Source organism: Chiroxiphia lanceolata, chromosome 22 (genome assembly GCF_009829145.1).
Source record: "Chiroxiphia lanceolata isolate bChiLan1 chromosome 22, bChiLan1.pri, whole genome shotgun sequence".
Lineage (NCBI taxonomy): Eukaryota > Metazoa > Chordata > Aves > Passeriformes > Pipridae > Chiroxiphia > Chiroxiphia lanceolata.
Genome location: NC_045658.1, coordinates 4,461,452 through 4,528,860, shown reverse-complemented (window position 1 = coordinate 4,528,860; position 67,409 = coordinate 4,461,452). Strand labels below are relative to the sequence as shown.

General features: G+C 49.5%; 4 protein-coding genes across 6 annotated transcripts; 1 reads left to right on the top strand and 3 right to left on the bottom strand.

Annotated features, from left to right (window-relative positions):
• Window positions 1-6,146: 6,146 nt before the first annotated feature.
• Window positions 6,147-19,696, bottom strand: ENO1 (enolase 1). 2 transcript variants are annotated; one of them, XM_032708973.1, is made up of 13 exons: window positions 19,589-19,647; window positions 18,974-19,114; window positions 15,333-15,426; window positions 13,976-14,071; window positions 11,654-11,712; window positions 10,994-11,063; window positions 10,674-10,807; window positions 10,336-10,558; window positions 8,552-8,749; window positions 8,107-8,308; window positions 7,619-7,727; window positions 7,101-7,159; window positions 6,147-6,608 (listed from the first exon to the last, which is right to left on the bottom strand). In XM_032708973.1, the coding sequence occupies exons 2-13, from the start codon at window positions 19,109-19,111 to the stop codon at window positions 6,539-6,541; spliced, it is 1,452 nt and encodes a 483-aa protein (XP_032564864.1). In that variant the 5' UTR covers window positions 19,112-19,114; window positions 19,589-19,647; the 3' UTR covers window positions 6,147-6,538. The 2 variants fall into 2 exon arrangements, with proteins under 2 accessions (XP_032564864.1, XP_032564865.1); XM_032708974.1 differs by lacking the exon at window positions 18,974-19,114 and having other exon boundaries at window positions 19,589-19,696.
• Window positions 19,697-30,963: 11,267 nt separating this feature from the next.
• CA6 (carbonic anhydrase 6) lies at window positions 30,964-40,965 on the top strand. The gene is given in 11 exon segments (XM_032708971.1): window positions 30,964-31,292; window positions 32,316-32,408; window positions 33,387-33,485; window positions 33,488-33,565; window positions 35,992-36,140; window positions 36,541-36,636; window positions 37,157-37,223; window positions 37,759-37,916; window positions 38,791-38,914; window positions 39,387-39,485; window positions 40,013-40,965. Coding segments are annotated over 10 exon segments (1,563 nt in total). The 5' UTR covers window positions 30,964-31,292; window positions 32,316-32,329; the 3' UTR covers window positions 40,627-40,965.
• A 312-nt stretch (window positions 40,966-41,277) lies between these two features.
• Window positions 41,278-50,576, bottom strand: LOC116797434 (solute carrier family 2, facilitated glucose transporter member 5-like). Its single transcript, XM_032708972.1, has 13 exons — window positions 50,310-50,576; window positions 49,648-49,947; window positions 48,389-48,487; window positions 47,850-48,010; window positions 47,277-47,401; window positions 45,082-45,234; window positions 44,873-44,998; window positions 44,431-44,618; window positions 43,919-44,029; window positions 43,522-43,623; window positions 43,116-43,191; window positions 42,586-42,713; window positions 41,278-41,932 (listed from the first exon to the last, which is right to left on the bottom strand). The coding sequence occupies exons 2-13, from the start codon at window positions 49,702-49,704 to the stop codon at window positions 41,699-41,701; spliced, it is 1,560 nt and encodes a 519-aa protein (XP_032564863.1). The 5' UTR covers window positions 49,705-49,947; window positions 50,310-50,576; the 3' UTR covers window positions 41,278-41,698.
• Window positions 50,577-52,269: 1,693 nt separating this feature from the next.
• On the bottom strand, window positions 52,270-65,744 carry GPR157 (G protein-coupled receptor 157). 2 transcript variants are annotated; one of them, XM_032708976.1, is made up of 7 exons: window positions 65,684-65,744; window positions 65,484-65,590; window positions 64,743-65,011; window positions 58,627-58,840; window positions 56,258-56,452; window positions 55,464-55,715; window positions 52,270-53,122 (listed from the first exon to the last, which is right to left on the bottom strand). In XM_032708976.1, exons 1-6 carry the CDS (start codon window positions 65,727-65,729, stop codon window positions 55,500-55,502), a joined length of 1,047 nt encoding a protein of 348 aa, XP_032564867.1. In that variant the 5' UTR covers window positions 65,730-65,744; the 3' UTR covers window positions 52,270-53,122; window positions 55,464-55,499. The 2 variants fall into 2 exon arrangements, with proteins under 2 accessions (XP_032564867.1, XP_032564866.1); XM_032708975.1 differs by having other exon boundaries at window positions 65,484-65,713.
• Window positions 65,745-67,409: the final 1,665 nt, after the last annotated feature.

Genomic DNA, 67,409 nt, shown 5'->3' with positions numbered 1-67,409 from the left:
GTTTGGTCTGGAACCAAAACCAGACTTCTGGTCTGAAGTGAGGAACCCGAAGTGCTCTGAAGGGAAGCATCTGGCAGAGAAAGAACCACTGCTCCAGAGAAACCCTCCCTGCACAGCAGAGGCTGGTGCTGCCTTGGGACTGTCCTGCTCCCTGCAAAGAGCCCACACATCCTGCTGTGGGATTGCACCAGCCCAGGTGCTTTCCCAGCTCGTTTTCCGAGGGAACTCTACACTCCCTGCCCGGCACAGAACTCCCTGGCTCTCGGGTTACTGGTGAAGCTCCCACACCCTGTTCCACCAGTCAGATGGGTGGCTGCTGACAGGCACAGTCAGCAAGGGGAGATGCTGAACCCGAGCTGAACCTAGATGGGCTGAACACCCCCGGGGGAGCCGGGCTGGGCCCCGGCAGGAGCAGGAGGAGATAGCCCCGGGATGCTCCCAGAGGGTCACGGTGCCTCCTGTGCAGACACTGCTGTCAGCAGGGTGTCATTTTTTCCCTTGTCCGAGGGTTTTTTTTCTTTTGCAGGACTAGTCTGTGTTTCTTCTCCCTGCTGTAACTTAAGCCTGTAACTGGCACAGGGATGATTAAAGGTGTGTGTCTCCAGACAGAGCTGGGCCTGTGCACTTGTGCTTTGGGCAGGAGATTTCGCCACACACACGCTTCAAGTGCGGCACAAGGAAGTGAGCTGGGCCTTGTGGTTATTTTCTTCCTTATAATTTATTTTGTATCTCTCATTTTTATCATCCGAGTTCTCCGCCCAACCCTTTTTCTTCCCCCATTGCCTCAGTTCTCTCCTTGGTTTCTGGTGGGGTTTTGGGGGTTTTTTCCCTTCTTTTTTCCCCTTCAGCTTTTCCCTCGCAGAACTGAGGGCTGCAGCTGGTTTGGCTTTATATTTCCTCTCCTTCTTACCCTTCTCTACACCCTGAACTTTCAGTGTCTGTGGCTGGATCTACCCACAGAGCACAGAATGTGTCAGATCTCACAGTACTTTGTTCCCTCTTTGGGACTGAAAGGGGGAGCACAAATGGGTGTCTCTCCCTGTGGAAATGACCCAACCTGGATTCCCCAGGACAGCCCAAGCACCATCCTGGTGACCCCGGGAATGAGCTGTGGGGAGAGACCACATTCCCACGTGCTCAGAGGAGCAGGGCTCTGGCATTTCATTCCCACACCCACCCACAGCCCATATCTACAAGGAAATCATTTCACCCTGCAATACAAAGCAAAAGGTAATAAAAGCTTTCCAAGGGAGTGGTGGGACCAAGCTGGTGCCTGGCACAGCTTCTTTCAATCCTGCTGTGAAAGGGAGCATGAGGCCAGAGCCCGAGATGCTGCTGCAGGGCAGGCAGGGCTGGCAGCCTGCCCAGCACAGATCCTCTCCCCAGCATCCACCTCCCTCCCTCGTGTCTCCTTGCAGCCTGCACAGCAGCAGGAAAGCCAGATATCCCCCTTCCAGCAGGGAAAAGGCAGCAGCTGCCCCCCTACCCTGCTCTTGCTGGTCCTTGTGGGTTTTCCCCTCCAGCGCTGGGGACACACACACATGTTCTGGCTGGGAACGAGCCAGTGGGTGTTGATGGAGCACAGAAACCAAGGAATTCCCTTCCAAGAAAGGTGGCTCATCCCTCTGCCTTTCCAGAGAAGGGGAAACATGAAGGGCCCTTCCTGGGGACAGCAGTGGCACAGCAGCCCGGGGATGGTCTCACTCTCTGCATATAATGGGACAGTGACCTTCTTTGTGCCCAGGATAAGCCATCAGGAGGGAGAAAGCATTGGGTATAAAAAGCTTTGACCATTTAGAGGCAGTAAAATCTACCTGGCAAGTCTCAAGATTTCCCTGAGCTGAGCAGTCCCTGCAAGGAACAGTCAATCCACTGTTCAATTGTACTTCTGTTTCTTTTCAAAATCAACAATCCAAACAAAAAAAAATCATTTAGACCGATTTTGAACGACACAGAAATCAGGAAGAAAAGTACATAGGGGGTAACCTGGAACAAACAGACCCAAGGAGGTTCAGTCCTGCTCTGTGGGGTACCCACGGTATGAGGAAAAGGAGGGAGCAGGATCATGGGGGTGGTCCAGGATAACCAAGGGATGGGAAACGTGCCCTGCACTGCCCCAGCCTCAGAGAGGATAAGGTTGTGAGTGATGTGCTCACTCATACCAGGGGCCCACGTCTAGCAAGAAATGTTGATCATTTGGTTTCTCAAGATACACAGGGATGGCAACATTCCTTTCTGTCCAGAACCAACTCTTTGAGACAGGCCCTGTACGAGACCCAGAAACCAACATCAGGAAATTAATGCTCAGGGTAAGCTGGGCTTCAAAGCAGAAAAGCCACCTCTACACACCTAGAAACAGAGCCAGAGGGTAATGAGAGATCTCTCCCATTCCAGTCCTTTGCATCACTCCATTATAAATCCTGTTACCTGAATAGCTCCCGAAAGCACCACCTGCCTCTCCCCTCTGCTCATCAGTCATCCCTTCTCCCGCTTCCCACTCCAGCCCTGCTTTTAAGCCAGCCTGCTATTCTCAGAGCAGCCTCCCAGCTCGTGTTTGCTAAGCTGATGCCTCCCCTGCTCCAAGGAGTGCCATCCCTGCAAATTATTACAGTAATAAAGCCACTGGCTGTGCTACATTTGCTCTCTGTTATAAAGCACAGCCTTTCGAGTACAACTCCGTGGGGACAGCCCAGAAAGGTGAGGAGCTGTGCGGCGGGATTCGAGCCCTGATTAAGGAGCAGACACATCTCTCCCCCCTCTCCAGCACTGCAGGTTTAGGTCTTGATTTTCAGCAATCAAATCTTGTTCCCTATTCACTCACCCCCCTCGCTCCAAACCCACACAGCGTTACCAATCATTCACTTCTCTCTTAACACGCTTAAAATCCTTATCTACAAACCCCAGCCCCGCGTTCCAGCACTTACCCACTCTGGTCTCCTTTCTTCCTTTGCAAGGGACTCCTTTCAACGCTGCAGCCTCATTAGGTAGAGCCTGAATCCTCTGCAGCTGGAAGCACCTCGCTGATCTGGCCCAAATACTCTGTGAGATTTAACTTGAAAGCTTTACATAACTGGTTTGATGGGACAGGTGAGCACAGCGTCTGACACCGCGGGACTGATCCGCCGGCTAAGGGAGGAACGGGCAGTTCAACAGCGTCTGACTTCAGCTTTGGGCTTCCCAGCCCGAGCAATGTTCTGACCCTGCCATTTTCCATGTGATTTCCTGGTTATTTTAAGGCAGGACACGCCTGGTGATTGACCTGGAACCGTTCTCTCCACCTCGCCCTGACGAGGTGCGAACGATAATGAATTAACGCCCGGCTCCACTGGCAGCGTCGTTAACCAGCACAAGTGGAAGGGCCTTTTGTCAGAGCCGGGGCTGAACTATTCATCTGAACAGAGGATTCCAGCTCACTTTTCCCCCCAGGTCGATGTAGCTGCACACAAATACAGCAGCCCAGGTGCCAGGCCCTGCTCGTGTCACTCAGTTCATCACAGCCTTGGTGCCCTTCAGGGTTTTGTCAATCTGTGGCAGCCAGTGACCTGATTTCCCAGCTCTTTTTGCCTTCTGATGCTTATTAAAAGAAAATCACCGAGTGGAAATAGAGGCCCTGGGGAAGGTGGGTTGAGCATTTGGACTTTACTTCCTGAAGCACCTGGTGAGACACAGCTCTGCTAAAAAACCTTCCCAGAGCATTCTGCACACACTACAAACTTCCCTCTTAGAGCGGAGAAAAATCCCTTGATAGGATTTGTGTGTAATTAGCTGGTTTATTCATTTAACAGATAATTCAGAGATCAGCTAAGTGTGAAAAGTGCACTGTGCTTCAAATCTGCCACGGGATGCAACCAGCCCAGCCCAAGGCCTTGGGAAAGGACAAAGGAGCGTGAGAGGAGGCTTTTACTGTGTGCTGAGCTGGGGCTGGTAAATTTGGTATTTATAGCAAAGCTCTTCTTAAGAGGAGCCTGACAGAGGAGATAAATCTCCTGAGGAGACACCGCTGCCAACTGCCCAAGGAAGGGATGTTTTCATTGCACTGGGCACCCTGGGGAGGTCTTTTTGGGACCGGCTGTGCTGTAGTTGCTCTCAGGCTCCACCTGCTGAACTGGCCACAGGAGCTGGGGAAGCCCAAGTGTGGCCAGGCCCGAATTCCCCTCACTCCCAAGGGATGCTGGTCCATGTGCATTTGGACACCGGATCCAAACACACGCACATGCCAGGTGATGGGAGTTCAATGTTCTTCCCACACCCTGGGGCCACATTCCCTCAGGAGATGAACTCCCCTTTGCACTAATTACACACAACAGCCATCACCTTCCTCCCTCCACGGGTTCAGGGACAGGGAAGGTGCCAGAAACTCCTCCTTTCCCACCTGAGGGATGTTCAGCATTCTTAGTGCTGCAGCTTCTTAATCTTCACACAAGAGGAGTATTTCAGAACCAGCAACAGCAGATGAGCCCTTCTAGTTCAAAAGCACCAACTGTTCAAAACAGCAGCCAGGCTTCCCCCCACACAGCCCTTGGTGCTAAACCCTTTCCTAGCTCTTACACCAGTCCCAGGCAGCTGTAAACCATCCCAGCAGCTCACAAACATCTCTGCTCTGGCCTCTGCCCTCCCCCTGTGCAGGTTTGTTCAGGGACACAACACCCCATCCTTGCCCCTCAGTATTTCACAGCACCTACTGAAATAAATTGTTTTTTCCCCCCAAACTAGAACTGACGATATTCTCTAAGTTTAAAGCAGATGATGACACGTTCCCTGCAGCATCAGTGGCTTTAACGTTTTCCATCTTGGCCATTTAAAAGACACACAAAACTGGTTTGTGACGCTACACTGCAACGCCCGCAGCGCCCACCGGAGGGCAGCGTTGTGCTCCTCACGGATAATGAACATTCCAGCCACGGGGAACCCTTTCCTGGAACCGAAAGACCAGGAACAGTCATTAAGTGAAGCGGAAATTAGTGTTTTTATTACAAATCTGCCATTATGGAAAAGAGGAAAAAAAAAAAAAAGGAAAGCAAGAAACAAGAACTGGCTTAGATAACCCCTTCCTCAGTTGTGTAATAATTTGATTTTTCCTGACTAGAAAGGGACTAAGGTCACAAGTCTGATCCCCAGTTCTGGGGATGTTGCTCTGTGACCACACAGACCAACAGAACCACTGTGGGGACAGAAACCCCGAACAAACTCTTGGCAAAGCCCAGGAGAAAGGAATTCTTCCTCCTTGTCTCCAAGGGCAGTGATGTGCCACATGCTTTGGCATCCCTGCCTGCCCTGCCCAGCCAAACCAGCAGAGCCACAGCCTGAAGGGAGCAAAGGGGTTTGGAAATACAAGGATCAGCTCATCAGCCTTTTGTTCACCCTACTCTCACAGCTGGAAATGCCCTCAAGTCTTTCCTTCTCCCCTGGGAAAAACAGTACCTGGACACTCATGGAGTGAAAATCAAAGTGCAGCTCTAGGGTCAACCCCAAATTACACCTTCTGTCAGTGCCATCAGCAAAGCCCAGGGGCTGAGGAGCAACTCTGTGCCACAGCTCAGAGCCCAGGGCTGTCACTGGGATGTTTCAGCCACACTGACAGGACTGACCAGCCAAGATGTGCAGCAGGCCCTGGCAAAGGTCACAACTCCTGTCAGGATACACCTCAGCTTTGATACATGAGGGAAATCTGAGCTTTTCCTTCTCCCCTGCAGAATCACTATTGATCCATAGGTTAAAAACCTATTCTTAGTCTCCCTTCCCAATGACTGAACAGATCCTTGAAGGCCAGCTTGGTACAGGCACCTACACTGAGCTAATTGTCACCTTGTCACAAAGCAACAGCCCAGCCCCTAGCACAGGAACAGTTCAACTCTCACTCCCTCCAGAACAGCTTCAAACCAGGATGTGATGGGAGGGTGGGGAGGCCCTGGCACAGGTTGCCCAGAGAAGCTGTGGCTGCCCCTGGATCCCTGGGAGTGTCCAAGGCCAGGCAGGACAGGGCTTGGAGCAACCTGGAATAGTGGGAGGTGTCCCTGCCCATGGCAGGAGGTGGAACAAGATGGGCTTTAAGGTCCCTTCCAACCCAAACCATTCCATAATTCCATGATGCAGAGGTGGGTATCCCTGCCCCCCATCTCCTCCAAATAACTCAAAACCACACGTTGTTGGGTTGTTTGATGCTTTTATTTATCACATGTAAAAACACTACTAACTCTGTCTGCAGGTACCTCTGGCTGCACTGCAAATCACACAGCTCCAAACATTGACAGGCAGAGAAAGGAACTAAAGTGTTGATGCCCAGAACCACAATGTCAGGATCCCTGAGGGTGTTAAATACACAGAACCCCCTCAAGGACTGTTCTACAGAAGCAGTAGAGCATTACAATTAACACATCAGAGTTGGTGAAAACACTGGGTGAAGGGATCATCTAGGGGGGGAAGAGGACCTGCAGACTGGTCTTTTCCTTCAGCTGCCCTTAACTTTCTAGTACAGGTAACTGTGATCTAAGTAAATGACTGGTGCTCAAAGCCAGAACAGGGGTCGACTGATCCACACTTAGTTGACACGAGGGTTCCTGAAGTTCCTCCCAGCAAAGCGAGCCTTGCTGCCAAGCTCCTCCTCAATTCTGGGGGGAGGCAAGAGAGCACTGGGGGTCAGCAGACAGCACAGAGCTCCTGCACCAGCACAGCCACTGGCCTTACACTGAAACCCTCAACCTACGTGGTGCTGAAGGCACTGCCAGTGACAAACCAGTTCCCACCAGTCACAGAACTGCCCCATCGGGTCAGTGCCCCCCATCTGGCAGAACTCAACCCAAACATTTTAAATGCTTGCCCAGGGGAACTGCCCCATGCAGAGAGAAGGACAATCTCACATCCAGATCACATGCTTTATGTGATGCTCCCTCAGTGTGTCTGTTAAGGACCTCACCCATCCAGCTCAGCCTTCAGCCACCCTACAAAGCACCGGCCCAAAAGCACCTCTGCCAGGGTCACTTTATGTCCTTCAGCTGCAGGGTGTTTCTGAGAGGCAGAAGACCAAGCTGTGCCCCCCAAAGCATTACTGGAGCATTCATTCTATGCCAGGCTCAGCCCTGTTCCCCTTTCCCAAGGCTCACCTCAGCAGCTGGTTGTACTTGGCTAAACGCTCGGACCGGCAAGGGGCACCAGTTTTGATCTGAAAGGGAAATCACAAAGTTATGAAGAACTAGAGCAGAAACCAGGCCAGAGGGGCCAACACAAAACTCTTCAGAGAAACAAGCATAATTATGTAATAGTAATTTAGTGATAAGCTTTATTTGAGCATCAGGCTCAATATCTAAACACTCAAACACAAGAGGTTTGGGAGCAATAAAGATTATTCATTTGCTATCAGCCTCAGGATCGGGAAATCCCAGTACACCCACTGGAGTTGACAAAGGTTTTTTAAATTGGTGGTTAAAGGTGAGTTTGCACAAGATAACAATTTTCCTGTCACACTGTTGTGAGTCAAATCGTCTCCCTGTGTACAGGCACAGCAAACCTGCACACCTGAAGGCAGAGCAGCCTCCAGCTGCAGTGCAGCATGGCCTTGGCTTCACCACCAAATTAGCTCATCAAGCAAAAAAGCCAAACTGCAGCAGGCACAGATACCAACCTGACCAGTGCAGAGACCCACGACCAGGTCAGCAATGAAGGTATCTTCTGTCTCTCCAGAGCGGTGACTCACCATCACACCCCAGCCGTTGGACTGGGCCAGCTTGCAGCTGGAAGAGATAAAGACACGAGGTTCACACCGTGCCCATGTGCCCAGCAGCCTCTGCTCTGCTGACAGTGCCAGGTGGCAGCATTCCTGGCTTTGGCAGGACAGGACTACCCTTTGGGGCAGGCCAGGATCACACGACAAGGTGGTGACCAAGAGCCACTTTCACGCGTGCTCAGACCCTGTGAGGTTGTTCCGTGTGCCCCGTGATGCCAACACCACGAAGGTACAAGTTTACTTGCAATATCCTCTCTCAGTTAATAATTGTTCTCCCTTCACAGATGCTCCACCAACAGATTTTTTGTTCCCCTGGATCTGGTCTGTATGTTCACCTCCCTCAAAAAACAACCCCATGCCTGCCTGGCCAAGGAGGGAGAACTTACGCTTGCAGGGACTCTGTCACGGAGCCGATCTGGTTGACCTTGAGCAGGAGGCAGTTGCAGGCTTTCTCCTCCACAGCCTTGGCAATGCGCTTTGGATTGGTCACAGTCAGGTCATCACCAACCACCTGGATGCCAGCACTGCCAGTGAACTTCTTCCAGGCAGCCCAGTCATCCTGGTCAAACGGGTCTTCGATGGACACCACTGCAGAGGGACACCAGCAGCTTTTAGACAACAGCGGCCTGAAAGGTCTTGTTTGAATGCAGTGGTACCAAAGTGCTGCAGCCAAGCACTACCCACTTTGAAGAACATTCCTAAGCCCCCTAAGAGGCTGATCAAGGGAGGAGCTCTCGATCCCTCCTGTAAGAGAGGCTGCACAGCAGCTCTTTCTTTCAGCAATCAACCCCTACCCACCACTACTGTGCTTCTTGTTAATGAAGAACTCACCGGGGTAGCCCTTGACAAAGCCCTTGTACAGGTCAGCCAGCTGGTCAGGAGTGATGTATCTGCTGGGGTCATCGGGGGATTTGAAGTCCAGGTCATACTTCCCATCCCGGTAGAACTCTGAGGCAGCCACGTCCATGCCAATGACCACCTTGTCGGTGTATCCGGCCTTGGCGATCGCCGTCTTCAGCAGCTCCAGGGCTGGAACACAGGGAGGGATCTCTGAGCTCCTGCCAAACATCTTAACCCAAAAGCTGCTCATTTCCCAACAGCAGCACGGTCACTTGGCAAAGAATCTCCATTACCCACTTTGGAAAGCCCAAAGGCTGCACAGAAAAGGTTCTTAAACTCTCCCACTTCTGAACTGACTGGAACAAGATATTACTCTAATACTGCTTTTAGCTTGTAATACCCTTGAGACACCATTATGGGATTCCTAATCTCTTCAGGCAGGACTACATGTCAGCCCAGAAAGCTTAATGCTAGGTGATACCACATCCTCCTTCAGCTTTATGCATGTGGGCAGGAAGCACTGGCTGCACTCTAATCCCTTTTAGCTCCACATCAAGTGCTGTCCACGGAAGCAGTGAGCATCCAAACCCTGACAGGCAAGGGGATACAGCCTGCCTCTGCACAGGGCACCCCTCTTGGCATCTACCTGTTCTCCACTTGCACATTTATCTGCAGAAGAGGGGACAGAACCACTCAGGAAAAGTCTCTGGATACTGCCCACTGTGCTACTGTTTGGCAGAGCCCAAGCAAGGGAACTCTGTATGATCCAACCAGTAAAACTCTCCCCGTTACCCCTGACTCTGAGTGAAGCAGCTGGGATCAGCCAGGCTATCTGCAGTAGGAAGCTTAGATCAAGTGGTTTTATTTCTTGTTGGTTTGGGTTTTTTGTGGGCTTGGTTGGGTTTTGTAAGATGCTAATGTAGCACAGGCTGCAAAAGCAGCTGCTGCCAGCAACACAAATTCCTTGGGCTGTAACAGTCATTCAAGGTCATCCTCACTGAGGTCTGTGAGGGCACAGACCCAGCAAAGCTGCATGTGACAGGGACTCAGAAATGGCCCCATTCCTGGTGCTGCCTCAGTATCTTCAGTGTCAGAAAAGGCAGTGCAGTTTAGAAGTCACCCTAAACAATAACATAACTAACAGGTGTAAAGTAGCAAGCAACTTAAGAGTTGTAGTATTCTACTGCCTTAGCAGCTCCATTTCTGTGAGAGGCAGAAAAACAGCTCCTCTGTCACAGTTTTTGTAGGAACAGGTATTTCACTTCCCACAGACAAACTGCCTCTCCCACAGGTTCCTGAACAGAACTGTTTGGCCATGGAAGCAGCAACTGCCTCAACTTCCCAGGCAAGCCTTCGTGCACTCCCACACATGACCAGGCAGAGTATAAACTGTTTTCCTCCCCTGTCAGCAGAAAAACAACTCCAGTGACCTTTGAGTACTGGTTCTGGGAGACCTGCAGTGCACAGATGTTTCCACATCACTTTTCAACTGGAAGGACACAAGATTCCCTTAAGCTGCTACAGGAATGGAACTAATGAGGCACTGAGGTTAAAGCCACCCTGTCAAGCTGCATAAGCTGATGTCCAAGGGAACACCTGACCACATCAGCAGAGCATCTCGGGATGTCTGTCAGGCTGAGAAGCAGAGCCAAGAAACAGCAGCAAGTCCTACACCTTTGAACCTCTTGATCCTGCTTTCCATTGATATTGGGCAGGCGTGGTCTTAATTCTCCAGCTTTCAGTTACAGCTCCTCCTGCATTTAGCTCATTCTTACCTTCTTTGTTTTCCAGGATGTTGGGGGCAAAGCCACCCTCATCCCCCACGTTGGTGGCATCCTTGCCATACTTCTCCTTGATGACATTCTTGAGGTTGTGGTAGACCTCTGCCCCGATGCGCATGGCCTCCTTGAAGCTCTCGGCACCCACGGGGAGGATCATGAACTCCTGCATGGCCAGCTTATTGCCAGCGTGGGAGCCACCGTTGATCACGTTGAAAGCCTTGGAGCAACCAAAAAAAGCCAAGTTAGAATGTTTCAGGGGAACTTGATAACAGCATTTGTGCCCATGAGGCATTATGAGGCACCTGAGGCTTCAGCCCCACCAAGAGACTCACAGGAACTGGGAGAATGACTTCTGCGTTCCCAGCAAGGTCGGCGATGTGACGGTACAAGGGGACACCCTTCTCAGCAGCACCAGCTTTGCACACAGCCAGAGACACACCCAAGATGGCATTGGCACCAAATTTGGCTGAAAGAGAAGGAATTGTTTATGGAAATGTCTTTATAAAGACACTCAGCAATGCCAGCCCCACAGTTTTAATTATGGCAGTGCACGGCACATGCCACACTCTACCCATTTCTGATAAAGCAAGTTAGAATTCTATAAACCCTTCTTCACCTTTCCACCCCTCAGGACAACACAAAGCCCACTTACATTTATTCTCAGTCCCATCCATTTCCAGCATCAGTTTGTCAATCTTTTCTTGCTCCACAACATTGACATTCTGCAGAGAGAAGCAAGCAAAAACCACTGTTGGACACCAAACACACATCCACAAACTCTCACCTACACCCCTGGCAGGCACCAAAACTTGCCATTATCACACAGCAGAACCTCTGGCCTCTTGCAGCAGACCAAGGCTGACAGGCAAGCTGGATGTGCAACCACTTCACATATTACCTAGTTTTGCACCATCCTTTGTAAGCAAGGCTTAGAGCCCACAAAGAACTCAGGAATCTCACACAAGCAGACTTTTCTAGATCACTCAGATTCCCTTCCAAATTACCCAGCTTGGATGAAACCCAGCCTCTCCTCATCATTCAGCCACTCAAGTATAAAGCACACCACTGCAGCTCTCAGGTGCTTGTGTTCCTACACACTGCACCACCAGGCTGCCAGAGATGGTTTGATCATGTATTAGATATGCATTCATTAAGTAAATTAAGTAAAACAATTGCTGTAGTCAGTTTGTTCACATGCACCCCAATCCACTAACACCCCCCACGTCACACAGTTCCTCCAACCACCCTGAGGGGTGGTTTGGCCACACTGCCTGGCTTTAGGTGAGGTTAGGGAAAGGCAGATTGCTCCTACCTTGCTAACCAGTGCAGGTGCAATCGTTTTATTGACGTGCTCAACAGCTTTTGAGACACCTGGAAGGAACAAGCAGATCAGACACTGGTCAATCACACAGGTTATGCAGGTGTTAGTAGGGATCTCAGGAGCAGTAACATCTCAGGAATACCACCTCATGCTACTCCAGCCCCAATCCAACCTGAGCTCAGAGAGAGGTCACCTCGACTGAGTGGGAGCTGCCTGAAGGACACACTGCCCAGGAATGCCTGTGCAGGGTTAGAATGCAAGGCCATGCACTGCAGGAGCTCACCCGAGTGACAGGGCTGCACTGAAAGCACATCCATTACCTGTGTGCACAGGGCTGTCCCCAGGAACTCGTTAACATACTTAACAGCTCTGGAGACACCTGACAGAAGCCAAACAGGACAACAGAATCAAGGAAGACTCACAGCCAACCCCACAGGCATGCAAGAGAAAGGACACACACAGGTGAACAGACCTACCAGCCAGCAAGAGCCTGACACTGAGCAGTGGACCAGAAACAAAAGGTCCAAAGAGCAAAGGAAATTGTGCAAGGCTGTATTTGAGTTTTCCACCCAGGTCTCCATAATTCTGACAACAGCACTTTGGACCCAAACCTCAAGTGGTTGAATGACAGCATTTACAGAAGGTTTTAGGATGGGCTACTCATAGAATCTATGAAAAGGGGGAAAGAAAAAGGTTTCCCTAGAAGTTAGGTATGCAGCAGCTCATGCATTTCACCATCTGCTATCATTCTGTAACTTTGCTAAAGCATCACCCTAGCACATATTTTACTGTGCAGTGTTTAAACATTTCCAAAAACCCCACGTTCAGAACAGTGAATGCTAATTAACTGCACCCTAAACCACATTAATTGCTTTTCCAAATAGTCTAAGTCTGCAGATTTATATTACAAAAGGCCTACCAGTTATCTGCAACTCATCCCATTTGGTGATTATTTTTTCACAACTCCTGTTATCTCCCAGCTGACAAAGCCCTTCAGCTGCCACAGCCTGTTAACCACTGTCTAGTTACATGCCATTAAGAACTGCCTGTAGGATCAGACTTAACAGGTCTAAGCACACACACATTTAGCACAGTGAGGTAAGTACACATTTACTCTTCTCAAGAAGAAGTGCCCTGGGTAAACAGCATAAGCTTTTCAGCTTTTTGGGATATTCAGTTATCCAGGAGTTTATTCTGTGTTAAAAGTATTAACAACCATGAATCTTCTAAGACAAAGCTCTCCAAGTTAATTCAGTAGTTATCCACTCTAATTGCTCTTTCTTAATAGGCAAAAAATATTTCAGCTTCCTTTCACCTGACTGGCAAAAGAGTCTGAAAATAATTCCCTCACCCAGCCAAAAGTCAAGATGATTGCTTATACTTGGAAGGCATCACCAGTGCTTTTAGAGCAGCAAGTTAGAAAGGAGCCCTGACTGTCCAAGCTCTCAGAATGGTCATAAGAACTACAATTAGGATGTGTATTAGGTAATGACATCTTGTTTGCAGCTTTTCATTCTCACCCATACTTGTTCCCCAGCCAGCCTGGTGACTGCTGTGTTTAATTTCCTTTCAGAGCACACAATCAGTCCCCAGACAAGTAAAATATTAACACCACTAACACAAACCTAAGTATCTGGCTATCTGTAATGACAGACAGAATTCAGAGTGGCTTTGGCTGCTGTGCACCCTGAAATAGAAGCATCCTCCAGGATTACCAGTGCAGAGCTGCACATTAGCTGTGGACAGCAGCTGATATAAAATCTCAGGTTCAGGATCTAAGGAGTCTACAGCGACAGAGCTGACAGATTTAAGGGTTCTTTGAGAATTTGGCCCATGGAAAGACCTTGTGACTGGCTCCAAGCCTTTTGGAGGAGGCAGTGTGGATGTCCTCATGGCACCCTGCTGATGCACTCTGCACTGACACACACACAGGGCAAGGGGAGCAGCATACCAGAGGACATTTGGGCACACTGTACAGAGACACTGGCACCTGCCTGGCCTGTCCAAGCTCCACAGACCCACCTGTGCAGGTACAGTGACCTCCAGCAGGAGGCAGCTGCACTGCTGGAGGCAGAGTCACCCTGCACATCATCCCCAGAGAACCAGCCCAGCAGCCTCTGCTTTCCCTGTGCCCCAACCCACAGCTGTCCCCTCCCTGTCCATCTCCACTGGCCCTGCTCACTTGCCATGCCTTGTACAGAACACAGACAGCAGCACAGGAGCCCTGGTGTCCTCTGCTACAGTGCAGCAGCAGCACATGCAGGGACACAGCCACTGTGACAGGGCTCTCTGGGGACCCAGACTCAGGGTTACCTTTGCCCAGGTAGCGTGTCTTGTCATTGTCACGAAGCTCCAGAGCTTCATAGATTCCAGTTGAGGCACCACTGGGAACAGCAGCTCTGAACAGACCTGTGCACAACACAAAAATGAATTGTCTTGGCACGTTCAAACCCACAAAACATCCACAAACCATCCCAACCTGCCCATACTTCCATCCCTGGAGATGGGAGAGGAAGTCTCTAAACCACATCTCTGCTCACATGTACAGTGATCCTAAGAGGGTTGTCTGCTCCTTGACAGCATCACCAGTTTATCAGTGTTTCCCTCACAGACTCATTCTCTTCCACTGTGCATTTCAAGTGTTTAAGTTACAAACCCATCCATTCTTTTTCCAAAAAGGCAGCTTTACTCACTGGATCTACTTTTGAGCTCAGTCTGGCGGGCAAGCTCTTAAAGTCTAAGATATGGCATAAAAGGGACAATTAAGAGGTCTATTTTGTTAATGTGAGTTCTGAGCTCTTCTGACAACAGCAGAGCCACCCAGACAGCCCATTCCTCCAGCCAAGGATGCTGAACTTGGAGCAACTCTGCACACTGGAGTCTGTTCTGCCTGTGGTTCAAGATGCCAGCTTCAGCCTCCAGTCTTTCCCTTATCCCACTAAATCAAAGAGCTTAGTGGGGGCAGTCTCATTAAATGACTGCATTAATCCTTTGAGGCAGAAAGATCAGCTCTTTAGTCAGTGTATTACAGCCATTGTGTTTGCTCATTCCACCAAAGCACGTCGGTATGAGTCTGCACAATGCCTTTGTCAGATCCTATCAGATGTGGGATGAACAACTCACAAACCAAGGGAAAGTCCTACAATAATTAAAAATATAAGATGTTATATGTGAAGGCCCAATTAGACAAGTTCTTTAGTCATGCCTGAGTTCTCACACAGAGAAGAAACCATTACTCAAAATTCAGCTCTGCAGCAGACTTTCATTGCAGCAAGTGACTGCCAGACAAGGTGCAGTCAGACAGAGTTTGGGGAGCACTGACCACCAGGACCAGCAGCAGCTGCTCAAGGACAGGAACAAAGGCCTTAAGTTTAGTTTGCAACTGCTATCCCAGTTTATGTTTGGGGTAGGGGAAGGAAGGCAGGTTTGGAACTGCACTGGCACAATTTAGACTGCAAGAAGCAGCACACTTCAAAACACCCTGCACTGTCCAGGCCAGGAACTTGAGCTCAGCAAACTCATCCCAGGAGAATGAGGCAGAGGTTTTTCCTGCCAGTCTCAACAAGTTCTATGTATGGAAGAAAAAGTAAGCACAACTGCAAGGCTAGAATGGGATAATTTGTTCCATCAGATATAAGAAAGGAGTGAACCCCTACAGCTGAGGACTCACCTTTGTTGGTGTACAGGTCCACCTCAACAGTGGGATTCCCACGAGAGTCAAAGATTTCACGGGCGTGGATCTTGGTGATGGACATCTTTAATACCTGAAAAGAAGATTTTAGCATTACTCATGGAATGGGTTGGAAGTTTCCTTCTGATCATCTCATTCCACCCTCTGCCATGGGCAGGGACACCTTCCACCAGACCAGGTTGCTCCAAGCCATGTCCAACCATCCCCAGCTTCCAGGGATGGGGCAGCCACAGCTTCTCCAGGCAACCTGTGCCAGTGTCATCACCTTTATCATTAAAAAACCCTCTTCCCTATGTCCAAGGGAGAGTCTCTTTTGATGTTTTTAAGTGACCTCATTGCAGTATCATGAGACCCTGCACGAAACAGTAGGAGCAGATGATGTGAATGCAGGCTCCTGGTAGGGAGCAAACTTCTCTAGAGAAATTGTCTGAATGGAAAATGGGAGCTTCAGCAGGGAAGGGAGGAATCTCTAATTAACAATACCAGACATGCCTTTCTGGTGTCAGGTCACAGTGTCCTCACAGCTATAAAGTGGTAATTCCTTTGAAATATGGCACCTTCCTAATTCCCAGGAGTCCTCAAGTCTCTGGGTAGGCTCTGCACAGTCACCAGAGTTGGGGTGACCATCATGTTGCAGCCTAAGCTGCAGGTGAGCAGAGCAGGCAGAGCCCCATCCCACACCCTTCCCACCACAACCTGCCAATGCCACTCCCCAGCTCCTCGGGCTCCCCAGAGGCTGGTTGGTTGTGTGTGGCTTTTAGCAGCTTCAGCCACAGGCACAACCAGCACCACCCAACTCTCACCAGGCCTGTCCCAGTCCCTCTCCCACACAGCCCAGGGGTGCCAGGGACACAGAAACCCCCTCAGGCCCCCTGCCCAGGGACTCACAGGCCTTGCACTGCTCTAAGCAGGCAGCAACTGCTGCAAGCATCAGCTTGAATTTTATATCCTGTAATAAGTAATACCTGCAGGCATGAGACCAGTTCAAAAACATCACACTGAAGGAAAACTTAAACTTGGCGAGAGTTCAGAGTCAAATGTTGGGAAAAGTCTTAACATAGATGGGAAGAACAGTCTAAACCCAGAAGGCTGGTTTCAGAGAGAGATCTCTCACCACATAAGAGCAGCCAAGCAATCCTAATACAGGAAATCTCTGCTACCAGTTAAGAGTTCTTTTTGATAAGAGTCTGAAGTGCACCAGCTCTTAGTATGCACAGCAGCTGCTCAGAGCCAACCAGAGCCTGTGTCGAAACAGAAACAGCCACAGCTCTAATTAAGAGCTTGCATTAATAGTTACACCCTGTTGAGTATTTACAGGAATAGTTTTTCCTTTTAACTTTTCCTCTTAAAAGGAAGAAAATTCACCACAATGTTCTGAACACTTCCTCTTCCCCCTTCTCACTTCTACACACATAAGAAAACTCTTACGTAAGCTCGGCTAGATTTTAAAAACCAAGTCATACACATGCTTGTAAGCCACTCACTGGCACCAAACCCAGCCCATCTGCAGAGAATAAAGCTCAGCCTCAGAAGCAGAACTATCTGGAATCTGGCTTTTTGGCAAGCCAGTGTGGGTGGCAACTCTGTTTACAGAAATGGTCATGAATCCACAGTTACTGCAAAGTTAAGAAAACACGACCTTAGAAATGCTGCTGTTTGTTCTGAGTCTGTGTGAGGAGTCACTTCACACACTCAGTTCTTCCTCCATGGCAAATTCCTCCCCCTGAAACACAGGCAGCCATTTGCCTTGTCCCCTTGGCTTTCAAGTGTCCCTTCCAGCTGTCCTGCCCCTGGTTGTATAACCTCTAACATTTTCAAGGGCCTGTTTAGAGTCAGACCCACACACTGACAGATGATATGACTAATCTAGGAAGCAACACAACTTACTTGGAGTTGACCTTCACGTTGCCACTACTGAGCTTCAACCAGTGAATAACACACAAGCTAGAAATAAATCCCTGCAACTCTCCAGTTATCAGTCCCACCCACACCAACACTTATCTCTCTGCAGGTGCACTGAGCAATGGCTACCAGGAAGATTCCCAAGAAGATTTATTAGAGTTTATTAGGTTGGCACTTTCATTTTCAGAACGGTGGCTCTGTCACAAAACTTTAGGTGCCTTATTCTTTGAAAGCACAGCCAGCTCACAGGAAGTCTTAGCACAATGCAAGAACTGTTTGTTGACCTCCACAAAGGAGGCACTTCAGGAATACACACTCCAAGAGCTTCCACTGGGAATGTCTGCCAGGTCTGATGTTACTGAGCATCCTTGACAAACGACCTCTCCCTTTTCTGCACAAAGAGCCATTTCACAGCACCACTCCAGAAATCCTTCACACTTTCTTCTTGCTCATTTTGCAAACCCCCTCACTCCCGTGCTCAAGGAACAGTTTTCCCACTGAGCTACAGGGTAAAACTGAAGCTGTTTAGCTCCCCACGAGCTCAGCACTATGAATCCTGCCTCAGTCAATTCAATCAACTCATCTAGAACACAAGGGGCAGCCTGAGCACAGGTTTAACTGTGGAAATGCTGACTGAAGGCAGGAGAGGTCACCAGCAGCACTGTCTGCTCCAGACCTTTGTCCTGAGCCGTGGAATCAGCCCAACACGCAAATACCACAGTGGTATTTAACACACACATTGCCTTAAACCTTTTTCTGTACCATAATCTGCTGCCAAGGTCACTGTCTCCCTGCAGGGGAGAAGCCACACACACCAGCTTTCCTGGCCTTCCCAGGAACACACGTGTCAGCACCTACTCAAAGCTAAGTCACAACCCACTGCCAGCTCTGAGTACTCACTCCACTATCACCTGAAGTCCAAGAAACCACCACTTATCCCCCATCTGATTCTGTGCTCTGCCCAGGAAATGCAGTATTCTCACACCACTGGGGACTACTCCAACTGAAAATTATTTCTAAAGATTTTATTTACAGCCAACTTTATCATCAAAGCCTGTCCTTGTGAGCTGTTTTGCAGCCACATGTCTGTAAAGTCAAGACAGGGTTACAGCTGAGCACTGCAAGCATCTGAATGGAGATTTAAAAAGCAACACTAAAGTTTGGCCTTAAGGAAGAACTACCCTAGAGTCTTATTACAGAACTGCCACTTACCAGTTTTGCATGACATTTAAACGTCCTGTATGACCACAACTCTCATACCATTACCACCCTGAATATAGTTTACTGCCCATTAGACCTTTGAGCTCACTCTATCGGATTCAACACATCAAATCCACTGCTAAAGCACTCCTGAAAACCGGGCAAGATGTGCACCTTCCAATCCTACTGCTCTGCATTCCACGGGGTTTAAATTCACCTTTATCTCTGTAACATGATACTACGGGTTCTAAACAATGCCCGGCAGGGAGTAAATCGCAGACGTGCAGAACCACTTTCTCTCTCGGTGTTCAACAAGATGGAGGCCTGAACCTGCATTGCCTCAGCCCGTGGGTTTGGATGACAAACTTCAGTACTTCCTGCCAGGCTCAGACAGTCACAGCCCTACCCTGTGACTCAGCAGGCGAGTAACGGAACGGGAGGAAGCCCAGGATCCTCTCCGGCAGTCCCTGCACGAGGCGAGAGGGTTAACACGCAATTCTTCAGTTCTTTCTGCACACCTCAACATCCAGGGATGCACATCCACGCGCTGCTGCCTTGGGATAACCAGCACTTAACCACCCGCTAAGAGACCTCAGGCACGGACTGGAGCGCCGACGGCAAACGTTAAATATTTGAGACGGGCAGCTGAAGGACATCCACTAAAGAGGGGGAAAGTCCGAATCACCGCAGGCAATCCGAGCGTGATTGTTAATGACTAAGAGGGAGAGGTTAAACTCTGCCTTTGAGGATGCCTCGACCCAACATATCCCCCAAAGTTTGGCCCAGCATTGACCCACCATATCTCCCCGATTGTGTCCCCGCCTTGACTTATATGACCCATCATATTCCCCCGATTTTGCCCGCGCCTTAACCCTCACATCCCCCTGATTTCACCCCCTAGTCCCACACGTTGGCGGGGTTCAGGCCGCCCAGACCCCCCAACCCCCACCGGTGCTGCGCGAACCGCCCACAGCCGCCTGCACCCCTCAGGGACCACCGAGCCTCGGCACAGCCCGGCGGCACGGCCCCATCCCACGGGGGCGGCCGGGACTCCGCCGCTGCCACGCGGGGACTCTGAACCGCGTCCCCGGTGCTCGCGGGGCGCCGAGGCCGAGCGGTGCCGGCGCACTCACCGCTGTGCCGGCAAACCCGCTGCGCAGCTCCGCCGATCTCGCCTCCCCGGCTCTGACTGAGGGCGAGCGGCCGCGCGCCCGCCCGCCTATAGCCGCCCTCGCGCTCAGCGCCCGCCCCCCGGCCGCCCCCATTGGTCGGTCCGGCCCCGCGCCGCGCTCCGATTGGCTGCCGGCGCCTCGCGCCAGAGGCGGGCTGGGGTGCGTGCGCTACGTGCCGCCGAGAGCCGGCCGGCGCCGCGTGCACAGTGCGCGCGCGTGGGGGGCGGGGCCAGAGCGGCTCATGCGGGCGGGGGGGGCGGGGCCAGAGCGGCCCATGCGGGCGGCGGGGGCGGGAAGGGGACGGGACCATGTGACGGGGGGAGCAGGGGGGGGGTCGAGGGACCGCGCGAGGGACCGTCGCGGAGTCATGGAATGGTTCGGGTTGGAATGGACCTTAAAGATCATCCAGTTCCAAACCCCTTACATAAGCAGGGACACCTTCCACTGCAGCAAGTTGCTCCAGCCTGGCCCTGGACACTCTCTGGGCAGCCTGTGCCAGTGCCTCACCACCCTCACAGCAAGAAATTCCTTCCCAGTGTCCCATCTAAACCTCCTCTCCTTCAGTTTAAACCCATCCCCCTCATCCTGTCACTGCATGCTCCTGTAACAGTCTTGCGCTGTAAGTTCCCCTCAGGCGCTGGAAGGCCACAATTAGGTCACCCCAAAGCTTCTCTCTGGGCTGAACAGCCCCAGTTTTCTCAGCCTTTCCTCACGATTGTGTCCATCTGGGGAGCTGGGTCCAGTTCTGGGCTCCTCAGCACCAGAGGAGCTACTGGAGAGGGTCCAGTGGAGGCCATAAGGATGATTTGGGGGCTGGAGCATCTCTTTGAGGAGGAGAGACCACGGGAGCTGGGCCTCGTTAGTCCGGAGAAGTGAAGACTGAGAGGGGACCTTATTAATGCATATAAATATCTCAGAGGATGGTGCCAGCGACAGGACAAGGAGCAATGGCCACAAACTAAAACACAAGAAGTTTCACCTCAACACGAGGAAGAGCAGGAGGGCGGCAGAGCCCTGGAACAGCCGCCCAGGGAGGGTGTGGAGTTTCCCTCCCCGGAGCCATTCCAAATCCACCTGGGCACATTCCTGTGTCACCTGTTCCAGGTGACCCTGCCTGGGAAGAGGGGTTGGGCTGGATGATCTCCAGACGTCCCAATAATTTTGTGGGAATGGCAACTAAGCCCAGAAAGAGGAAGGCTGGAAGGGGGTGTATGTGTGTGTTTGTATTAGTTCTAGGAAAAGGTTAATTACAATAAATATTTACTTTGATTTTTAAGCAAGTAACCATCACACTTCCCAGGGTGAAAAAGGAGCACTTATGTTGATGGGTTATGACACTTTGTATCAGTGTGCCAGCAGCAACAAAAACTTTTCCAAGTGTTCTGCCTGGATCTGATTCCCCAAGACACATGTTTGAAAACTATGTTGTTACAAAAAAACCCAGAGCAGAACAGAGCTCAGAACCAGCCACAGAATTAAGGACTTTGCCAAAATGGAGTGATCTTTGCTCCTGAAAAGCTCCAACCCCTCTGTGGATGCTGTAAAAACATCCAATTATTCATTGACAATTATTCAGCCTGCTGTGCTATGGTGAGGTATGAGCCACTGGCTGAGCTGGGAGCCCTGTGATCAGCAAACCCTCCATCCCTGGAAAGTAACACTCAGCTGTCTGTGGACTCCATGCTGACCTCATGTCATGACCCTCACACGAATTGTTCCTGCTGTGGCACTGCCGAGGAATTCCTGTTCCTTCCATATTTATCCAAATCTCCCCACTAGCTGTTCCCTGGGACCACCTTGGCAAGGCCCTGCTCCATCTCCTGAATGCTGGAATGCTGCATGCTGGAATGCAGCCATGCCTCCCTCCCTCACTAAACATAAAAAAACCCCCTTCAAATCTGTTTTCATCAAGCCTGGAGTTGGGGTCTAGGGGCTCCAAGGGTCTGACAGACCTCAGGGTAAGTTCAGATTGGATATTAGGAAGAAATTCTTCCCTGTGAGGGTGGGCAGGCCCTGGCACAGGTTTGCCCAGAGAAGCTGCGGCTGCCCCATCCTTGGAAGTGTCCAAGGAGCAACCTGGTGTAGTGAAAAGTGTCCCTGGCCATGACAGGGGGCTGGAACAGGATGATTTTTAAGGTCCCTTCCAACCCAAACCATTCTGTGACGTGATTCTGTGCCCAGTTCACCCTGACTGCTCCAGACAGAGCCGCTTCCTCGCTCCCAGAGTCGGTGATGTTTGTGCTCTCTCCAGCCCTGCCTCGCCCTGCTGGCCTATGACTGATTATTTCTTCTGGGCACATTTTTCTTTCCTTCCTGAGAACATCCCCTCGGGGCAAGCTTTAAGTCTAATAAAAAGCAAAGGGAACCTGCTGAACTGACCTCCTTCCCCCAGCACGTCATTGCCACAGTGCCCCACAGGCCCCCTTGTGTGACCCCCCAGGCTCCCAGCAGGGAGAAGCCCTGTGAAATCCAAGCTGGTTTGGGACAGTGTGACGTGTCCCACGTGCCCACAGCGACACTGTGTGCTGGGGGTTGTGCTTTTTATGCAGGTTCATGTGGGCTGCACAGCCATGAAACCAGGTCGGCCCCACGGCTCTATATCCTTCGCCCCTCTGCCCGAAATGCCCGACTGGCTGATTGCTGCTGGTTGCACACAGCCGAGATAAAGCGATGTTGGCCAGGAAAAGGAATTAAACTGTCACTTAGGGGTAGATTAATTAATTAATTAAGCTTGGGATTAAACTGTCACTTCTAGGTAGATGATTTTTTGCAGTGCCAGCCTCCCCAAAACTCCACATTATACCCCTTAGAGCTGTGTACTTGGTATTACTGACCTTCCTGCAGTCTTACCCTTCCTGGTGCGAGGGCATAGGAGGGGAACATTCCCTTCAAAAACACATTCCAGATGCTGGAAATCACAAAACTGGATTTTTATGCTGGTTAACTGCTGGATTAGAGATGCTTCACCATCTTTGCACTTGGTAAAAGTCCCTTGATTGCCGTGCAGGAAAATCACACAGAGGTGCTCATAATGAGCTAAAGAAAATGGAGCACAGGAAAGCCTAAGGCAGAGGAAAATTAAACATTGTAGTAGCTGAGCAAAGGCTGATGCTGAAGTAAAATAGGGTGCTCTTTGGGGATACAAGATGTATCAGGAAAGGTCATAATTAGCTTGGTGGCAGGCAGAAGTGAAGTGTAAAGCAAACCCTCTGGCCTGGAGCACTGAGCCTCTTGCAGGTCCCTGTTCCTGCTCAGCCAAACCAAAGCTATGGGAGAGGACTGGCTGTAGAAGACCTTCCTTGTGAGGAAGAGTTTAGAACTTGTCCCTTGTCTGGGTTCTCCTTTCCTTGTGACCACAGAACCAGCACAAAGCGAATTCTCCTCCGTGGGAGTGTGAGGGACGAGCTGTGTGCTGAGAACCTGCATTCCCCAGCCCCAGCAGGCAGGACTCGGTCCTGGCCATGGCCACCGTGCCAAGAGCTGTGTCTGCTCCACTGGCTCGTGTGTCCATGAGGGAGGCACAGCTGGAGCCACTGGGACTGCAGTAGCTGGAGGCAGCAGTGGTCAGGCATCCATGATCAGAAGTCTGGCACTGTTCAGGTGTTGGTATAATATTTTTCTGGATCAGCAGATTTAAAATTGCACTGTACCATAAATATTAAAATGAAAATCGGAGCTGATATTAAAAAAATGCCGCTGCTCAGTCATGTGTCCTGTCTGATTTTTCTTTTTCTCTTCCTTCATAAAGAGCATTCCTAAGGCTATGAGATATCTAGGAAGCATGAGTTTCTGTGGGAATCCAAGCTTGTTACCAGTTAATCAAATACTCAGGGCACTCTTTTAAAGTATTTCTTTCATGGTTTGGAAGGGGGATGTATGGCTGATGGGGTGGACACTGGGAACAGAGGGGTTTGGGAAACATAAAGCCAGCAATCCCATTTGACAGCCCACGCAGGAACACCAACACAGCAGTGTAACTGCTGATGGAGCAGATGGAGGGAAAACACTGGTCTGGTTTACAGGCATCCACCACCCAGAGATGGAGAACAACTCTCATGATCAGAATCCCCTCCACTGCGAGGCCTGGTCATTCCTGGTGCTTTACAGGTAAAATTCCAAGTGGGATTGTGTAAGTTATTTGACTGCTCCAAACACACCGGTGAGCACAGCAGCTGACTGGGCCAGGCTTTCCCTTCCCTGGTTACAGCAGGCTGTGAGCTTTGCAGAGTGTGAAATCACTGGCTCAGGCAGCTGAGGATGCCAAGGCAGGGAGCAGAACAACCACAGATCAGGACTTGTTTGCCGGCGCATTAATGTGCTTAATGCCCATTAGCAGCGCAGGGCGCATTCCAGGGCGTGAGCTTTTGTAGCACCTTGAAAGCACTTCCTGAATACTCAGGGACTCCTCTTTCCCCCCCCCCCCAGTGCCTCACAGAACACCTGAAGAACATGTGTCTGGGTCGCTGCCTGTGCACCACCCTCGCCCGCTGCATCCGACAAGTGCCAGCCTGTTGGGGTTTGGATGGGGATCCTGAGGAAGAGCAGCCCTGCATCTCAGGGAACGAGGCTTCCCACGTCACCACAGCCAAGTGGAGATCTCCAGGGGAAAGCAGATGCAGAACTCAGCACTCTGTCACTCAGATTTCTCCTCCTCATTGACTCTGCAGATCCCACTATTTTAAGGAGCATCCATTGGAAAGGTAACGGCAGAGTCTGACTGATGCTGTTTCTGTGTGTCTGTTAAATTGCTGAATGACTGTTTAAAAGGGTTTCTGACTGTTTAAGAGGTTTTCTGACTGTTTAAGAGGTTTTCTTCCAGGCATTCAAAACTTCCTCTGACTTTACATCCTTCTCTCTCTCTTCTCATCCCCCTTCTCTGTCCTGCCTTTGTCTTACACCACGGGGCTTTAGGCACATGGATAGTGAAATGACTGCAGGTGACAGACCCGATGTCTTTCTTAATGCTTTTAATTTATTAATTCTCTTAATTCTGCTGTTCTCTCCCAGGGTTTTAGAGATGGACTGGTTAGTCCATTTTTGAGAGGTGACACTGTGGCACACTGTGGTCTGTGTGCAGCTTGAATAGTAGCAGGGTCAATCCTCAACCTCCGTGAGTAAATAAGGGCTGTGTTAGACACTGGGCAGAATATTTTGAACATGTTTTATTTAAAATGGAACATCCATGCACAACAACCACGACAACAACAACAAAAGAAGAGCAGGTAAGATGGCTCAAATAGGGAAAATATATACTGCTTTTTAACTGCTGTAAATTCCAACCTACATATACAGCCACTACATCTGTTTCCAGGTGATGGGGAAGGATTATTTGGAAGGGAACGAATGCACAAATCAGAGTGCTAATACCAGAGAGCACATTTCCCAGCAGCTGACAATCTGATATGGTGATTTGAAGTGAGACTGAAAGCTTTTAAGCCAGCTGGATATTAATTGCCAGGAATTGTGGATGCAAAGGCCAGAGCTGCTTGTTCCAACCACGGTGAAACCATTAAGTAATATCCTCTTTAGAGGCCAGTGTGCAAGCCTTGCACTGCCTCTTACAGAGTGTTTGAGGCTCCTTGCTGAGCAGGGCCCTCCCTCTCTCTTTGAGATGTATTCTGCTATAAAGGGGAAAGTATGCTTGGAATTGATTAGCCATTAAGAAATTATATTTGGTATTTAGGGTTGGGTGTTTTTTTAATGGAAACCTGAAAAAACCACAGCATGAGTAACCCAATAACAACTCATTTGCTTTCTTAACGAGTGCAAAATACTTATGTAAAGCACAGGAGTTATCAAGCAGGATTCTCTTGCCACAGAACAGGTACAACACAGACAGTAGGATTTAAATCTCCTTCATGTTGTCTTAAAAATGGACCTTATTCTCATGGGAATGACCTCTAGCTCCCATCATCACTTTAAACTCCTGTCATCTTCCTCCTCTTCTGAACTGGCAGAGTGCACTGGTGAGGAGCCACCAGAAGAGGAGGGACTGTGGGCACTTTACTCCGCTGAGTGTCCCTGCAAGGACCTTGCCTGCAGGAAAAAACCACTGCAGGGCTGAGCCAGCCAACATGGGGCTCTGACGACCCCAAGGAAAGCAAGGACTGGTTTCTTGATCTCTGAAACTGGATGCATCTGTCCCTAGTTTGGATCTCTGAGTCATTCAAGTCTGCTTTTATAATCCAAAGGAAACAGGCACGTCTGGGTTGACGTCAAGGACACCCGTGTGAAACAGAGCATTTGTGAAAAGGCTGTTTGTCAGCATGGGGTAGAAGGGAAGCTTAAGGTGGCAAACTTGCACCTAGACTAGAACTTTTACATGTCTTCTTGGAGCTCACACACTTTGGGATATGGAGTGATTGCACTTCTATCCCTCACTGAAAGCTGCCCAGGCTGTGAGCAGCTCGGCAAACACCCCCTGGCCCAACCACTCAGCACATGCCTCAAACAGGCAAAGGGTTGAGCAGAGTCTGAAATGCAGCAGATGGACCAAAGGCAACCATTAAACCTGTCAGAGGCTTTGTACCCACTGCTCCTCCCTAAACATGGGCCAGGAAAACCCATCTCTCGGTCCATTTCTGCCTTTCTCTGTGGAACAGATGTTGCTAACACCAATCTGGGATGCCCTGTTCCATGGGTGAGACCCAGCTCCTCTTTTCCATGATTTTTTTTTCTTGGTTCCTCTATCTTCCAATTTACCTGACACGACAGGAATCACAGTGAACCGCTGGGATCTCCCTACAGTCACATTTCTTAATCCAAATCCACATTACTGCTGCCTTCCCCACCTTCCACATCTATCAGCAAAGTGCTCTGACACGTTCAGAAAACCTCTGCAGAAGCTTTTTCCTCAGGCCAAGCCTCTTAACAAAGGATCTCTTCAAACCAGCCCTGCTCCTGTGTCCCCTCATCCAGCTTTCCCCACTCCCTTACCATGGATTTTCTTGCTCTTGGGGAAAACCAGCACAACCCTCCCCTCGGGTGTGGCCTCCTCATCAGGTGCTGAAGGAGTTGCACCTTTCTGATCTCTCTCAGCAGCTTCTCTTTGCACTGCTGGGTGAAGGTCCTGCACTCTGCTCCTACAGCAGGCTCTCCACCTCCCTAGAGAGCTGATTCCTGTGCTTTTGGTGAGCCCGGGGAGTGGTATCCCCCTCTCACGTGCACTTTTGGGATCACTGCATTGCTCTGCCCTGCTGAGCCACGTAGGAGTTAATGAATTCGTGCTTATACAGCTCTTTGAAGATGAAAAGTGCCATGGCAGGGCTCTGTTATTGTTACCATGTATGAAGAGGTCTGTACCAGACCCAACCGTATTGTGTTTGGCCACTGGATGTCACAGCTGCTCAACACACAATGCAGCTGAAAGCAGAAAGGAAAAGTGCTTACCCAGCAATGGGCAACAGCAACTTCCAGAGCCTTTCCTTGTTCTGTGCACAGCCTCTGTTTGTCAAGGGGCTGGGGGTCTTGTCCTCTGTTTGTGTCCTGCTCGTGTTGGTTTTCAGAGAGACTGAGCAGCAACTGTGCTTCCTGTGCCTGTCATTACACTGGGAGGTCAGGAGCAAAATGAGTGTTTTTATGGGAGGAGGTGCAGATATGTATAAAACACTAACAGCACAGGGAAGGTGAACAGGTATTTGCACAGGCTGACAAGCTGCTTTTTCACTGAATTATTCCCTTTCCGTCCCACCACCATCCAGTGCACAGCACAGAGCCCTGGAATGATGGAAAAATTTCCTCAAGGCCCCCCCTCTACAGCACTCCTTCAGTCCCCACATTCAGGCCACATTCCTGTGTTCCTCACACTAAATGCAGAGGGAAGTTTGACCTCCCCCTTCCTAACCCTCCCTTCACCTTTTGGGGTTTTTTTCAAAGTCTCAAGCAGAGATCCAGAACGTGAAGCCACTTTCGGCAAAGTCCACAGAGCAGCCCTATAGAGACATTACAAGAATTGTAATTACATTTCCTGGAAATGAAAATGAAGAGGGATTATTTGACAATGTTCTCTGCTTTTTATGGCATCACATTGTCCTTTTCTCCACCTTGGGGAAACAGTGAGTGAAAAGCTGCTCGTGCCCATGGAGCAATGAGGTGATAACCACCTCAGAAGTGATGTGAACATTAAAAAGGGAAAACTATTTTAAGATAATCCAAGGGTTATAGCTATAACTAAGAGTAATTGGCTGAAACTGAGCAAAAGAAAATTTAGGTTGACAGTGAACTGCAGGTAGATAATGCTGAGATCTCTTAGACTGTGAAATGGAATCCGCAGAGGGAACCTCTCTGCTTCAAAATGGGCAAATCCTGCTTTTAGGAACACTGATGTAAATCTCTGGTGTCAGTCTCTGACTGCCTCAAAGCCCATTTCTACCACAAAGCTTCAGTAGAATCAGTAAGTGTGTCAGAATTTGTAGCAGTAGAAGGTAAGAAGGTGTCCCTGCCCACGGCAGAGGGTTGGACTGGGTGATCTTTAAGGTCCCTTCAAACCCCAATAATTCCGTGATTCTATGATTAAATTTAGTCAAACACATCAAAATATTATATAGGATGAAGGAGGTCTGTGGGGATTGTGTGAACTGGAGAAATGAATTCCAGCACTTTTCTACCTCTTGTGATCTCTGTATGTACTTGAAAACCAGGGGGGGTAAAAAGAGGGGGGGGGGAAAAACCCACATGCGAAATTTCAAAGAAACGAGGGCGAGTTTTGGAAGGAAGATGTGAAAACATTACAGGAATTGCTGCATAAAAGAATCCCCTGTTTCAATCTGTGCAGCTATTGCCAGCTTTACTCATGGGGCTGGGCCTGCCTGCACTGGCTGATTTTGGCCTTTCATAAAACTTGTGGATACTTTCGCTCACCCAGCACGACCTCAGCAGACAGATCTCTGTTTGAAGAGGCTTTAGGCTCACTTGGAAAACCCAGGTAGCCTGACTGAAGGCAATCTGTCCATCTCACATCAAACAGCCTGTGCCTGCTCAAATGTTTGCTGGACTGGGGAGTGATGCAGCTATTACTGCAATTCCTGACGAAATTCCTGCTGATTCAGAGGGAGAGGAGTTAACCCTTTCAAGTTCTGGGTCAAAGGAGCACTGAGGTTTTGAGCCAGCTACTTCAATGCCATGTCAAGGTTTTAATGTGTCTCCCAACACTCAGAATGTCAGACTTGAGCCGAGCTTTAGGCCAGCGGGGAGAATAGCCCGGGAGAAGCAGGATTTAAAAGATGGCAAAGAGTCAGGGAAAACTGTAGAGATAAAAGTGAAGTGCATGGAAGCCAATGATGTGGGATAAAAGGCTTATTTCCTACTGTAGTCGAGGCGGGAGGGGGGAGGCTGAAGTCTGTGTGAAAGCAGCCTGCCCTTGGGAAGAAACAGTGCCAGGAATATTCATGGCTGAGATACACAGCTTTAGATTTTCTCACTGGATAAATCCTGTTAGACCCACAGTCCTCACCTGTGAACCACCAGTTTATCTCAAGTCCTGCTGTGCTAACTGGAGTTCCTGAGCACTGTGTCCATACTTCTCCCTAGCAATTATTTTGGAGTAGCAAAAGAGCCTCAGCTCAGCCAGGTTTAATTCCACACACACTAAAAAGCCTCCAAGAACCAATAAGCAGTGGATGATGTGTGCAATACTTTATACAGGGGGAGGACTTCCATAATATTCAGCTTGTACTTAGAAGCTGAATATCCAAATACGTTTGAAGAACTTAATTAAAATCGTTGCTCTGTCCTAACCCCAAAAAGAATTCATACTTTGTGCCCTTAGCAAATCCTCTCCCAGGGTTGCTGTGCCTTCATAGGATCATGGAATGGTTTGGGTTGGAAGGGACCTAAAGATCATCCAATTCCAAATCCCTGCCATGGGCAGGGACACCTTCCACTAGACCAGGTTTCTCAGGGTCCCATCCAACCTGGCCTTCCAAAGCAGGTACTAATTTGGGGGAAGCTAACTCAGGCTAACAGAGATGTGGTTTTAGGATGTGCTGAGCACCTACAGCTCCTGCTGATATCAAGTGAAATGTCACGAATGTTGCAAAAGCTCCATTAAAAATTAATTCACTGTCGTCTCCAGTTTCCTGGCACCGGTACATTCCCTAATGGGCTTTATTCCAAATCCTTTGTGCAGGCTGGGCTGGCTGATCAAAAAAGCACAGGCAAGGGAAACAGCTTGTCACTCTGTGCCATCCATTTCCACTCTCCTGGTGCACACAGGGAGGTGACAGGAGGGATGCTTCAGTGCAGAGGTGACCTCCTGTGCTTGACTCTTCTTCTCACCCTCCTCTGCTGCTGTGTGGAATCCTGAAGTGTAAAGAGGTATAAACCCCCAAAATTTCTCCCTCAGCTAATTTCAAAGCCTATTTACCCAACTGGATACACAAGGATTAAGAAGTGCATTGCAGGGCATGTTTGCTTAGTTTAGTCCTTACACAGTTCAGTGCAACTGTCAGAATAAATGATTTCTTCAGAGGAGAACGGGGAAAAAACCACATTTGGTTAATCAACTCAATATTACAGCAGTTCCCAAAGATTAAACATGCACTGCACAAACCAGCAGACCAGGAAAGGCCTTTTAACGCTGACAATTCACTTGCAAAGATGAATAAAAATCCTGCTTCTGTCCTTCAGCTCAGCTTAATCCCGGAAATCTGAGCTCCTGTGCAATCTGTAACTCACTGTGGCTCTTACTGTTGAATTGCTCCTTGTTGGGGGGTGGATGGATGATTCCCTTGATCTTTAATTGTGGCTGGTCCTGGGAGGGTGGTGAGGCGCTGGCACAGGTTGCCCAGGGAAGTTGTGGATGCCCTCTTAGGGCTTAATATATTCATTTTTGCCTAAAAAGGTTTCTTTTCTCTGAAAAAGGGGCTTTCCCTTCTTTCCAATTGGCCATTGGGCAAAAATGATGGATCTTCCTTTGTTCTTAGTCCAAAGAGAGAAGAGAAACCCCTGTGCAAAAAATTCTCACGTGGCCCCGAAAGATTTTAATTTTTAGGAATTTTTATATTTCCCTTATCCGGCCAAAAAAGACCCTGACACCCAAGTCCAGTCTGGGACTTGGATATCTTACAACTTCATGACACTCCTATAAAACCATATTTTTATTTCTCATAAACTCACTGGGAAACTCGGGCACTCCCTACAGCCTCAAGCCTGGACAGCTACACGGGGTTTTTTGCATGTTTTTGGGGTTGTTTTTTTGGAGGAGCTCTGTTTGGGTCACCACATCTTTTTGGGTGAGTTTAGAGGCCTTGTCCCCACGCTGGGGGCAGGCACCACGTCTGAGCTCTCTTAGCAAGTGTAACAACCAGCAGCTGAGCAACTGCAGCACCTCAGCACCCTACCTGCCCAAACTGCCACCCAAACTGCCACCCAGCTGCCCCTGAGCTCAGGATCCCCCCTGTACAGCTCAGTCTGACCCTCAGCCCTGGAATTCCCTCACTGCTGCTGCCTCTGACCGACTGAAAATCCCCTTACTCCTGAAAATCCCCCGCCTCGTTCCTGAAAATAATTGCAAATCTTAGTGCAAGTGGCACTGAAAATAACTGCAAGTGGCAGGGACGTTGTGAACAGCAGCGCTGAGGTGGCACTGACCTGAGTTTGCTCTCCTGCCAGATGTTTGATGTTGCTGCCTGTCTCTGGGGGAAGCTGTAGCTCTTCTCAGTGCCAGGTGAAAATTCCGTCCCCGCAGGGAGGAGATTTCTGCTCCCCTTCTGTTGTAAAGCCGTGGGTTGGGGGGCACTGCTGGGCAGGAAGGGCTGTTGGTGGTACGTCATTCCTGGAGGGAAGAGAAGGTTTTTCGGAGGGAATGGCATTTGCTTGGTAACAGGGTACAACAAGGCAGGCGGAGGATCCATGGGCTTTTTTACTGGACCGTGTTTGCTTGGGACACGTTTTTAAGGAAATCAAATGTCTGAAGATGCCCAGAGCAGCAGCTGAAGTCCACGAGAGCATTTAGACATCTGTCACCTGCTGGTTTTTGTTTGAATTCCCGTATGGTTTTTAGAAAGCCGTCAGGGTTTCAGTCTCTCGTATCACACCTGTATCTTTCAACAGTCTAAATGTTGTTGTTTTTCTTTCTGAGAGCTCTGAATTTTTCAAAGGTTGCAAATCCCTCCCATTCAAAACCAGATGTGCAGTGAGGAGGGAAGGTGTCAAAAGCAAAATGAGTTGAATTCTAAAGGCTTGGGGGTGTGGAGTGGTTTTAAACCTGACCTCAAAAGTCTGATTTTCACAGGGGCTAAGTGTCTACGGTTTTGATTTCTAGTAAGATTGCAAACACTCCCTTAAATGCCTTCTGCCTCTGTGTGAGGAGGAAACAGTTGGCTGTCTCAGGACAGTGTTTGAGGTCTGTGCTGGGTATATTTGCTTACAAAGCTCTGTTTTACCAGTACTTGCAACAAGCTTTTCAACCCATGGATGAATGGACAGGAAAAGTGGTCAGACAGCGACTCAGATCAGTGTTGGCCATGGAGGGGGGGAACCTGTCCTGTTTGCAGGCACAGCTTAGTTAGGAGGGTCAATAAAGCTGACTGTCCAAATATATTATCTCCGTGGCGTTGTTTGCTGTTGTTGTTTTGGCTGGGTGAGGAGAAGGGCAGGGTGGGTGTTGGAGAGGCCAGACCTGCAGCAAATGGGTGTTTTCGCCTCCTGAGGGTTTTCAAAGCTCTCCCCACCTTGGGTGTCACTGCAGGTACAGCCAGGGACATGTGGCTCCGAGCTGCCTTCTTCCACCTGCTCCTGCTGCCCCTCAGCTGCTCTCACCTGGTGCACTGGACTTACAAAGGTAACGAAAAACGAGGCTGGTTTGGGGTCTCTGCTGCTGAAGACACTCCCTTCCCTTTTGTGCTGCAGAAGCAACACTCAGCTTGACTCTCCCTCAGCGAAAGAACACAGAGCAGCTAATTTATTCCACTTTATCGATGCCTCTGGTCTTGAAAGTGATTCTCAATGTCACCCCCCTTTTTTACTAACTCCTTTGTGTGCTTAGGACACGTTGTCAGGGTTGGCAGCACAACGAGGTTCAAACAATGGGGGATATCTTTACTTGTGTTAGAAGAAAAGCTGCCCTTTGGATGATCCTGGAAGGAAAAGCTTTAAATACGGCCTACTTCTTATTTTATTGCCACGTTTCAGGCAGTACAGAGCACTAAGAAGTCCTTATTTGGGCATTTATATTTTTTGTGAATTTTTTTTCACAGTTGCATTTGTTTCAGGGAGTTGATTGCAGGGCTCACTGAAGTAAATGTTAATCCTTTTATGATCTTCGGTGGGCTGGTAATCAAGCTAAAACAAAGGATGTTGTTGAATAGTTGCAATATTGCAATTGCTCTTTCCCCAGTTAAAAATAGCAAATTGCTGCCAGTTCCTGATCCCAAGTAGAGTCTTCCTGCCTATTGCCCTGATCCTATTCACTCCCACCAGGTTGAGAACTGAAATCCACACCTTTGGCAGTTGAGCCCCATTTAAATCCCCATTTCCATACAAACACTGCTCCCCTTTTGGTGGAGGCTCAGTCTCCAGCCATCATTAAGCTGCTGCTGCAATGCAGGTTTCTTACTTTGCAGCACAGTTGTCCTGCAGACAGAATAATGTGTATTTTCGCTCTAGGGAAGGCAAAGCAACCTTTTACTGCTGCAGCTCCTGGTGTTACAGTAATTAGATCGACATTTCCTGCTGGCAAACGAGGGGAGTTCTCCCACTCCCGACTAACAGCACTCCTCACCACACCCCTGTAACCTTGCCTTGCTTCCCCTCCTCACAGAAGGAGAGCTGGATGAAGAGCACTGGGGGCACTTTCCAGACTGTGCTGGCAAGAGCCAATCTCCAGTTGACATCCAGAGGAAAAAAGGGAGGTACAACCCCTGCTTCTGGAGCTGGAGCTGAATGGTTACGATGGGCCTTTGCAGGGGGATTTCAAGATGACCAACAATGGTCACTCTGGTAAGGCTGAGGGGGGTGTCAGGCTCGTGGCAGTGCTCAGGAACACTTCTCATTTTAACTGATGGAAATGCTGTTCACAGACCATGCCCTATTTTTATTTTGGATTTTTTTTAACCTCACCTTACTTTGCCATCTCACTTGGTTCCCCTCCCCTAGTTTTGCTGTTTTCCCCCTAATCACCCAGGAAAGCTCTCCAGAAATACATATATAAACCAGACAAATAAAGGGCAGTTAGGTTTCTGCAAGGTATTTTCTCTGTCAGACCTGAAAAGGGGATAAAAGGCAGCCAGAGCATTCTAGATTGACCCTTTCTTTTAACATGCTACAAGACAACAGGACTCCAGCAGTGTGTGGTATTTGGGGCATACTGACTCCTCTCTGCATTAAAAAATGCATCTTTTGGCCCTGTGTGTTAAGTGAGAAGTGACAGGAATGGAAACCTTTGCATCCCAGGTTCATTTAGATGTCACACAAAGTCCAACACAGAGGATCCCTCCCTCACAGCCAGAGGATGGGTGTCTTGGGTCTCAGGAAGGGAAAATGAAGCACAGCACAGGTTAAACCTTGGCCTCTGGCCACACAGTGTCAGGGCGAGGCTTGTAATTTAGGAGATCCCAGACTCTCCTGCTGCAATCTGTAATTCATTGCCTAAATAATTCATCAGCTGGTACTGTTGGGATAATGCTTTTGGACTACAGATGAGCAATGAGAGGATTTTCTGATGGCTGCAGTGGGGAGAGAACAAGTGGTTTTGGGGAGGCGCTCGGAACATAAAACTCTGAGCTCTTTAATCCTGCATGACAGTCCTTTCTTCCTCTCTGTAACAGAGAGAGGGGAAATATGGTGTGAGAGCAAGGAGATGAAGTGATGAGAGACAAAGTGCCTTCAGAGGAGGATTGTGTGTCTGAAAATTGTGCCTCCTGTTTGTGGCCCCCACACAAACTTGGTGTTCAGGCTCGTGTCAGCACTGCTGCCCTGCCTGCCTAGACATTAATTCTTGCAGGTTTAGCTTTTCTGACTGCACGTGTGTGTCTGCCTGTTCTTTTGTTAACTTCCCAACAATGATTTTCCGGTGCAGGGCAGTTTCCTAAAGCACAGGGACAAACGGCTGAGCCCATTCACAGCTCCTGTGAGTCAGGCTGGGATTTTCTACTGGCTTCAGTGAGAGGGGACAGGGCAGCAGAATCCCTCAGGGAAAACACTCAGCAGATCTGAAAGATGGATTTATCAGCAGGACTCTCCTTACAAGCTCTCAGGAGCCAAACCCTAATGTCTTACCTAAGAAACCCAGATACATTTTCTCTGTAGCTGTTTTTTATACAGGCTAAATCCCACCTGATAAAGCTATTTGCAGTAGTGCAGACTCTGTGTGCAGACACACTCACAACAGATAACCTTGGGTTTAATGAAACCTTTTGCATTTGGACCTTACTTTTTGTTTTAAAGAGGACTGGTCGTCTGGCAGGTAGTGAGGGCAAGCACAGCTCTGGAAAGTAGAAACCCCAGTGAGGTACTTGATGTAAATAACCCTCATTATGGAAGGCAGGCAGCAGAGATCTCATGGAAAAAGGTAGATTTTTTCCCCCCTCCACTCTAGACCCTTTGGGATATTACTAGGAAACACGTTTTCATCTTGTCCATCTGTAAACAGTTCACAAACAAAAGAAACTTCTCAGAAACCCAAACTATGACTACTGAGTAATATGGTGTGCTGCATTTTGCAAGGATAGTTGCCAGTTTTTATGACACGCTGTGGGCTTTTATTTAGACGAGGCAAATCTCCATTTTCACTCCTGGATTTGGCATATTTATTAACATGAGACATGATTTGTGGCAGTGAATTAGCAGGAAGACAAATGGTTTGTAGCTTCTTTGTGAGTAAGGAGAAGGAAAGGAGATTTGTCTCCATAAATCCTTCAAGAAATAAGCAGCCTTTTCAAACGTACAGGGCTCCCCCCAGTATGCCTGTTCCTAGAAAATGCAGAGTCCAGAACACTGGGAATTATGACAACAGGTTAGATGAGGCCAATCACTTCGTTGATTTCTATATTCCCCTTTTCTTCCTGGGAAAGGAAGTAGTTAAATTTCTGCAGAGCCCGGCAAGAAGCGATGTGCTGTGCAAGAGTTGATCACTAAAGCACTTTAATTAGCGCCTAATGACAAACCCGGAGCTGCTCAGGCGGAGGAAGAGTTCGCAGGCACAGCTACTGCCCCTGGTGGGAGCTGTGTGGGGCACAAGCCTGAGGTCAGGAAGGATTTTAAGCACATCCAGCTTTAGGCTCAGTGTTTTCCCTTCCACGCTGGGGTCGGTTCCCGAGATGTCCCTGCTCGTTCCAGAGGGAGCAGCAGGCACCGTGAGGGGATCCACAGGAACGGGGTGGCTGCACCCAGCGCTGTCTCCAATCCTGGTGGGTTTTTTTTTCCAGTTCAGATCGATTTGCCACCCACCATGAACATCTCCAGAGGGCTCCCAGGCCTCTACACAGCTGTCCAGATGCACCTGCACTGGGGTGGCCTGGACCTGGAGACCAGCGGCTCCGAGCACACCATAGACGGGCTGAGGTACTTTGCGGAGGTACGTGAGCAGGGTGGGCTGCAGGGAGGGGGCACTGCACCTCTGCCAGCTGGGAAACTGGGAGCTGCAGCCCACAGAGCCTGCAGGAAGCAATGCAGAGGCCAGGGGGAAGGACAGGGCTCCCAGGAGTGCAGGTGGCTGGTGCAGTGCAAGGGCTGAGCCTGACGGTGCTGGCACAGGACTGTGAGAAAAGTCATTGCAAGAGCACTGATGTCCTTCTAACATGGAGATTTCCCCCCACATTCATCACAGACCTATTAAATCAAAGGTCTTCTTGGCCATACTGTGAGGCACGAGCAGCAGGAATTGGGATGGTGGCTCTCCCTGCAGTCTGCCCTGGGCAGCACCCAGGAAGCCACTCATCACTTGTTGCTGAATGACCTTGTCTCTCTCCTGGCAGCTGCACATTGTCCATTACAACTCTGCTGACTACTCAAGCTTTGAAGAAGCCAAGGACAAACCCAACGGGCTGGCTGTGCTGGCCTTCCTCTACGAGGTAGGTTTGATGCCCAGGGATCAGTGCCTGTGCTAAAATCTCAGTCCAGACACAAGCAGCCTGTGCTGGGTTTGTACATCTGTCCTAAGAGATGGTGTCTGCCACCAGTTTAGGGAGCTGTGTTGCAGCAGGACTGTTATCCCTGAGGCCATCTGGGGTTCACACAACACCAGCCCATACATTTTGGGAGCCCCAGGAAAGTTTGCCCCATAAGCAGTGCAGATGGAATATCAGGTGTGGGAGCTGCTGTGCACCGAGGCCTTGCTCTGCTTTGCAAATGGGAACACTTGACTTTGTGTGGATTTAAAAGTGGTGAAAAGGACCCTTACAGTTCCCTATTCTACCTGAGATCTCTGTGTACACACCTAGTCATGGCCAGCATTGTCCAGCCCATCAGATCTGTGATAGCATCTGTTCTCTTTATCCCCCAGTTCATCAATTAGTCCCCCCAGCTGATTAGCAGAGCAGAAAGACAGGCAGGTCACAAAGCTTTTGATTAAGGTTTCTGTGCTGTGTTTAGGATGGGCACTTTGAGAACACCTACTACAGTGAATTCATCTCCAAACTGGCAAGAATCAGGTTTGCAGGTAAGACCTGGGAATGCCTTTCTCCACCCCTGATATTCTCAAAGCCTGTACATGGGTACTGGGTCTGGGGACAGACCTCTCCCTGCTGCTTTGCTGGCAGTTCCATGGCTGAGCATCCTCAGCCGTGCCCAGCTCCACACCATCCCTGCCCACGTGGCTCCAACAGCAGCAGGGTGGGGGGAAGGTGCTCAAGGCAGCAATAAATAGACTCCTGGTAGGTCTGCAGCACCAAACACCAGCTCCCTGCTGTCTGTACACCCACTGAGACTCTCTGCCTCCTGGGAGGACCAGCAGGTACTGGCAGAGCACTGGGGTGCAGGTGCCCCCCACCCTCAGGACCAGGTCCCTCCAAATGACAACCCACAGACCCATTGGAAGGGCCACTCATTTCTCTCCATCTCCATCCATCCTGCCAAAGGCCTGATAAACCAGTGCTCTGGGCAGAGGGATTTGCCAACCTCAGCTCTAACAGAGCTTCCCCCTCTCTCCTCACTCCCCATTAATTGCTGATGTTGCTTCTCTGCTCCCTTTTGAGGTCAATCCACAAAGCTGAGTTCTCTGGATGTCCAAGCCATGCTGCCAGACAACCTCTCACACTTCTACAGGTACCAGGGCTCCCTGACAACCCCACCCTGCTCTGAGAGTGTGATCTGGACCATCTTCCACTCCCCAATTGTCTTGTCACACACACAGGTAAGTGGTAGCTGTCACCAGCTGCTCTTTCCTCTGTGTTTCACCTTTCCTTTTCTGTCCTCCAGTGATTTTGGGAGCAGCCTGACAGATGAGATAACGTGGCATCTCTCTTACAGAGCTTTTGGGATAGATTCCTAAGCAACTGGAATTACAGGTGGCTGTGATGACACTGTGGTGCCACATCACACCAAGGGTCAGGTGCTGTAGAGCAGCAGGTCACCTGAGGTCAGCTAACTGATAACAAAGCTCTCTGCTCTGTTAAGCTCACCCTGAAGCACTATAAAAAGGAAAAGACCAGCCAGAATCAACAAGGCAAAAACTACTGTAAGAGAGTCCCCCCAAAAAACCCCAAAACTACCATAAAAGAACCATTTATAACATTAAAATAATTACAGAATAGTTGCCACATTTTTATACAGTATTTCAGGGTTTTTCCTTGCTTAGACTAACATTGAAAGTAATGCTTTTAAGCTAATAAAGGAGCATCAGAAACATTTCCTTCTAGGAGATAAAACTGGGACTACAGCAGTGGAGGATCACTGTGTTCCCTTTGGAAAAGGAATACTCTTTCTGGTAGGGGGGAAGGCTGGAAGGCACTCGTGAGAAAGCTACAGCACAGCAGCAAAATCTCCATGCATGCATTACCATCAGGTGTTCAGAACTTCCCTCAGGCAAAATACCTTTATCAGGAATTAGCTGATAAGAGCCCTCATGTTCTGTTCCCTTCCCTTGCTAACACCCAGCGAGAGACCCCTGAGGATGCCTCTGGAACAAACTGTTTGGTTTAATCCCGAGCTGCAGGGTTTTCCCTGCGCTTTTTGGGCACAACAGTTGTTCCCACTGCCCTTCTAAAGATGCCCTGTACTCCTGCCAGATCAGCCTCCTGGAGAACACCCTGCTGGACTGGGAGAACAGGACCCTGCGCAACGACTACCGGCACGCCCAGCCCCTCCACGGGAGGGTGGTGGAGTCCTCCTTCAGAGCCAGACCCCCCCAAGGTAAGGGCTCAGCAGGCAGGACTTGGGCTTACCTGGGGAGGGGCGAGAAACCTGCGTGGAAGGTGTTCAGCTGCGAGTTCAGATGTGCTGGAGATCAGCTCTCCCAGGAGCAGCAGCGTCCCTGCGCGGGTGATGTCCCACGCGCCTCCTCTTGGCCAACACACTTGGCTTCTAAAGGTGCAGTGGTGGCTGCAGGGTGTGTGCCAGCCTGTATTTTGACAGTTTGGGGCAGTTTTTTGACTGTCACACACATCTCCAGGGTAACTGGTGCTACGTGGCACCACAGGAGGGTCCTCAGCTCAGGTGTGTCTGGGTGAGGTGTGTGAGCAGCCGGGCACCACAGGGAGGAGAGGTGCTGCGTTTTAAAACCAAGGTTTTCCCCCAGACTAGAAGATCTAGTGTAGAAGATCTAGTAGAAGATGTAGTGTAGATGTCCTGGCCTTCTGTAAATTCACCTGTCTGATTGCTCTAGCACAATGCCATCCAGAAGAACTCACCCTCAGGCTGGATCAAATCCAGATGCAGCTCCAGGACATGAAGACAGAGTTGCTGAACGGAGGGAGCCAAGCAGGTAAAACACACAGCTGGGGGGTCCAGCTTACCTTGGGAGGGTGAAGAGCCCATGCCCTGCTGCCCTTGTTGGCCTAAATCATTGCCAGGTTTGGTACTGACACGTGCAGGCAGAATTTTGTCCCATATCTAGGCCTGCTGATGGAAATTCTTCAATTAAAGCATTGTTGTGGCCAGCCCTAATGTAGATACTCCCACAGCAACTGCAGCTTTCTCCTGCAACATGTGAGCACATTTTTACAAGCAGTGAAACATTTAAGCTCACAGTTCCCCCCGGATAAATAACTGTCACCTCTATTTTATGCAGTATGAGAAAAAGAGAAAGAAGGAGGGGAAAAAAGCAATTTTCCCAAACAGTTGTGTGAGGGAGCTCAGTTTTTCCTTGTTTCAAGCCTCTTCCCTGTTGGCACAACACACACCAGTAACTGTGGCTCAAGACAGCTCAGACTATGGGCACAATTCTTCAGGATTTGGGCTTATTTACAGGCACGGCAGGAAACGTAACTGGTGCCTTTTTGGTTCTTTCAGGTATTAAACCCAGCACTTTTCCAGCTTTCTACTTCCCTGTGGAAAACATTGAGAGCTTTGTGGATGTCCACCCCCTCCGTGACATGTCCCTCCAAGCCTTCACCTTGTGTTTCTGGGCCAGATCCCAGCACCCCGGGAGCCAGACCATCCTGTCCTACTCCACACGGGAGAGGGACAACGAGCTGCTGGTGACCGTGGGCACAGAGGTGGGGCTGTGGGTAGGAGGCCATTCCATCAGCTTCCCCCTGCACCACAAGGCACAGGACTGGCTGCACTACTGCCTGGCCTGGGCCTCCCAGCCGGGAACGGCAAACCTGTGGCTCAACGGAGCGGCCGGCAAAGCAGCGAGCGTCCAGAAGGGGTATGTGAGCCAGGCTGGAGGGATGCTTGTCCTTGGAAAAGACAGAGACACTCTCCTTGGGACGTTCTCCAACGGTTTTGCAGGGTGGCTGGCTCAGGTGAACCTGTGGAGCCACGTTCTCAGCCCTGCGGAGGTTCGGGCGCTCGCGCTGTGCAAACCGGGGCAGCCGAAGGGGGATGTCATAGCCTGGGGACAAACCCCCATGGCCCTCCTGGGGGGGGTGGTTCTGGAGGCTGACACCAGCTGCCAGTGATCCCAGCTGCTGGTTTTTTAATTAAGGCATCAGGAGATTCTGAACTGCTTGCTGGGGGAACTGAGAAGAATTGAGATTATTGGCTTGTTTCTCCTTCTGCTTTGTATGGGCTCACCGTGCCCCTGCTGCTGCTCCAGGGTGTCTGTCCAAGAGAGCAAAGCCTCCATCAGTGGGGTAGAGGCAAAGAACAGCAGAACTTGAGGCACAGTCCAGCACCTTGGGCTGTCATACCCCTCACAGGAATTTTAGATCCCCCTACCTAGATCCTTCGTGCCAAAGACCTGCTCTCCTTGGTCACAGGAGCCACTTTCTCAAATAAAATTTCTGTCCCATCCTTCACCCAGTCTCGCTTTCTCACCATCCTCCCTGCACATGTGTTTCCTTCTGTTTATCACTGTCCACTCACCACCCTTCCCCTGCAGACATATCACATAGGAAAGGGGATGTAAAGCAGCTCCTGTGCAATCCTTGTGCCCTGGCCAGGGACAGCCCTTTGCCTTCTTTTCTGTAAGGGATGTAGAGATAGAACATGAAAACAGTTTCTTTTTCAACACATATATCACAAATTTGAGGGCAGGTATAAAAGTAATTTTGTAAGGTTAAAGTAAACCATGTGAAGGACTCTCCATCAACACCACCAAATCCATGCCAGGCTGTTCAACAATTCTGCTTTTTTCAACACAGAGGGCAGCACCCTCAGACAACAAATTAAATTTAGTTTCCCCATGCTAGACCCTCAAATACATGAGTGACAGTTCCTCAGAGGAGTGTGGTGCTGGCTTGTGACAAGACAAGGGCTGGCTTGTGTCTCCCAAGGTGTGTCAGTCAGGAGATCAGGGACATTGGTCACTTGGTCACAGGAACTGGGCTGGCTGAGGACATTGTCCTTTCCTGGTGACAGGAGGTGGAACTGGCAGCGTTAGGTTTGCGTTTGGACTCGATGGTAAAGGTCTTCTCCAGCCTTAAGGATTCTGTGATTCTCAGAGCAGTATCAAGTGATGAATCAATGCATTTGTTTTCCCACTAAACAGATGCTGAGGGATGTCCCTGCCAGGCCAGACACTGGGCTGTGTCACAGCTGACTGCTAAAGCTCATCGTCCTCTCTTGCAGCCCACCCGGGACAGCGCAGAAATCCTTCAGCTCTTCCTTGTTTTCCTGAATCTCCACTTTGTTCCTCTTGGCCATGATCCTGTTGATTTCCATGAAGGTTTTGTTCTTAGTCTCGGGAACGATGAAGAAGATGTAAAGTGCAGTGGCCAGGCAGATGGCACAGAAGATGAGGAAGCTGTAGGGCCCCAGCCCAGCCTAGGGCAAGGACAGGAGAGAGCAGGGATCAGGGAAACATTCCAGGTGGGCAGGTACATGGCTTGGACATGGTGCACCCTGCACTGGCTATAAAAAATGCAGCCACAGTGGTGTGCACATATTTTAAAGCTGAACAACTATAAGTTAGGGTGGTTCTAGATTCTGTCTTCTCATACCACCACTGTGGGTTTATTGGAAACACCACGAATTTAGTGGAAAAGGAGGGTGAATCAGGCTAAATCAAACTAAATCAAAGTGAACTCACCAGCTCCCTTTGCACAGGCTAAAGTCAGCACCTGCTGCAGTTTGTGGGTCACTACTGGGGATCAGTTTGAACTGGGGACCCAGAGATCAAAATTAAAATTGGCTCCCTGAGAAACACAGGGAAAGATGGGGAATTTGCCATCTTTTCCATGCTCCTGAGTTCAGGATGAGACATTCACCTGGCAAAGTAGCTGCTGTCTTTTAAAGCCTGTGCAGCAGACAGGTGTGATAAGAAAATGCTGATTAACATCAGTTTCTTGCCCTTAACATATAATCCTACATACAGGTACTGGGAACCAACAGGGGCATTTACAGCTTTTGGGATTAAACAGGGGTGAAGGGATTAATCTTAAGCTGAAGTTTTGCCCTGTTGTGGGGCTGTATCTCACCTCCATGTAGAGGAACACGAGCCCCACGGTGAAGTTGCTCAGCCAGTGCACAGACCCTCCCACCATGAAGGCTGCAGGCCGGGACGACTGCAGGAACATCTCGGTGATCATGACAGAGGGAACGGGACCTGGAAGGCAGTTGGACATTTGGAAATCCTGAGGGCAGCTCCTCCACTCTGAATTCTTGATTACACTGGTTTGTTTTTTTGTCATTTCAACCCTTTGTTCAAACGGTTGAAATGTTCAAAAAAAATGTTCCAGCCACTTCAGTGGCAGGCAATGGTTTCTAACTCCTAAGTGTTTAGGAGCACCCAATAAATTAAATAAGGATTAAATTAAAAAAAAAAACAACCAAGTAAACAAACAAACAAAAACCCAGAGCAATTAAATGACTTGTGTGGTGCGTGGCCACACAGAGATGAAATCCAGTGTCCATGGATGAGCTCCACAAAGGTTTTGGGTTGAAATGGAACATAACACTTGGCTTTAGCCAGCTTGTGGAGCAGACTGGCCAGGCTGTGCATACTTACTGGGTCCTATGGCGTGCCCAATGATGTAGAGAATGACACAGGCTATGCTGAGGTAGGACATCCAGGACACCGTGGTCTGTGAAGGATTGAATCACAGGTTAGATGTGGTTCCTATCTGAACACCACCAACACATTCAAGGCACTATTTGTAATAAGATTTGAAGGCACTCTAAAGCCAGTGTCACCCTCCAATGCCAGATGTGTCCATAATTAGCCACAAAATCACAGCCTGGGTATGATCGTGGTTGCCAACAAATGGATGCAACAGGAAGGTGACATGCTGGAAGTAGTATTCAGACAAGCAGGATCACAGCTTTTCAAGAGGTACTTCAAAATATAACCCTGGCCTGCTCCCTGGGAAGTCCAGAAATGCTTGGGTAGGATCACCTGAGCCATTTGTACAGACCTGGAGGTTGAGGGCCAAGGTTAACACCGCACAGGAAGCACAGCACAACGAAAAGCCAGCGAGGAGAAGGATCCTCCTCCCCAGGGATTCCACAATGAAAACCTGAAAGAGATAGGAGAGGGTGAGAGACCCAACACCTGGGGTCTTTAATTCCAGGTGCCTTCACTCAAGGGACACCACAGGACACCTACCGTGCAAAGCACCTCACCCCATGGGTGAGTAACATTCTAGTGAGAGGTTTCCCTGCCCATGGCAGAGGGTTGGAAGGAGATGATCTTTTAGATCCCTTCCAACCCAAATGGTTCTGGGATTTCTGGTTTGATGAATATAAATTAAACAGACACAGACAGGGGAGACTGGACAAGTCAGAGCTCAGAGAGCCCCAAGAGAAACTCACAGCAAGCGAAGTCATGACGACGTTGATGGCCCCTATGGACACAGTGACATACTGGATGCTGCTGCTTTGCACACCTGCTGACTCAAAGATTCTGTCTGCGTAGTAGAAGACCTGCAAAACCACAGCTGTGTTTGTATGTGGCCAAGGGCAGAACGTGGGAATCCCATTTTGGCTGCTTTACATCCTGTCACTGGTGCACTGAAGCCTGAGGACTGAATTATTTTATTTCTGAAGACAGTGTTGTTTGAATCCGGGCCCAAGCACTCTAAAAACATCCAAATTATCCTTAACAGGACAGCTTGATCCTGCATCTGTATATGAGCCTGACCCTGTACCTGTCTGTGCTGGATTTGGTACCAGCCAGGGCCAACCCACCACAATATGAACAGTGTCCTGGATGAAGGGCTACTCCTGTGTCCTGGGTTTTATCTCCTGTGTCAGCACTGCCCTGCATCATCAACCTCATCCATCCCTTCCTTTCCACCCCAGTGCCTTTCCCGCTTCCCACTCACCCCATTGACCCCAGAGAGCTGCTGGCCCATCATCATGACGATGATGGAGATGAGCTGCCACCTCAGGCCTCTGAAGGTGCACAGGCTGAGCACAGAGAACTGCCCTTCTTCCTTTTCTGACTGGCCCTCTTGGAACATTTCTTCTATCTCGTCATCCACGTCATCGCAGCCTCTCAGCCTCTGCAGGGCTAGTTGGGAGAGGAAAGTGAGTTTTACAGTGAGCTCTCCTGCTTCAAATCAAGACAGAACAAGACAATGTAATGCTGGGCAGCAGTGCCTCCGTGGTGGGAAGCTGGGGATTCACACATGCAGAGGAAGGAGTAGTGCTGCAAGAATTCCACCTTCACCACCAGTGAGGAATTTCACGCTTTGCCATCAGTGGTGTCCCCCAGCCAGATCCATCCAGTTCCATCTCCCCTTCCATTAAAGGATGACACTGTACCTTGTCGTGCCTGCTCTTCGTTGCCCTTTTGGAGCAGCAGGTACCTGGGACTCTCAGGGAAAAAGGGCAGTGTAAGGAGCTGGATCAGTGATGGGATCCCCGTGAGCCCCAGCAGCACAGGCCAGCCTGCAACCATGGAGACAGGACAACAACAGTGAGAAATCCTCCCCCTACGGAGCCCACAGCAAAGTCCCCAGCCAGAGCTTTACCTTCAACATTCCCCAGGATGCTGTTGAGACCAAGGATCTGAGCTACAAGGATCCCGACGGTGATGAAGAGCTGTGGGACTATTCCAATAGCACCTCTGAGATTTCTGGGGGACATTTCTCCAAGGAACATGGGAACCACATTGGAAGCCAGACCTGGTAGTGAGAGAACAGTGTTAGCCCTGCCTGGTGTCAGCACACTCACAATCTCCAGCGAGATGCTGTTTTCCTGCGGGGGGCAAAAGAGATTCCTGATGAACCACAGCACACGCAGGAATTCCACACTCAAACCCTTCTGCTCCAGCTGAAGATTTGATGTCACATTCTGGCCAGTGAACAGGCTGTGCGTGTTTTCCTCACTCTCAGTGAAAGAGGGGACAAAAACCATGTGGCACTGGGTCATTCAGTACGTGGAGAGGTACAACATCCATCCCTGCAGCTGCTACCCTCAGAAGCTCTGGCTCTAGAGTGTAACCTGCCCATCTGCTGGTGCTCTGAGCGTCGAGGTTATCAACTGCTCAGCTGCAAAGCATTTGAGGAGTCACAGGGTGAGCAGGAGCCTGTCTTGGCCACAGAGCCAGCAGATGATTTGAAGGCTCTGTGTTCACCTTCCTAAAAGCAGCTTTCTCCCAGCAGCTACTTCAGCACAAGACACACAGAAGAAAATTGTGTAAGGAAGGAACTTTTACTTCCACTAAAACAAGAAAAGAAATCAGTATCCAGTCAAGCTGGTGTGAGGGTGGAAGGAAATGACTTCGTGTTGGCTCTTAAAAACTCGCTGCTCAGTAACACTTTGCAGAGAGCTTTCTGGTCTGAGATGTCTTGCAACTGGAATGCTGGAACAGGGATTTCTAATCCAATCAGGACACCAAAGGCATGGGTTATTTCGAGGAACATGACATGCCTACCCCCAGTAACCCCAGCGAGCTGCCAGCTCCCTGCTTACGCTGTAAATCCTGGCACGCAAACCCCAAACTCCTGGAGTCAAATGACCACATGAGGCTCTTATCTGACATTTCTAGAGGTCCTGAGCTTCAGGAGCTCGGGGTTACAGAGGTGATCAAGCTGATATCTGAAAGCTAAAAAGGCATGGAAACAAGTGTCACCACTGCTGGAGGGTGACATTTGGATCCTCCTGGAGAGTGACACTTGGATCCTCCCAGATCCCAGGGCAGCCAGGCTGGGCTCAGCAGCTTCCCTCCCCAGGAAAAACACCCACAGTTCTAGTGAGGTCAAACTGCAAAGTCAGGACAGCCAGTCCAGATTCCTTTGTGGGTTATAAATAACTGGAAAGAGGGATCACACTGAACACGTCCCTCTGCGTTTATTCCGAGCTCCAGTGCTAAGAGCAGCTGCCAGGTTTAGGCCAGTCAAAAGCCAAAATAAAACCACTGGAGTAGATAAAACTGGAAAACAAGAAGCTGCCCCGAGGAAAGCAACTTGATCTGTAATGTGCAGCAATTACAGTCACTGAGCTAAGGCAGGAAATTTGTCCTTACAGGATATCCCAACTCATTAATAAACCGTGCAGCACATGAGCCTCGCCAGCCCAAAGCCAATTAATTGAGCCTAAATGCTCTCAGGACCCTTACAGACCTGTTGGCTCTGCCCAACACTGCACAGGGTACTCAGAATTCTGGGGTTCTGTTTGTTCCCTGTTTCTGCAGCTCTAAAAAAGCCATTTACACCAGCAATAACTTATATCCTTGGTTTCCCACTATCTTTGCAGTAAATCCTGTGTCTCTGAGCTCTTTTTTTCTCCCTTTTAACAGTTCTTTCCTCCTGCAGGAAGAACAGTCAGTTCCAGGACTGGATTATTGGATCTGGCACTGACTCCAACGACTTTAATGGATTATTCTGATTATGTTAAAAAGGAAAAAAAAGATAGACTACCTGCTTTAAGTCCTCTGGGGAAAGAGATTATCAGCAGCAGGTTTCCTGGCTGGGGGAGCTGCAGTGCCTAGTAGATGTTTATTGCAGAGGAGAGGTTCACCTGCAGGCACACACCTCCTTTATATATACCTTAAATTCCAGTCTCAGGGCCCTTATCTCCAAGAGATCTTTAGTACTTCTGCAACATGCAGATGACCAGTGCTAAAGCACAGCATTGTTATGCAGATGCTAAAATGTTGAGAGAATAAAACAGCTTTACTGTAGCCAAGAAAATATTTATGGCTCTCCCTTTACCATCCACTTACCAGCATATATTCCCATGATAAAACGGGAAATGATGATTGCTTCAAAGGTTTTTGCTAGCTCTGAGGTCCCCATGAGGATTGCAGAAGAGATGGAGAAGAGGTTATTTATCAGCAAAGTGCCCTTTCTGCAAAGTAACAGGAAAGGAGACATTCAGCTTGGTTTTTCTAAGGCCCCCGGGGTGCAATGCTGTCCCAAACCCCAATGACTCATCATCCCAAAGACTGATCAAAGAGAAAGTGCCAATTGTCCCATTTTTCCTGCAGGGAATGAAGGCTTCCAGAAAGAACTGAAGTTTCTCAGGAACCCAGAGCAGCTGGGCCTGATCTCAGCCCAGCACTTCCACCAGTGCTCTCTGGCTGGCTCAGTGCCCAGCACACAGCCTGGCCTTGGCCATCCTGAAACCATATAAATTCCTGACAACACGTGTAGCTGAGCCCAGCAACTCATCCTCATCCCAAGTCTTTTACTGCCAAGGTGTGTGTGGGAAATTCATCCTCCCAGCTGGAGTGATCTGTGAGACAAGTCTTATCTGAGCCCTGGGGTGAGGGACCTCAGACACGGCTGTCACGTACCTGCCACAATTGTTGACCATAGGATACACCAGCAGGGACCCAAAAAAGCCACCCAGAGGGAACATGGACACAGTAAGAGACCAGAGCAGTGTCTGGAAGGCACTGTTCATGGGCTTCCCAGTCCTGTCCAAGTAGGTTTGGTTGTAAAAGTCTTGCATGTACTGGAATGAAACACAGAGCACGTTTAGCACGGTCAGGACAGTTTTTGTGCTGTAAAAGCCAAACAACAACAAATGCCATAAAGCTTTAAACTAATGTCTTGAAAAAGAGTGGGTGAGTGGGAGAACAAATACAAGAGAGGGATAGAGAAGCCTGGACTAGATAACTGTTACTACAAGTTATCCTGACTTACAGGATGTGCCTGGTTCCCAGAGGGGGAGGCATTTTTCACAGTCCATCCGTCCTGAGCACGAGGAGAGTACAAGCACCTCCCCACAAACCCCTATAATGAACTGTTACACTCGTTGGGTTTGTAAACCTGCTCCTAAGTGTTTGCAAACCCACTCCTAAGTCATGGGCCACTCCACAGCTGGACCTACCGGGGCTGGAGAGTTGATCACAGACACGTTGTAGCCGTACTGGAAAGAAGATCCAAAGGCAGATATCAGAGCCACCAGGGCAAGGGAAATGGTCATTTTCTGTAGAGGGGAAAGAAAACAAACAAACACCGCCTTAGAAGCAGGTCTGGTTCTTAGGCATTAATGACATTCTGTAAAAATAAAGAATTACCTCAAGCCTTGGTTTTCTGTGTTTTTTCCCTTAATTTTACTGCATATGAAAGCCCAACGGGTTGTTTTCATTACGACTCATTTTGTTCTACTTGATTTGCACATAGCCATTACAGTAATTCACTCTGTGCTTTGCTGGTATTGATGAATCATTTGGATGATTAAATTTTTTTTTGAAGCTATCATCCTTAAAATACCACCCCACAGGGAAAAAAAGGTTGTAAGCAATTATTCTTTTTCCCACATGCAAATTGGGTAAGGAAATAACACAGGATATTGGCACAGGAAAGCTTTAAAAAGAAGCGATTTTGCATCAGGTGGCAAAATCCCTTTCCTGTTAATTTTTTCTGCCTCCCACATTTTGGGACCAAGCTTTTCACGGATCTAATTGATTGTCACTGAAGCCAATTAGAACTTATCCGAGTAGCTCAGCGAGGGCTTGGTTGTGGGGTACAAGAGCTGCACTTTGCAGTTAAAGAGGCGAGTGGAATTGCCATCTGGAGCGGGATCTAACACCATGTTTGTGGGTACACAGTGCTCAGGGCTCCAAACAACTTGCCTTTCACAACAATTTAGTTGCTGTTCAGCCCCCGGGCTGTGTTGACAGAGCTGGGTTGTTGGGTTTTTGTCTGGTTGGTTTTTATAGCTCGCTAATGCATCTCATTGCTGCTACAGCAATAAAGTCATTTTAGGAAAACCCTCAGGCACACGCGAGCGTTGTGTTGCGCAAGACTCCACCAAACGCTGCTGTAAAAGGCAGCCCCACCCAGAAAACTAACACTGTAGCCTAAAACTGATTAGACAATACGACAGAAAACTCACACACAGAAGGGGGAAGTCACACAGAAGTTACAGGGTGGGTGAGCTGCAGACAGACAGAAAATCACAGCACTCAGTGCAACCCTGCACTGCAGACAGACATAAACAGGGCTCAAGAAATACTCATCTCTGCCCTCCCTGTGGACGTGCCAGCCCTTCTCCTTTCCCTACAGGCATCCAGAGATTTCCAAGAGCTCGTTCTGTGTCTCTCTGGGAGGCTCAAGCTGGAAGAAGGGAGTCAACATACTCACCCCCTTGGCACCTTCACTTCTGTCTGAGCTCTCCTGCTCCCCTCCTTTCAGCTTCATTTTTGGTGTTTGAATCCCAGATGCAGTTTTTGGAGTGCAGGTTTTTACAGATGGAACAGCCAAGGCAGGGGATGGAAACGCCCCACGCAGAAAATCCCCCTCTGTGACTCTTCCAAACACATCCGATCAACGACAGGCTCTACCAGCTGGAGTAAGTCCTTGTTGCCTGATCATTCCCTTCCTGAACGTTTCTTTTCCTTGCTCGAGCCTGTCGCCGCGGGGGCAGATTTGTGTCACCAGATCCTGTTTCAAACAGAGGTGCTGCCAGTTAACGGGGGAAACAGGCTCATCTCCAGCGGGAAGGGGCAGATTTATTGCAAAAGTTGCTAAATGAGCCGGTTCATAGACATGGACGAGGTGAATCTATAGCACGGAGCCGCTGCTCCTTCCCCCCTGCAGCCCATGGACAGCTGTGGATGGCGCAGCTGGAGCCGCTGCCCAGCAACTGTGGAATTCCGGGAAAAGCAGGGCATTCTACGGGAGGGGCCCCGGCATTAGAGAGGGTGTTTGCCATCTGCCACAGCAATACAAGTGAACCGCATTAACCCCCCCTGCAGCCACAAACCGCACCTGCCCTTGGCCCCGAACGCTGCTCCTTGTCCTACCTTGCTCAGGCACTTCTGCGGTTCACAGAGGGCAGGTTCATCCTCTCAGGGCTGTGGTTTCCACAGCACACAAGGTTTTTCCACCGGCACTTTACGTTCCTTTCCCTCTGCATGCAAAAGGTGGCACCACGTGCTGCTGGCTTGGTATGAGCCTCCTGCCTTACGGGGCTGCTCTGAACAGTCCAGCACTTGGTTAATAGTCGACTACAATTTATAGAGTTTAGCAGAGAAATGCAAAGTTCACAGATATCTCCAGCAGCTGGAGAAAAACCAGCCTCCTCTTTATTAGTCAATCTATCTTTAACAGTCAGCTCAAAAAAAAACACGTCCTCTTGAGCAACAGCTCATTTCCACGTGTCCTGCATATGTTCTTTAACTGGCTGGCTTGAGCACCAGCTCTTTTTCCACGTGTCCTGTATATGTGTTCTTTAACTGCTGCAGCCTCCCTTCCTCCAGGTAGAAGGGGCAGAGCCCTGCTACTTTTAGAGTAGTGGAACTTAGACCCCACGCTTCTTGGAATTCCTCTTTTATTGCATTTGTTATAAGTGAATAACATTAAGGACACAGCTCTCTGAGAGATATCTGATGGTGGGTCACACCTTAAGAACCCTCCCGTGTCACAGCTGCTGAGGTCACAGCTCACACAGCAACTGGTGGTGTTCTCACCCTTCACAGATCTTTAGCCAAGAGGGAAAATTCTGCCCCAGGGGTGGGAAAACTGCAGAAAAGGACAATTTTCTTTCATAGAATTACTGTTCTTTAAAGACAGCCTAATTTTGCTGGGAGCTCTTGGAGGAATGACAACTGCTCTGATGTAATTATTATAAGGGAGGAGAATTCACTATCGTGGTCTTTAAATTCCTTTCCTGAAGAAATAATCTTGACACATACAGAAATTAAAGAAAACATGCAGGTTTGTCATCAGAAATCCTCCCTCAGAGTAAATATTTGCTTAGGGCAGCAGAACAGTTTGAAGATTTACCAAACACAGCCGGAATCTGACAACACCCCTAAGGTGGTAACTGGCGCCGGGATGACCTTGGAAGAGGTTGATGAAGGGAGACAGGGTGATGGATGGACTTTCAAAGCAATTGCAGGGGTGTAACACCTTCAGCACTTGAGATCCTGATGGACTTGGGCACAGGACAGAGCCAGGAAGAAGCAAAGAGCCAATTTTACAAGCATTTTACAATTTCAGCTTCTGCACACGTTGTGCTCCTTACTTCTGCCCTTCACCCCAGAGAGTGTTTGCCTGAAGACATGACCTCTGCTCTGGATCTCCTCTGCCCTTGCCCACCATGTGGCAAGAGTTCCCAAGAAGTTGTGCAGGGATTAATTTACCCTCAGCCCAATTGTCTGTGCTGCAAGCTGGATCCTATGAAACTCCGATATCTTTAGGGGAGAAAAAAAACCAAAACGAATTAAGAGGGAAGCTTAGTTTTCAGGACATGAAATCTGCTGGAGGACTTTAGTGGTGAGCTCTAGAAAAATGCTGGTTGGGTTAGGAGCTGGCAGCCAGCTGTGCTGCAGAGTGTACTCACTGCAATGCCTGCCCTGAGGAAGCTTGTTAGGAGACATCCCACACCAAGAGAGTGACATCAGCAGCCCCTCCACCTGCATTTTGGGAAGGAATTGCATGTTAAGTCAAGGCTCAGTGTCATCTGCAGTCCTGGGCATAACCTGGGGCACTGAGCTACAGCTGGGGCCTCAAGGTCAAGCAATGATTTAAGAAACACATTATTTGCCTGGAAATGAGTCATATGCAGATACTGCTTTATCAGCTGCATAAAAGGCTTTCAGTTAAGTAAGCAAGAGGTAGATATGGCAGCCTGATCCCCCAGGAATAGGAAAGGGGTGCAGGACACTCTGCAGGGAACAGCAACAGACATGGGGCTCTGGAATTAAGAAGCAAATGAGACCCTGTTTTCTCTGCACAAAGGCAACGCTGGGCAGCCTCCTGGTAAAGAAACAAAACTTTATTTTGTACGAGTTGGAGAAATATTTTAACACCGGGCAAACGAGGAGCTGTAAATAAAGTAAAACATTATCTCCAAATAGTAAACCAAGCAAACCAACCCCCATCCCCCTCCCCAGGTCTGATGCCACACTCCCAAAGCAAGAACAGACTGCAGCCTTCAGCAGGGGAGCTCTGGAGCTCGGAGCACTGGCCAGGCACTGCTGGGAGGGCTGTCCTTGCTGGAGGCTCTGGGGAACATCCCTGAGCACCGGGGCACTCTGCAGAGTTCAGATTTCCTCAGGAGGCAGCTCCCGTGCTGCCACCACAATCCCTGATGATGATGAAGGCCCTCAGCCATCCAGGAGGAGGAATGAACCATCCAGAGGAACCATCCACCACCACCACCACCAAAGAAAGACGTTTGTTTGCACATTGTTGTCCGTGTTCAAGTGAAGAACAGGAGCCAGCCTGGAGCTCCCGGGAAGATTGACACACTAGGACTGAAATCCATGCCCAGCACAGTCCTATTCAGCAGCTACTGAAGTTTTCCTGTCCCTGTGATATTTGCTCACCTCAGAACTCACCACACATTCGCCTCGTCAGACAGAAAAGCAAAACCCCAAACCGATTTTTAAGATTTTTAGCGGAGGAGGGTGAGGGGAAGAAGGGAAGGAGACCAGGAAACTGGAGCGCAGTCTAACAGTCTCTTCCAGAAGATCCTGAGCAAAGTTGAAGACCAAAGCCTTTGGTATGTGAGGGCAAGGAGGAGTGGGACCTTTTCCATCTGCTCAGCCTCTCCAGCGGCGCGTTTCCCGGGCTTTAGCTCCCTCTGTGGGACTCTGGGATGATCCCACACCTGCACAGAACGAAGCACAGTTACAACCCAGGACTGTCCCCCCACCCTGCAGCCTGTGCACAGAGCCTGGCACAGCCTGTGCCAGGTTTTTCCCAAGCCAGGAGGCTTTGCTGCAGCTCAAGCCCCAGGGATGTCACCTTGGAGCAGCTGGAACAGGCATGAGGGACCCATTCCTAAAACACAGCCCTGGCACCACAACCTCAGCCACCTCCAGAACACCTGAGCTGGAATTCTCCAGTCCATGCCTGACAGGGGAAAGTTCAGAGCCATCTCCACACCCAGCTGAGGCACCTGCCCTGCACTCAAACCTCACCCAGAGACCGAGGGGCACCCACCAGGAGCGGCCAGGCACTTCCACACATCACCTCCCCTATTATCCCATCTCCCTTCATATTTAGGCCACCCTCAACTTCAGGGTTAGGACCCACAGGCATTTCTAAGAGGTTCTCTGTTGGCTGTTTTTCTTTCTCTGCCCTTGCTGACACGAGGATGTCAGAGATGTCACAGACTTTTGGTGTTTACAACCCAGCGTGCTTCCCTGAAACCCCTGGAGCTGGAAGTGTAATTCTGGCGAGCTGCACATTCCTTCAAAAGCATTTCTCAGAGCTCTGTAATGGAAAAAGGCAAACTGAGAACATGGAATCTGTTTTGATTATTTTTTTGTGTGTGTTGGGTGTTTATTGTGTGTGTGTTTTGCTTTGTTTTCCCTTAAGCCAAGCTGGTGACAATTTTATTTTCTCTCTTCAGGGCTGGGTCCAAAGAACAGAACACAGCATAACACTGAGTCTCATAAAATTCAAAAATTACTATCCTGCCTTTCTACAAGAAGTCTAACATAGCTCCTTTTTCCAGGCCTCATGGGACCAACATGAAGTTGAGCTACCCAGGTTGCTATTTAGCTTTTAGAAGTTTAAAAAAGCCTTTTGAAAGGAGAAAAAAAAAATCCTCTTGAAGTTATCTATGGCAAAGATAAGATGTTTCCACCTACTTTTCAAAGACTCCAGGGATGGTAAGAGCAGAGCCCTTCTACACCCCCTTCAAATGGGCTCTGAGCTCTTGAGGGCTCCACCTCCCCTTGTTTACACAGCCTGGGCACAACGGGGCTTAAATATACTAATATAGTAATAAAGCTAATGCCAAGGCTTCAGGAAATAACAGGGTCTGCCTCTGCCTACAGTCCCCTAAGAGCTCTGGATCATGTAACTGTTGTGCTTGCTGTTAGGGTGACTAAAATAAACTAACAAGAGCAGCTTTGGAGCAGCCGGGTGCCCGGAGCAGCAGCAGCCTGCCAGCTGCCCCTCCTCCCCAGACAGCTCACAGGGCTCCTGTTCTGTTTGCAAAAACCTGGCCTACAAATTGAACATGTCAACTGATTAAAAATAAAGAGTCCTTTGTGGTTTTTTGGGGCTGTGTGGTTCTGGGAGGAGAAGAAAGAGATGGATGCAAGAGAGATCCCCTCGGAGCCCCACAGCCCCTTCCCTGCAGGATGCTCATCCCCATGTCCCAGGCAGGCATTTGCCTTTCAGGCTCAGCCCTTTGGGCTGAGTGTGACCTGCAGAAGCACAGATGCTTTCATACTCTTCCTGAAGGGGCAGCACATGCCAGCACATTTATCTGAAGAGTCAGGAGAGCTGCTGTCTCTCCTGGAGAGAGCTCTATCAATACCTGCTTCACAGACAGAGACCCACACAGCACCCCCGCCCCAAGTGCTCTGCAATGGACTGTTTGACACCCCTATAAATTCTGCAGCTCTCACTCATGAGGTCAAGCACAAAGGAACCAGGTGCTCACACAACAATGCAAGGACGTCAGTGCCCCATCTTGTGCCTGAAATTAAGATCTTCTGTCAAATTTTTGCTCCTAGAGACTTTCTAGGCAGGCTTGGATGAATCACTTCCCCTCCTTTTCCCTTTCATGGTGACTGGCAGCAGGGATTGTGTTCCCTCATGAGGAAAACTCGGGGCACTAAACATCTGAACTGTGCAGTGCTGATGAAATGCGTGTGCACGTGGTATTTTACATCAAAAAGAGCCACTAATTCCTCTTCTTCAGTTTTCACCGGTGTCCTGTCCTTGAGGGCCAGACAGCTCTGCAATCTAGTTCCTCATTTTACAGGCTCGAATAGCAGCCACCACCCCAGCTCGGGGGAAAGGGGGGTGGAGCAGTTCTATAAATGGTTTAGGACCTGCAAAGTCAGACAGGGAATCCCCCCAGCAGCAGCAGCAGCAGCAGCAGCAGCAGAAACCCCTCTCTGCCAGCTGCTCACTGGTAGCTGTCCCCACCCCTCAGACCATGAAGCACAGGCAAGGCAGGAGGAAAGACTCACACTGGATTTTTTTACCATGAAAGAAGGACTCAACGCTGAGGTGGAGGCAGCTCAGGTGCTGGAAAGCGGTGGCTTTGTCTGCTCAGGGCCTGGCATGTCCTTGTGGGGTTCTGGGTGCTGCCAGGAGCTGTTTGATCTCTGCCAGGGCCAATCCCCCTCGTCGTGTTTGCAGCAGCAGATGAAGGAAAGCAGCCGAGCCCGGACCACCCGAGTGCAGAGCACAAACATGATGCAGTTGGCACCTCCTTGGAACGTGTTACCAATTCCCTGCAAGGGCAAGAAAGGAATGAACCAGTGCTGCTCCTCCAGGCACCCCCCAGAGAAGAGAAAACATCGTGTCAGACAGAGCAGCTGCATGACAGTCACCAACTTCACCTCAACGAGAAAAACAAATTCGGAAAAATAAAGCTTTTTTTTTTTTTTTTTTTCCCCCAGAGAGAGAGCACCCAAAAGCAGAGCAAAGAGCTGCTGTGGGCTGGCACTGCTGCAGCCTGGTGTAGGGCAGCAGCAGGCTGAGCCCTCCTGAAGGACAGACACCCAACATTCCTGGTCTGAGCTGCTTCTACAGGCAGCTGGCACTGTCCATCCCTCCCCGCTGCAGCTTTATCCTGCAGCCACTAGATGCTGCTGAAACAGCTGCTGCTGGAATCACTGCCCCTGCTGGAACCACTGCTGTGGCTGAGCAGCCCGGGCAGCGCTTGCCAGCAGGGAGCAGGTGTTCTCCCAGCACAGCATCCTACCAAAACACGGGACAGCGAGAGCACCAAAACCTCACCTCCCTCCCGATGCAACTCCTGGCGAATACTCACATGCAGGACAACCAGGGCTGAGTTTTGCACGGCAGGGGAGTTGCAGAGGGTCAGGATGAACCTCACAGTGCTCCAGATGCGGAGGAAGATGAAGATGACAGGGATGAGAATCAACTTCTTATCCGCTATGGAAGTCCTGGGCTGGAATGCAGGTGCTCCTGAGAGGATGGGGCGGTACTCTGAGAGAGCTGCGTGCTTCCAGGGAGGGGGAGAGAGAGAAAACATCAGCAAAAACATACACACATTGGATATTCAGCTCCAGGGATTCTTTCCAGAGCAAATTAAATCTTTCTGCATCCTGCAGGAATTTAACAAGGGGCACAGTTGTGAGCAGCGGCCACACTCTGCCTTTGCAGGCACAAACATTCCTGCTGGAGCCAGGGAGTGGCAAATAAGGGAGGTCCAGCCCTTATCAGAGTCCCACTAAAGCTTTAGACTTGCAAATATCACCAGGTAGTTGCCAAGAGACCAGGTCATAAGAATATAAATAAAAATATGGTGCTCCACCAAATAGTTTTGCTGGGGCAGTGCTGCTGGCCAGGACTTTGTAAATGGGGGGCCAAGAATTCAGCCTTGTGAAGGCCTCTTGCCATAAATATATATATATAAAAATATATATACACACATCTGGAAATATATATATATATATTTGTGTAGAACCTGCTGCCTGATTTCTGATCATGCACTGTCAGCAATGGGCTTCTGTAGATTTGGACAAACCTCTCTCTGTACCAGCACATGTAGGGGAAAAAAGAAAAAAAAAAAGAGGATCTGTGCCCTGGATCAGGTTAAATCTCTGGAGAGCTGACCTGCAGGAAACTGTTCCTCCTACCATCAGGGTTACTGAGCACACACAGCTTTGATGCTCAGGGTTCTCCTTCGCTCCAGTCCTGCCAGTCCCGACACCTTGTTCCCAATAGGACAGAGCTGTGTGACCCCACTGCACAGTGAGCTGAGTCCAGTCCCACTGAGGGCTTTCAGTGCAGCTTCCCACTCACCCCAATGCAGTCTTTTCCCTTTAGAAAGCCCTCAGCACACATCTGTGTGTGTCCCCCACAACAGTTACTGCCAGAATTTCTCCTGCCTCTGACTGTGCAGGAGCCACTCCTGCCACACTCCCTTCAGCCAGAACATAGTTCCAAGCCCTGCTCTGGTTGCCTATTGCTCTCCCTTGGAACTGGGAGGCTCCCTGCCAGTTCAGAAGCTCAGCAAGCAGCTCCAGGCCTGGCAAATTCCCCAGGGATGAGGAGAGGTGCTCAGGTCCAGAAGGCTCCACGAGCTGCTGCTCCAGACCCTCGGACCCCCATGTGAGAGCAGTGACAGCCGCCTGCCCCCAGCCCTGCTCCCAGCACGGGGTCAGGGCTGCAGTGGGGAGGGAGAGCAGAGTTTCCAGGAATCCCTGGCAGAGCAGGAGCAGCAGCCCAGCCTTTTGGGGTGGTCAGGTTTCCAGGAGGTCACACTTCTATCTTTGACAGCGGCTGGGACACAGTGTCCTGTCGGGGTTATGTCAGGTGGTGCTGACAGGCACGAGCAAACCCTTCCCAACTCCCCTTTCCCAGGACACTTAGGGCTGCTTAAAACTACCCTGTTCTTCCAGCTTATCTGCAGGATCCTGCCCTAACCAGACTGGTGTTTATGCCTTACTACAACTGCCACGGCTACACCACAAGTGCAGTGGCAGCATTTTCCAGAAGGACACCTATCCACATGTGGAAGGGTTTTTTTTAACTCTAATACAACTTAGAGGGGAGAAAAGGAATCCCTGGATGCAGTTCCTTCTGCCACTCTCAACCTAGATGTCTCTGTTATGCAAATGCTGTCCCAGATGCCTGGATTCTTTGTGTTCACAAGGAACAGCAATGACTAAAGCTCTGATTTCCAAAACCCTGCCGGGCCAGGGTGTCTCCTGTGCAGTGTGTGTGTGGTGCCTGTTGCCATGTAGTGCCCAGACTCCCAAACAGTGCTTTATGCTACCAGTACAAAACATTCATAAACACAAACTATCCTCACTGATAGTGCAAGGACTGAGGTTAGATAAGTCCAGTCTCGGGCTGGGTACAAGTGGAACTGCAGAACACTGATTAAAGCAGAATTTTGTCCTTCACGTCCTGTTTCAATTCTTACTGTAGGACTGAGCATTTCCCTCATGAACATTCCATAACCCCTGTATGTTCTCAAAAGGCTTTTACATCCTTGTGCTAAGCCACTGTGTGGTGATGCTGCAGGGGCACTGCTGCTCCCAGGGGTGGGGACATTTCAGTGCTGGGAAGCGATTCCTGCCTGTGCAGCTGCTAAATGTGGCCCAGAAACTGCAGAGCACTGGGAGGGCAGGACCACAGAGCAAGTCTGCAACACAGCACAGTACTCACTGCTCTGTTAATGTGCTTCTTGATGAGGATGTAGAGCACTGGCAGGGTCACATAGGCCAGGATCTCCCAAACTTTCCCCGTTAGCAGCATCCACAGGACACGGTCCTCGGCGTCCAGGTTGACCCAACACCAGCCCACGGAGACGTTGGAGGCGTCGTAGCCGATCTTCTTCAGAGCCACAGCTGCCACCGTGATGCCGAGGGGGACACCCCAGCTGAGGGGAGAGCACAGAGAGTGAGGTGAAGCCAAGAACATCCTCGGTTTAGTGCCCCCCACACCTCAGGGAAACGGGTGGCAGGTCAGGGATTCTCCATCAGCCGGGATGCCAGTGTTGTTCCAGACCATCAGGCTGAAGGGAGGGGGCTGACAGTCAGACAGTGTGTGGATGAGGACTGCAAATCCACTTCCTAAGGACCCGTTATAGGGATTTGGATCCCCAGTCCTGAAGGACAGATGTGTAATGATGTGCTACACTCTGACCTGGCCTGCACAGCACACTCAGGGTGAAGAGGAGACATCCCACCTTCCCACCTACTCCCCTTCTCCCCTGGATACAGGTGAGGCTGAGGATTTGACAAGTCCAGAGCACTGCACAGTGTGACTGCCCTGTAGGGCTCAGCCACCTCACTCAGGGCTTTCAGAACACAAGCAGCCAAATCCCACACTCTGATTCCAAAGTGACACTTGGCACATAAAGGACTGGCACACAAAGAAATCCACAACTTTGTTCCATCAGTGGTTTGCTTTGCTTTTAAGTGGAGGTGTAGGAAATATTTTGGGAGCAAAAGCATAATTTCTGAAGGACAAAGAGCAAGTTTCTTCCCAAGGAAAAGTGCTGGCAGTAACAGCAGAAGGCTAAGAATGCCAAGAGGAGCCATATTCACATAATTTGGAGCTGTGACTTTGGCTTGTCTCTTGACAGCAGAGGCAAATATAAGGAAGCATTTAGAAGAAAAACAACTGTGGTGACACACATGAATTGTCACTCAGCAGCTTGGGCTGCCCACAAGAAGCCACGAGGAAGAAGAGAAAAATTCCATGAGCCCACAGAAATGTAAAAATGACACCAGGGCTGAAACAGTGCCCTGCATCCAGCTGAATGCATCACCTGCCCTTCCCACATCCATCCTCAGGGGAAAACCCTGTGGAGCTTGAAGAGGGACGAGAGACATTCAATAAATGCCATAAATGCTTGAGAGTGCTCAGACTGAGCTCCCAGCACAACCCTCCTGGGCTCCCCAGGTGCAGAGAAAACAAATTCACGACTGTCTTGCTCTTGGTACCTTCCTTGTTCATGCTTGTCTTCCACTGACAGCCTGGAGCAGCTGCAGAGAGCATGGAAAGGATCTTCCTCCCAAAAATGGGTTCCACAGGCACCAGACTATGTAGGCAAACAGCAGTTGCCTTGGCCAGATTATCTGAAATTCCGACTGAAGAATCAGAGATAATCCTGTGATATTAGATTTCAAAAATACCCCATTTCCTCCTTTTAAATAAAATGTCCAGGTTCATCTGCTCACAAAACAAACAAATGCAAATGTAACACTGTAAAAAATGTCAGAGTCAAGCCTTCAGCGTGTTTAGGACACTCTGTTTCAATGTCCAGTTCAGAACAGGCAGTGCTGACCCAAGCCAGTGCTGTTATTTAAGGACAGTGGTGCTGCAGGAAGCCCTCCCCACGCTGTTATCAGAGCAGGCTTTCTAAAAACATCCCAAATGTCACCAGCACCGTGACACTTTCCACACAATCCAAGACTCGTTTTGGTAAAAATGGTGATTTCTCTGAAAACCATTGCAGCACGTGCCAAGACATTCCATTTTCAGCTCACTTGGAAGAACTAAGGTAAAGAATTCAAGAGAACTGGCATTTCCTTAGACAAACCACGTTAAGGCATATAAGTACCAAGAAAAAGGAAGTGAATTAAGAAACTAATTTTTCTAAATAATCATCTCAACAGTGACCTGAAACTGAGAGAGAATCAAGATAAAAGCAGCTCAAATTACTGTGTGTGGATGTAAAACAGCCTAAGTCCACACAGACACAGCCAGAGAAGCCACAGTAGGAAATATCAGACCCCCAAGGCAAGAGTCTTACAAAAATCTTCAGCATATAACTGGGAAAAGGAAGAATGTGGAAGAAAACTGCTGCACAGCAGGCAGTTAATTTTCACTGGAATAGCACGTTGGGATCAGATGGATGTTTACAACCAACACCAAGGACAAAGTGAAGTCGGAAACACCACTTCAAAGTGAAGTCAGAAAGGATCTAGAAAGCAATCAGACATTTCAGTGAACTTCAGCTCCATTTTAGAAAAGTGGAAAGGAGAACTGAGACTGGTGATTTGGTTGTTCTTAAGAACTCCTGACAGTTCACCAGGGCTGCAAAATGCCAACGCTTTGCACCCAGCTGGAGGAATGGAGGACCTGAAGAACCAGGAGTCATCACCCAAGGCGTAGGTAAAGAGTGGAATGAAAGGGATCCAGGATAACAGAGAGGCAGAAATATTCCTCTGAGCCTCCAAGAGCAATTCTGTGGGCTGGGCCTCTCTGAAACACACTTGGATCTAAATACAGCCAGAGTGGGAGAGAAGGGGAAGGTGACAACTCCTTGCATCTCTGTAGGATGGCTGGAGATCCCACCTCTAAGGCAGACAAAACACTTCTTATTCCCCTAACACAGCTCCTGGCAATGGATTACTAAAAAAACATATAACCCACTGTTATCCTTGCACATTAACACCACAACAAGGCAGGACAAGGACCCCTAAACTCCAGCAGCATTCAGCTCGACTTGTCCTGATTTTCTTGTCCTCAGTGTGCCTGGGTTAGGTTGTTTAATAACCACATTCTGATTTATGCTGCACAGCTGCTTTTTTTTTCCTCCCTAGAGGCTCTTACAAGAGGTGATTTGTTGTCACCTGCCTGCACAGGTCAGACTACAAGCCATCCTGCCAGCAGGCCTGCAGGCAATTCCTTCTGGGGACAGGAATTTATCCTCTGTAGAGAAAGAAGAATCAGTCTTCTGGATATCCCAGCCAATATTCCAGGAAAAGAGCTTTGAGCACACCTTGCAAGCAGAACTCCAGAGCAAATCTGCCCTAATTTAAGCATGCATGAGGCAGCCCAGCAAGGGCTGAGATGAACAGCACAGTAGTACATGAAAGGACCTCAAGTACTCCATGGACATGCATGTGTATGTACATATGCATGGCATAAATGTATATATAAACAAACACATTTATAGGTATATATAAATATAAACAAGGCATATATATGCTTATAATGATTTAATATTGATTATTAATGCTATAAATAAAGCATATATATACTTATATGTGTTGCCTGATCATGAAATAAAAATTCTTCAAAGCTTGTCAGCAATTGCTGTCAAAAGCCAAGAAAAAAACCCCAATCCCAAGATGGGTTCTGTCTGTCTGGTCCACTCCTCACCCTGAGTTTGGATCAGCTGCTCTCACAACAGAGATGACATTGCCCAACTAGATATTTAGAAATTCAGAACACGAGGTAGCCTGGTCCTGTACACTCTGGATGCCAGAACTCACATTTTGCAACGGCGTAAATATTTCCAAAGCTAAGTGTAAGCTTGTTTTCTAAGCTCCTCTGAGCTGGGCGAGTTTAAAACCCAAACAGAGGCTGCAGCTCTCCAGCCCAGCAGCAGAAGAGGTGGATGTGTTACCACAGGAATGGTGAGGGACAAACCTGTTTGACAGGTTTGGTCCAGTGTGACATCCTCATTTCCCTCGGGAGACTTTCAGGTACTGACTTCCCAACATGGATTTAGTCAGCTCCACTCAGCTAAAGAAAAAAGTCTCTGGTTACACCCAGCATCCACAAAGCACTTGTCTTTACAAACACTTGCCCCTTGTGAGCAGCTGCTGGGGAAGAATGGGAAACATGCCTGACAAAACTCCATCCTGCCCTGGATCCTTTCCAAATGTGCCTTGGAATGACTCTTCACACAATGGTCACTGCATGACTGTGCTGGCAAACTACAAAGCAAGGAGGGGAGAAAACAAAAAAATCTCAGGTTCTTGCCTAGACAAAAAAAAAAAAAAAAAGGAAATTTAAATCCTTAAGACATCACCTGCCTTTGTCACCTTTCTTTTTGCCCTAGACAGGTCTCCCACACTTACCTCCTGCAGCTAATATACAAAAAGACACCAGTGCATACATTGTTAGAAGTGGTTCTAATAGATTTTTAGGCTACCAGCACCACAGACTTCCAGTGGAACCCTGAAACACTGGAAAGGGTGAGGGGGAGCCACCTCCAGGCATTACATCCCAAATTTCACGTCATGATTGAGTTCTCAGGTAACCATCAAAGTGCACGGATGGGAAGCAGGATGATGTGTCACGAGGGGATGGGCACAGAACAGGTCCTCACTTGTTTTCCTCTGAGTTTTCATAAGCAGAAGCAGCTTTAAACCCTGGCTCTGCACAGAGCAGGAGGCATTCACAAAGCAGCACCTGATGACAGGTGCTTTGTGAGTGCTGTCCAGACCCTTTTAACAGAGCAAGTGGTGCTGATCCACACCAAGGGCAGAAGATGGTATTTTATTTTCGCTGTAAAGAACTGAAAATAAACTTACAAATTCACCCAGAGGGCAGCTCAGTTTGAGCAGTGTCACAAAGCAGAGCAATCTTCCAGGGTTTTTAGAGTTTTGAAAGAGTGCCCAGGTTACAGCCAACCCTATTTCAGTCACTCTGGCTGTTCCTTTCTGCACTTTGTAGCCCACGAGGCTGAGGAGCATTAAACCAGATAGAGAAACAAATACAGGCAAAAGCCACACAAGCAATTAGCAGAGAAGAAAATTACAAATAGACCAGATTTGCCTCAACTCTTTGATGTCTCCTGATGGAGCCAGCATGGCCATGAGAAGGAGTCAGACTTCTGTCTGCTGTCCATTAAGCAACTTGTGGCTCTTTACTGGCGCTCCATCCTCTCCACAGCTCTCAGAGCTCTCTATTTACTTGAGATTAAACAATCTAAAAAACTCCTCCACTGTCTCACTGCATCTTATTTCAGCTTCACCACCACCAGCCCGGTGTTTCCAGACACCTCAGGCTTCCTCACACACAGACCTTGCTGTCAAGCAGCAATTAGAACAGGTAGGGCAGGAATTGAAGTTCCTCCCTGATTCACACTCAGCCTTCAAGTCTTTCTGTGGCACATCCTTACCTGCACTCTAATTCAATCATCTCCCAGCTGATGCTGTTTGAAACTAAAAGGTGACAAATATTTGACTAAGAAACCAAAGAAAATTCAGTGTTTGTCCCAATGACTTCCCCCCCCCCCTTTTTAAACCAGATCATTCCTCTTATAATTTATTGCAAAAGCTTGGCAGCAAGGAGGACTAAAGGATCACTGTTTTGCTCAGCGTGGACGCAGCACATGATTCCACAAGCTCCAATTGCATAATGAAAGCTTTTACTGAACATGCTGGGGAAAATCAGCTCCCTAAATAACAGCAACCGAGACATAAAGCTACACTGCGGTCTGGCTCGCCTTGCTTTCAATCAAACACGCCAAAACAACCTTCAGAATGCTTTTCTAGCAGCAGCCTCATCACTTGCAGACGACATTCTCCTGTGGGTATTGAATTACAGCAACCTGCCCGGGGAGAGGGGGAAGGATCCACACACCAGGGAAGTCGGGGACCCATGGAAACAGATCCCAAACACGGGGGTTTTGGCAACAGCAGACAGGTATCGCAAACACAAGTTTTAGGATATTATTTCCAGGATGTCAGGGCAGAAGCCAGGATTTTTAGAGTCGTTATAACTTGCCAGAGATTTTTCTATGTGACCTTGAGCAAAAACATTTTTAACTTTTCCACGTCTCCAGTTCTTCACTTGGGAAGGGAGCGGGGTGGGGGGGAGAGTAACCAGCAGGGTTGGCTGGTTAGAAGACAGCAAAATCCATGTTTAAAAGGAATCTGAGAAGGGGGGGGACACAGACACTCCCCTTGAGAGAAGCACAGGTGATTCCAGCGGCCATCCAAGCGCTCCATCGCGGCACAGAGCAGGGGGGGCTCCTGGCCACGGGGTGGGTGTCGGGGGGTCCCCACCTCCCAGGAGCCGCAGGCAGCACCCACCTCACGGCGTGGAAGCAGCACAGCAAGCCCGCGCCCGTGGGCGAGCCCCTGACGATGGTGAGGTAGAGGTAGAAGGCGATGGCCATGGTCCAGAAGAAGGAGCTGGTGTTGGCGAAGGTGGACAGGGCGCCCTGCAGGACGCAGTCCCAGGAGGTCCTGTCGAAGTCCTGCAGCACCCCGTAGAAGTAGGAGAGCGCCGAGAGCAGGTCGGCCAGCGACAGGTAGAGCAGGAGCTGCCGCGGCCGCGTCCGCAGCTCCGGCCACAGCGCCTGGGAGCAGAGCAGGAGCGAGGAGCCCACGCAGGACAGGACACAGGACACGAGCACCACGGCCCGCTCCGAGCCCAGCAGCTCCGTCGGGGGCAGCGGGGTGGGCATCGCACCGGTCCCGGCAGCGGCGAGGGATGGAGGAGCCGCGGCGGGACGGGAGCGCCGGGATGGGACGGGACGGGACGGGATGGGATGGGGAGGGCAGGAGCCGGGGCCGGCTCGGCAGCGGCGGGACCCGACCCGCCCCCGCCGTCATGTGAGCCCGGGCCGGCCCCTCGCTCCCCCCCGGATCCCGAGGGAATCCCCGGGGACGGCGCCGGGAGCCGCGCACGGCGGAGCGCTGGGAGCGAAGCGGCCCCGCGGCACAAAAACACCTCCGTTCTTCACATTAAAAACCCCGCCGAGACAGGACGGGTCAGAAACAAACGCCTGTTCTGCCGTCGTTTCCTTATTTTTACTGTTGACTCCTTACTTTTGCTGTCGGGACCTTCTTCCCCCAGGACAGCGCACAGTTCGCCTGCCCCCTCCTGAGCCAGATCTCTCGGTGTTTGCACAGACACACGAACACTCGGGGGCACACTGGAACACGTTCAGATGTCCAGAGAAAAGGTTTATCAGAGCAGCAACACATACCACCGGTCCCTCACCCTCCCCAGGTGACACCAGTGTTACCTCCACCTTCCACATTCCAGCACTGATTCGCAGCATCCTGCTCCATCCTGCTCCATCCTGCAACCTGCGGGGTGGAAAAGCCTCGGGAGACACAGCAGAGCGTTCACTCCCGTGTTAAACGGATTTTACGGTTCTGTCGATAAGAAAGAGCTTTCCCCCACCCTCCCCTCCCCTTCAAAGAACTCACAGGTTGAAAGCATGTCCTTGTTTGCCTGATCCTTCACTGGCTTCCACATAGACAACTGGTGCTTCACACCTTTGATGTAGATGTGCTCCATTTTCAAAGGGCGTTGCTGTCTCAGGTGTCTTGTTCTCTCAAACAGTTTAATCATTTCCCAGCCATGAAGGATCCCTGCTGAACCTAGTTTTTAACAGGGTTTATTGGGACCTGTAAAACCAGCTGTCCCCACTCAAGCTTCTCCCAGCACCCCAGAAAACACACCTGATGGAAACACCTTAAAAAAACCCACAAACGATTTCATGTCTTCATGTCACTTTTGGCCACAGTGTCCTTTCAGTTTTACATTCCCATTTTCCAAATTGAGAGTTCTCAACATTTTAAATCACTTCGTTCGACCAGTTTTGTATTTAAATCACACCATTTTGCAATCGAGTAACTTTTTCAGGGTAACTAATATTTACTTGAGCTCTGCTTTTGCACTATTAAAACTTTACTGGAAAATACATAATTCCACTTCTTAAAAAATAACCCCACGCTCCCCTCAGATCTATAAGAGGGCCACCACTGCTTACATGTTTTTTCAAGAGTGGATTTTTCCACTGCAGCAATTTCTTCTTCCCCTGCTCTGCTGCACAGCTGCACTCAAACCTGCAGCTCCACTGCCTCCTTAAGTATTTTATTACCTTCATCTGGTTTTGACTTGCAAGTTCAAATCCAATTTTCTAATGAATCCTGGAAGTCCTGGGGGACACATCAGTTTGGCAGGATGAGCCTTCACACCCACTCTGCCAGTTCACAAAGAGCTTCTGGGCAACATCCAGCCCTGCCTGCCTTGGGTTGGGTGCCAGTGCTGAATGAAGCCTTTAGAGCTTTTTATCACATTGATTTAAATCAGTTTTGCCACAGTGCAAAAAAGGGGGCACGAGGGTCAGGACCACAGAGCACCTCACAAATAGACCATCTGACACTTGCCTTCCCTGTGCCACCCAAAGACAATCCTGCTGCTCCAGAGGCACCTCCAGGGACAAGTCACACCAACACCTTTCCAAGAAGCTGCTGGATAGAACTTCAGAGCCTTTTAAAACTCTCTTCACTAAGCCCCCAGCTACATCCAGGCCTGGTGTGCTGCTTCTTGGTCACCTTGGGGCATCAGTCAGTTGTTCTGTTAAAATTCCTTCCTCTGGAAACAAGATTGTCTTTCAGCTTACTTTTTTTTGCCCTTTATTACCACTCAGTTAAACTTCAGCCGAGCAGGCTTTCACTTTTAGGAGTTTATTTTGGAGCCTGATGCCCTCTGCTTGTTCTTCATGGGAAAAGGAAGTTGCAGCAACTTGCATTTCCCCTGAACACAGTTTGACACTAATAGCTTTTTTTAACTTATCATTATTCCAGCCTTTCTTTAGCTACCATCTGACCCACCCAAAAAAACCCACAAGACAAAGCTTTGTCAAGGCTGCATTCCCAGTTGTTGTTCTTACACATTCTTGGCTTCTTCCTTGTTGTCTGGTTTCCCCTTTCCCCACTTTTATAGCACAAGACACTCCC

What these genes read in the sequence shown, in the direction of transcription:
- ENO1 (XM_032708973.1), bottom strand. Translation starts at nt 19,111, where the DNA reads ATGTCCTTCAGCTGCCCGTCTCAAATATTTAACGTTTGCCGTCGGCGC. An exon ending in AAGTCATTCTCCCAGTTCCT is followed by an intron (nt 10,559 to 10,673) that starts GTGAGTCTCTTG and finishes GGTTGCTCCAAG; the next exon opens with GCTTTCAACGTGATCAACGG. An exon ending in AAGTACAACCAGCTGCTGAG is followed by an intron (nt 6,609 to 7,100) that starts GTGAGCCTTGGG and finishes GCCTCCCCCCAG; the next exon opens with AATTGAGGAGGAGCTTGGCA.
- LOC116797434 (XM_032708972.1), bottom strand. Translation starts at nt 49,704, where the DNA reads ATGAAGCTGAAAGGAGGGGAGCAGGAGAGCTCAGACAGAAGTGAAGGT. An exon ending in TATCATGGGAATATATGCTG is followed by an intron (nt 45,235 to 47,276) that starts GTAAGTGGATGG and finishes TCTCACTACCAG; the next exon opens with GTCTGGCTTCCAATGTGGTT. An exon ending in CCTTGGCCCTCAACCTCCAG is followed by an intron (nt 43,192 to 43,521) that starts GTCTGTACAAAT and finishes AATCCTTCACAG; the next exon opens with ACCACGGTGTCCTGGATGTC.
- GPR157 (XM_032708975.1), bottom strand. Translation starts at nt 65,642, where the DNA reads ATGTGTTGCTGCTCTGATAAACCTTTTCTCTGGACATCTGAACGTGTT. An exon ending in TGCTGCTTCCACGCCGTGAG is followed by an intron (nt 58,841 to 64,742) that starts GTGGGTGCTGCC and finishes CTCTCCCCTCAG; the next exon opens with CTGGGGTGTCCCCCTCGGCA. An exon ending in CAGCCCTGGTTGTCCTGCAT is followed by an intron (nt 55,716 to 56,257) that starts GTGAGTATTCGC and finishes TTGCCCTTGCAG; the next exon opens with GGAATTGGTAACACGTTCCA.